The sequence below is a fragment of the Protopterus annectens genome, chromosome 3.part1 (assembly GCF_019279795.1).
Source record: "Protopterus annectens isolate FY-2018-M chromosome 3.part1, PAN1.0, whole genome shotgun sequence".
Taxonomy (NCBI): Eukaryota; Metazoa; Chordata; order Ceratodontiformes; family Protopteridae; genus Protopterus; species Protopterus annectens.
Genome location: NC_056732.1, coordinates 1,716,301,125 through 1,716,373,213, shown reverse-complemented (window position 1 = coordinate 1,716,373,213; position 72,089 = coordinate 1,716,301,125).

The window sequence follows — 72,089 nt, the reverse complement described above, 5'->3', positions numbered from 1 at the left end:
GGGTTGTGGCTTCCACTGGCACAGTGGGTTGCATGGATACCATGTCAGTCCTAACAAGTGAATATCTGTCTATTCAGATATATATCAAAGTAGTCTACTGTGCTGATGGTGGTGGTGGGATATGTATATCCAGGCCAATTAATTTGTGTCCAGATCACACTAGTGGATGGCGTTCCACGTACAGTACCTTGGTATGAACCCCCAGAGTGAGGTTGTGCATTGGACCTGTCTCAGTGTGCTGACCGATGTGGCTTGGTACTATGCTGTATGGAATGTGGCAGGTATTGTTGCACAGGTGTTGGCTGAGCACTGATATCTGGCCATGTACATGTGTATCCACCAAGAGACACACACGTGCTACATATGGGAGTAGTAGTATATCACTACAGTTGAGTATCATGCATAGCATGTGTGCCATATATTGCTGACATAGTTTGCTGATATCCTGTTTGTGTTCTCTTTCAGGGACATGGCGCATCAGCAAAATCCTGCCTACTCTGCTGCAGAAGATGAAGAGATACACCAGAGCCTGATGCGGGATTATGACATACTGTTTTCCCACACCAGTCAGAATCAGCAGGAGAGGGCTGCACTGTGGAAAGACCTTGTCCGTAGGGTAAATGACATTGGCACGCATAATAGGACATATGAGCAGGTACAACATCACTGCAGTGATTTAATCAGAAATGTCCGTCAGCGTGCGTCGGATATCCACAGGCAACAGGTCTCCACAGGAGGTGGGGTGGCCACACATCCCCCCCTCACCAGACTGGAGGGGCTACTCCTAAGTGTTGTGGCTCCAGCCCAGGAACATCAACAGCAACACACCTGCATTATGATGGGGGCTGGATCCACACAGCAACATGACATGGAGCGTGCAGGTAATATGCCATATGTACACTTTACTGTTCTGTACACTGTTAGTTTATGCATGTGTAAGGTGTGTCCTTGTTATGTAGCTGTCAACATAGTATGTAATTGTGCAGGTGTGATATTGCCAATATCAGCAGCTGACATGTGAAAGGCAACTGGTGTACTACTGAACTGTATCATATGCAGTATCAATGGCACAGTTGTGCCCACTGACATTAATCCCCTCATTTCTGCAGGTCCCTCTGGTGTTACAGCAAGGCAGCCCATCCAAGCTGGTGAGTGTGTTTTAACAATACATATAATAGTCCTGATAGTGCTAATAATAATAGTGTAACTCAGTAGTGCTCTGTGTGTATACTGCGGGGTGTGCATGTGTGCATGTGTGCATGTGTCCACGTGTGCATGTGTGCGTGTGCATGTGTGCATGTGTGCCTGTGTCCACATGTGCATGTGTGCATGTGTACATGTGTGCATGTGTGCATGTGTGCCTGTGTCCACGGGTGCATGTGTGCATGTGTGCATGTGTGCATGTGTCCACGTGTGCATGTGTGCATGTGTGCATTAGTGCATCACTGGTATCATTGTGTAGACATTGTAAACTGTGTTTCCTGTCTTCCTCCCACAGGTTCTGGTGCTGCTCTGGTGTCCTGCAGCAGGGAACCTGAATCTGATGCCACAGGTACTGATAATGATGATATCTGTGTAATGGCACAGGAAGGTGTGTCAGGGTCTGTCATTGGTCAGCCAATTGACAGTACACAGCTGTCAACCTCATCATTGCGCACAGTCATCCTGCCAGTACATCCTATGTCACCATTGTCCCTAGGTGATGGACCTGATACAGTGGGCATTGACCAGGGTAATGTGGTATCTGTGGCACATGCTTCCCCACACAGCAGCCATGGGCAGGGACCTGAGATGGTACCACACAGACAGTTGCCCATGTGTTCTTGTGGGAGCATCCGTGGGCATACTGCCTCTGGCAGACGTGCCCAAAGAGGTCTGTTAACCTCAGCTATGTTTCGGGCTGTCATGCAGGCACAGTCACGTATGGAAAGGTACACCAGACAGGGTCTGAGGGAGCTGAGAGCATGTTGCACATCCATGACTGACAGTATGCGTGACATCGCAGATGCTATCCGTAATTTCACCAATGTCATAGACAGACGTTGTGGGGACATATTACAGCAGTTCCACAACCAAATGTCCATGAGCCAGGGCAATAGTGGACGGTTGTGGTGTTGACATGGCCGTATGCCAGCAACAGCAGCAGCTGGCAGTTGGTGTGGACGACAACTAGCCCATGGACACCCCCATAGTGCCAGCAGCAGCCCCAGCAATGCTGGGTCTGTGCTGTCATCGGAACGCCCTAGGAGACCACATGTACGTGGCTCTGGACAGTCCCAACAGGGACCTGTGTCCAGTCAACACACTCCCGCCTCTGATGACAGTACCCAGTCTGGCTTAGTACCGGATACGGTCCGTAGCACCCCTGCCAGGCACAGGTACTGTGTCTGTGCCCACAGACACTGATCTGTATGACCTGCCAGGTGCAGTCTGTGTCTGTCCACAAACTCCAGTATATGGCAGCCATGAGGTGGAACTGTGTGCATGCATACATACATGCAAAATGTTAACACCTAGGGCTACCACATACACACACACACTGCACCAACAGTGCCCCACCCTGTACTGCTGTCCCTCACCGACATGCATACACATACATGTCAATTGGTGGTATCAGTGGCAGACTCAGGCATACCTAAATCACACCCTGTGCATATGATGAAACTGTGCCACCTCCTACAATCTCCAACATCAGTGCAGGAACAGGTAAACATGTTGCTGATGCACAGGGTGACTACTTAGAAGTTTATTACTAGTATCATGTTGGCAACAGTACAGTGTGCTGATATGATTGTGTGTATATCCCAGCATGCCTGATGCAGTAACTGTATGACTGTCCTGAATTGTTATCTACACCCATAGTAAGTACCATAGTGTAACAGCTGCACATTATTGCATACCGGTGGTAAGGATGTCAACAGATAGCCACATACATAGGTAGCACAGGGGAGAAGCTGATGCAAGTAGTGATACACAATGATGGACATGTACACTAATGGTGGCATGATGCCCACAACGACTATGCAATGTGGATGTTTGTGCATGTTGATATGTGTGCAGTACCAATTTAATTCAAATTACAATTAACTATGACATAATAGCAGTTCTACCATGGACATCTGAGCTGTGCATTCCTGGGTACATGTTGATAGTGCCTGCATATTTGCACTGTTACCTACTGGAAGTGTTACCCCTTCTTTGTTGTACAATGGACTACTTCCAGCCCTGCTTACTGTAGCTTTGTTTGCATGCATGTTTGCTTGAGGTTCCCTGGAACACTGATTCCACCTGCAATGCAGATTTACAGGGCTTCTGTGGATTCCTAATGACATCTACCTAGCGTACTATACATATGTCAATTATCCACCTGACAGAACGTCTCTGTCTGTCCTGTCCGCATGTACGTTGCCTGTGACAAATTGCATATGACTTACCTGGCATTTAACCACGTGTGCAGTCATATATGCCAGTGCTATGAAATCAGTAGCCGTACACCCACACATACTCACCTTCAGTATGTTGTTCCCCATTGGCCCTATGTGTTGGTAATCACCATGGCAATCACACTACTATGGTAGCATGTGCAAAGGTTACATGTGAATCACCTCTATGGTCCAGGTGTGGTTTATGTGAGTCATGTGGCAATGTCACAGCTGCCACATGTATGCAGTCAACCCTCTCCCCTGGCCAGGAACGTACAACACATGTGTGAGATGCCACCACATAGCCAATCTGGGGACTGAGCACTCTGAACCCAGTACAGCCATACCCTGTCAGGTGGCATGACATACTACAGTGACTACAATACCAGTCTGATATAGACCCACACTGACAGCAATCCGAACACACTGGGGCATACTTGGAGACTCAGAATAGCATCCTGCCTGAGCATCACATACCTCTGCAGCTGGCACACAGGCATACGTTAAGTTGGAACAGAGCACATGCCACACATGGTACATACATCCCATGTGCCACACACTCACAGCCTGTAGGGCTACACAACACACCTGCTACAGATGTGTCAGGTACCTCTCTTGGCCGCTGCAGTGGGGTCCCGCTCAACAGGCTGTACATGGTGAAGGTCACAGTGATATGCCCGTGGGGCACTATGGTCCACCACAAAACACATGCATACAGGTCAATTAGAGGCATGGACACATATGACTCAGTCATTGCCCATGCCACTATGGATGACCTGAGATGTACCTCCCTGGACTACATGATAGGGAACATAGAAGGGCTCTTTCAGCATGTGGCACGGGCCAGTATGAGCCTGACCTTGGTTGCCATCATACCCTCACCAGGTATGCTACCACAATATGTAGGAAGGGTGTTCCATGTCTACATTCTGCTCAATCTCCTATGTCATTCATAGGGTATCCAATGGCTATCACCGTGTGCTTACATGCTAGGGAAGCCACAATGATTTGCGAGGGGAAGCTTGCACGTGACACCCATTGCCCAGTGTATATTGGCGAAGCCCCTTGATACACACATAGTGCCTTTTGCTGCAGGACACAGATTACATAGCCACCTCCGCGGGTATCACACCGGATAGGACACTAACAGTAATGCTAGACAACACCAGCAGTGCACACCACAAGATGCATGCACTGGACACTGTTCTCAGCACGGTAAACTGCAATATCTGTGCAGTAACATATTCCTGATTCATGGCTCACAGGTGCAACCCATCACTGCCAGGTTATACCTCATACCATGCCTGTCGTCCCCTACACATGTAACACACATGGACAGGGGGGTGGTATCTCAAGGCACCACAGATACACACACCTCCAGGTTGTTGGCACAGCACAAAGCATCAGGGCCTATCCATGAGCAGCTAACAGTGTATTGGACTGCCTTCTGGTTCATAGCCTGGCACACAAACCCTCCCATACACAGAAAACCCACCTGTCCTCCCTAACAACACTGGCAATATAACAGTCTCTAGATATGTCTTTATATGTCTGGTCTGCATCCAGCCAAACATTGTGTGTGAGCATTACTGTAGCTACAACACACTAGCTGAAAGGTTCCCAGCATGTAGTCACTGAATTGCAGTGGAACAACATATTGCCACTCCCACAGCAGGTGGGAACATGCAGCACCTGCTCATCGACTACATGTAGACTATATGGCCCAGACCGGATGTGTATCCCCTGCAGTTAGGATTATACCACATACAACTCACACTGTATATACACATACTGCATGCGGCCCCTGCACAGTACGACACAGTCATAATGTTATGCATTGCAAATACCATTTATCCACTTGAGGCACGTGTCAGACATGGTAACTACTGAAGGTCACAGGTATATATGTGTATGTGTCACACACATACATCATGTGTGCATTGCCATTGCTGGTTTAAGCAATGTCATGCATTGTTATGAACAACAACCCACACTTGGTCATATTGTGTGACAACCACACGTGGCAGTTATGGGTTTCTAAAACATACCTATCTGTGCTCTGACAGTGGTAATAGACCCAGTAGCAGAGCGCACTATTGGCATTTCTGGGAAATTAGTCCAGTTTGGCTGTACTGATAGTGTGGTGACATCACCTGTGTTTACTGGGGGAATATGCAGCATCTGGTGTATTGTAGTAGTTGCCAAAAGGAGCTGTTCTTTCACACTTGCAATTAGACACACCCTACTACTTCCCCCTACACACACACTTGCCATTTGCAGGATTCATACCCCTACCTAACTATGTTATGACACGTGAGAGAGACACATTAGTGAAGCACACTATTCCGATTACTAAGAGGTTTCTCTTCTCCGGCTGTACTTATAGGGTGCTGACATCATCAGTGTTTGGAAAGGGTAATGTGCATCATGTAGTGTGTTCTCCTGATTGCCAAAAAAGCACATGTTTTTCATACAGAATTGCACACACACAAACTCCCCTCATCCAAACACACAAAGCACATGCACAAACTCCCCTCATCCAAAGAGGCACACTTGCCATTTACAGGATTCAAAGCCCTATCTAACTATGTTATGACACTTAAGAGAGACGCATTAGCAGAGTGGGCTATTCGGATTAGTGGGAGGTTTTTCTTCTCCAGCTGTACTTATAGGGTGCTGACATCATCAGTGTTTGGAAAGGGTAATGTGCATCATGTAGTGTGTTCTCCTGATTGCCAAAAGGAACATGTCCTTTATACAGAATTACACACACACAAACTCCCTTCATTCTAACACTCTTGCCATTTGCAGGATTCAAACCCCTACCTATGTTATAGCACTTGAGAGAGAAGCATTAGCAGAGTGCGCTATTTGGATTACAGGAAGTTTTTTTTTTCTCCAGCTGTACTTATAGGGTGCTGACATCATCAGTGTTTGGAAAGGGTAATGTGCATCATGTAGTGTATTCTCCTGATTGCCAAAAAGCACATGTCTTTCATACAGAATTGCACACACACAAGCGCCCCTCATCCAAACACACACACTTGCAGGATTCAAACCCCTACCTAACTATGTTATGATACTTAAGACATATGCATTAGCGGAGTGCGCTATTAGCATTACTGGGAGTTTTTCCTTCTCCTGCTGTACTTATAAGATGCTGACATCATCAGTGTTTAGAAAGGGGAATGTGCAACCTGTAGAGTGTTTTTCCAGTTGCCAAAAGGGACATTTCCGTCACACAGACTTGCACACACACTAACCCCCCCTCCACACAGAGTGAGCATTTGCAGGATTCAAACCCTTACCTATGCTATGACACTCGAGACGGACACATTAGTAGAGCGCGCTATTTGCATTACTGGGTGGTTTCTTTTCTCCTGCTGTACTTATAGGGTGCTGACATCATCAGTGTTTAGAAAGGGGAATGTGCATCCTGTAGAGTGTTTTCCCAGTTGCCAAAAGGGACATTTTCCTCACACAGACTTGCACACACAACAACCCCGCTCACCCACACACACACTGAGCATTTGCATGGTTCGAACTCCTACCTAACTATCTTATGACACTTAAGGGAGACGCATTAGCAGATCACTATCCAAATTACTGGGCATCGGTTCTGCACCTGCAGTATTTATAGGGTGCTGACATCTTTATTTCTACAGAGGTATGTACATCTAGTACTACCTGTCAAGTGGGGGATAGCATATATATGCATTTGCAGCCACCTACTTCAGGGCCAGATATGCACATCGCACTGGCAGGTTATGTTCTATACCATGCTCCGTGACCACAGGACCTGTAACACACAACACAACCAGTCCAGAACACCCCTCCCACATCCAGGACACACACTTTGCTTCCCTGGGAACAGTGCCGGGATATGCAGGTGTTCACATACACCACTCCAGTTGTTAACATCAGGTACAGGCATACTGTGTGTGGGAACTACTCAGGCCTCTACAACAATACCCTACAGCCACTACAATTTGTGGGTCCATGTGCTATGGCAGAACCACTCACCACAGCCACATGGGGGAATACATATTGCACCTGTCCATCTGCAACATGGGTACTCCCTGTTCCACACCAGAGGTAGACTACCATTGTTGATATCTGACCATACCCACCTTTCCCTGGACATCCATATCCCATCCACACCCCCAGGCAAGGTTGTCACTGCAAACAAACTGTATTTAGCACAAGCAGACTCTACACTTGTGAAGACTGGGGTGGACGACTTCAAAGGACCCATGCTGGGGGACTATACTGGCCACTCTGCATAATCCTTGACAATTGCATTCTATGAGCATGTGTAAGGTTTGCATTGATCATGCTATCCCACATATACCCATGACTGCTCCACAACAGGATACCTGTCAGGTGTACACCAGCCATATATGAGCTGTCCAACAGACAGAGTGAGCTAATACATTGCAGAGCTGTAGCCCACAGAGGGAGGACATCTCTGAACAGTACCAGCACGACACTTCAATCCCACATAATCATCACAACACAGTGTTGACAGTGAAATTGTCCAGACAATGCAGATAGGGCTCCCCTCAGTCTGTTATTGATGCCCACTTACTGTTAGAGGTCCTCAGCAACCCTCTTTCAGCACACACCAACAACATGGATGTGGCTTACCACATTCAAACCCTGGGATCTCCACTGTGTCCCTGCTTGACAGAGGCACAGCACACTAGCCCCACACAATGCCTTATGTGACCTACTTTACAGTGGCACAGTAGCCTACTGTACTGGGGATGCAGATGCCAAGCACACTCTGGCTAAGCTGTCATTCTCTAGGGCAAGCAGCCTAGTATTGACCTCTACACCCATATGTTTAATTGTCAGATGCACAATATCTGTTGCTGATAGACTGTTTGCAGGTCTTATTGCCATAGCATTCCCTGTTTCTATGAACAACTTGTGTATCTGTGGAAGATGTTTGAATATGTTGGGGATCCACTATATCACTTATGTCTCTGTATTCATTTACTGTGTGCACTGGGCAGATTACTGTGATGTGGTTGGTTCCTGGAATGACACGTACAAATACCAGATATGTGTGGCCAACTGCTAAATGGAGATATGGCCTAAGTGTGTGAGCATGCCCAGTTCAGCCTTTCCATGGCATGTTGTCTGACATATGCCTCATTTATCAAAGTGTGCGAGCATGCCCCGTGTGAGATTTCCATATGTTGAACTCTGCAGTCCACCACATATTTGTGTGAGTGTGAACTTCAACATTATCTCACGTTTATGGTTGTGTGTTGAGGGTCATGTTGTGTACTTACTGGCCAACTGCTTCATGTCTGAACACAACAGAGATTATACTGTGCCTGCAGGGATTGTATGGGATACTTTGCATACAGTTGTCAACATCCTTTCATACTGACCTAACACTGTAGTACCGTATAGTGTACTGGTTCAGTACTTTCACTGTGGTAGACAGTATCCTGGGCTTTAGTCCTATCACTGCTTTAAATCTTCATAGTGAGCACAACAGACTGTGTAGGGGCCAGTTGTGCACATATGACCATGTTGCAATATGTTCAGATATGGACTACCTAAACCAGGCTTGTCCAACATTGGTAGTGTATTCCACAACATAGGTGGACATTGGCAAACACTAGCGATGTGCCCTAGGCCATTTCTAATGCTAGCCAGAGAGTGTGTTTGTCCTTCGACACACATTGTAACTGGAGTTTGCCATGATATATGTCATGGTTAGTATACTGTGCCTCCGTCTACCTGTGACATAACAGTGATACCCAGGGTAAACCTACCATCTCCCATCCACTCATCAAGATTCCTCTTGAGGAATGTCGATGAGTGACTCTCTGGCTAACCTGTACTGCGAGTTTACTCAAGAGTGGGGGTGGCTTCTGTGTTATGGATCATTCAGTACAGCTTGTCCTATGTATGTCAGTGCTGGGGTTCAGGTCTCTCATGTGCATAGCTCACTGCCATTCAGAATGTACAAGGTGCAGCATCTTCATTGATTCCAGCTTGGACATGGCTTTATACATCAGGCACAGCTTGCCCCTGGGTGGGCAGTATGGCAGTGTGTGGAGCTGCAGTTTGTTTAATCAGGCAACCCATGGCATCTGTTCAAGCTCTTTGCTACTCCTGGTGAGGTACTGTTGTGGACTTTACAGTTGATGGAGGTGTCTGCTGAGGTACATCCCACAGGGGCTATTGTAGTCAATTGTAACGCTAATGAAGGATGACTGCAGAGCCACAGTGACCTCCCCTTATCTAGATCTGACAACCTTCATGATTAGGTGGGTATATGGTATGTTTCTGTGAACACTACAGCCTCATGTTTGTCCAATGCAGGATATCTATCACCTTGTGTCCCCAGATCTGTCATTACATGTTAGGTACGTAATGGGTTATCACCTGTGTGGTAATTGGTGGGCACTTACTGTATATCCACGGTGGTTGACTATACACATTTCTGCAATTAGCTTGCTGACATGGCTATGGCACTAGTTGTCTGTTTCTATGTGGCCCTTTTGTGGGATGCTTGTGTCAGCTGGGGGTCAGATATGGTGGGCAGTTTGTACTCCTCTGCATACATGTTCAGTCACAGTCCTTCCATGTTGGCCTGCACCTATGGGACATATATACGGAACAAGGCAGGTCCCAGGACCAAGCCTTGTGGGATGCCACTTATATCGGGTTTGTAGTCTGACATGGATGCAGCATGTCTGACCATGTCAGTTCTGTCCTTGGTCTGGTTTGCATCCCCTCTACTGACATAGGGGTTTATATTTAAGCTGGTGAACATATCCATACTGAACATGTAGGGTATTGTATGGACGCAGTTGCAAGGTCCAGCTACGCTGTGTGGACCACATTGCCCTCATCAATGACCTTAATGACTGTTTCAAATGGGTCAAACATGTTTAGGGGCAGGATCTGCACTTACGACAGCCACACTGGGTAGGGTCCTGTGTCAGTAGGTCCTCGATAGCTTTATGTCTGCGGTACATGCTGATCCTTTCCATAGCTGTGCAGACCAAGCTTGTCAGGATGCTGGGGCGGTAGTTTGCAGTATCCATTCAGGCAACACCTTTATTGAGAAGGACCACTGTTGCTGTACACTGCTCTTTGGGTACATATCCTGTGGTAAGGCTGACATTGAGCAGTAGTGTGATTTGGCATTCCATTCTTCTTGGAGTCCATGTTGGACTCAGCCCAGGACACCATCTCATACCTTTGCTGTTGTGTGTTTTGCTTTGTAGATGCTGGCTGTTACCTCAGCATCTGCAATGTCAGGGGACCAGCAGTCTGCTGGGATAGATATTTTGCATTCTGGGGGGGGGGGTTGCACTGCACCTGTCAGGTTGTATGTTGGCAATATGTGTGTGTGTTTGGTATGTTGTTTGTAATATTTGTGTGATTTGGAGCATATCTGTGAATTCCCAACATGGTTCCTACCATCAGTTGAGTAAGCCTTGTGATTATCCTTAGTGTCCTGTACAATTTGTATCTTCATAGGTTCATAGGTTCATACTAGGCTATCCACCCTAGGGCATTTGTAAGCCTAGCCAGAGTGTGTGTGTCTTTTGCCGCCCCTTGCTATGTGAATAGTATGGCCATTTATGATTTACTTTACTGTGCCTCTGTCTGGACGTGACACAGTGAAGACCCCCAGTGTACATCTACGATCATCCATCCACTTGGCAATATTCCTTTTGAGGGGTGTCAGTGAGGGGCTCTGCCTAACATGGAGTGGGATCCTGTTCCAGGGTGTGGGGAGCCTCTGGGTTATGTATCTGTCCCTCCAGCACATCCTATTTCATTATGTGTTGAGGTTGACATCTGTCACTCTCACAGCTCCAATGGCTTTGATTTTCCTGGGGTGGAGCATGTCCATTACTCCTGTGTTGGACATGGCCTTGTACAACAGACATACAATGCCTCTGTGTAGGCAGTATGTGACTGCATTCAGCTGGGGTGTCTACAGCCAGGCAGCATATGACATATATTTGAGACCCTTTATCCTCTTGGTGAGGTACCTTTGAGGTCTTTCTAACCGCTGCAGGTGTCAGGTAAGGTACATCCCATATGAGTCATTGTACTAGATTATGGGTCTGATAAGAGAATAGTACAGGGGCACAATGACCTCTGTTGATGTAGATGTGAATCCTTTCATAATACGGTGTCCAGTATAGACAGTCTTCCTAGCCACATTGGCAATGTGAGTGTCACATAACAGGTTACTGTCCACTTGTGTCCCTAGGTCCCTGATTACTCCTTGCATACATAATGGTTTACCACCTATGTGGTAATTTGTGAGAACCTTGTTTGGTATTTGGTGGGATATTCATACTGTCCAGTGTCTTCAGGATGTCTGGGTGGGGTTCCTGTGTGTGAGAGTGTGGTCTGTAGCATGCTACAGACTGTACAGCAGTTTTGACTACAGTTAGGTGCACATGGGTGGTCTCCGCTGCTTCATGCATTGTCAGTTACCTGGACATATGGGTGTCTGTGCTGCATATGGATACTCCCCCTCCTTTGATGTTCTGGTCCAGGTTTTGGGGCCATAACGCATGATATGAAGTATAACCTGGTAGTGCTGATGTGCTGTCAGTAGGCTTGGAGCAGGTTTCTGTCACTGCACAGACATCAATGTTCTCCATACTGGGAAGGGCCTCAGGAGCATGCATATTGCGGTTTACACATCTGGCATTGGTCAGCATTACCCTTATGTTTCTTACCACTTATGTTTTCTAGGGTGGTGGGTTAGTGTTTTTAGCCCTGCCTACGTACGGCTCTATGGAGGTGTCAAAAGCCTTATCCAATATCCAGACGCCCAGGGGTGACAGGTACAAGCCATCCCTGGAATAGCTGCATGGCTTGTCATGCATGACATCTCAAGCAGACAGACATTAGATCCTCTTGGACTGACAGCTGTAATTGTGCCACCTGTTAAAGCTGATCATTCTGTGTTTGTACTGTGACATCATTCTTGGTGAGGGTAGGATGCTGCAAACGGCCAGTGTCATACCGGCCTGGAGTACATACTCAGAGAGCTCATCCATGTCTCTTTTCATGTAGTCCAAGGAGGTACATCTCAGGTCATTCACACCAGCATGGACAATGACTGCATCATATTTCTACTTGCTTTGGGGTGACCTGCGTACTTGTGTTATGTGGCATATTGTAGCAGCCTACAGGCGGCTTACTGTACCCTTTCCCTTGTTCAGTCTGGTGAGTGGGACAGCAGTGCGTCTGACTATAGAGACCCCTATTACAACTGTATCAGGCATGTTGTTTCTCTTTCTGGCCTGTGACTGTTTGGCACACCAGCTTTGTGTACTATGTGTTGCATGTGCTATGTTTGGAGGTTGTGGTTGCTTGGGGGTCTGCTTTGGAGGCCTCTGTTGGTGTGGTGTGTTTGTAATCAGGGCCTCTGGGAATGTTTTTCTGTGTTTATGTGTTTGTTTACAGTTGTGATAGGTCTATGTGGGACTGGGTTTGTGGTGTGTGTGGTTACCTTCTCCACCTGACTAGTTTTGACAGTACTGAGTTGGGGGAGCTCAGCCTCCGGTTTGGATAAATGGTTGCATCTCTCACATATATTTGTACTTATTGGGGGGAGTTGAGGGTTGTCTGTGTACTTGGGGCAGGTGTAACATTGCCTCAGGATTCACAGATTCTACTTGTTGTAGCTGGCCTTAGTGGATTGTATGTGTGGACATATTTTATTGCCATACTACTGATCAGTGATTACTTCCCTTTTCATGTTTGCTCTGTCATGTAGTAGCTTCCTCATTCTCTTGCATGGTTTGGTAATGGCTGGAGTCCAGCATGCCCGATGCCTGCATGTATGGCATTGTGTCTTGTTGTTATTGCATAATCCAAGCATTCCTGGCTGTGTTCATGGAATGCCTGTATAACAGGTTCTGCGATGTGTCCCATATTTTGCACCTGCACAGGGCCTTTAATGGATTCCACATCAGTTTGGAGGGGTGCAACTTATGCTTTACACATGTTTTTCACTGTGGTTTTCTGGCCGGGGACTGTGGTCAGGATGTGTATATCCGGTGTGATTACTCTATGGTCTGGTCTTACCAGTGAGGGATACAATTCTCATCTTGCCATCCAGTACCCATGTTGCTGATTATCACATCCAGTATGCTTACCCCTCTTGTGGGAGTGGTACGTTGTTCCTGGGCATTTTGGTTTATGGATTCCAGGAACTTTTCTCCTACAGTCTTGGTGCTAGTATAATGCTCCCAGTGTATGTCTGGGTATTTTCAGTCAACCAATATAATGTGGTTTGGGGGGCTTGATATATTCATGTATTCCAACATAGGCCAGGTGCAGTTCCTGGTGTTAGGATGGTCTGTAGCAGGCTATACACTGGGAGGCGGTTTTAGCCACTGGTACTTGACCATGGCTAGTTCATGCTGCTTCTTGTTGTGGTAACAACATGGGGGTGTGGTTATCCTTGACAATTATTGCTAGTCACCCTCCTTTTGTAGATTGCTCCATGTTTTGAGGCTGTAGAGCACAGTATGAGGTGTAACCTGGTAGTGCTAGGGTGCTGATGTGAGCCTTGACCCAGTTTTCTGTTACAGGACAGATATCAACATTCTCCATACTGTGTGCATTTACACTGCGTGCATCTTGCTGTTTAGACTTCTGGCATTGGGTAGCATTACATCTAGGTTCTTATCCCTTGTGGTACCTATGAAGGTGGGTTTGAGTTTTGAGACTTACCTATTCAGGGCACGCTGTGGGTATTGGCAGCCTTTGCCAGTATCCATGAGGCCTGGACTGATAGGTGCATGCCACCCCTAGCAGGTGGTGCATCATGTCATGCTCAGCATGTCATCCCAGGCTGGAACACATTGGCTCCCCTTTGACTAACTGCATTACTTCAGCCAATTATTGCAATTGATCATCCCATCGACATATTGTGGCTTCATGCTTGGTGAGGGTGGATGTTAGTCAGGGTCCTCAAGTGTGCATATAGTACATGGTGTTACATTACTTTACACATGGCATTCATACCTCAGGTGGTGCTGCAGGGCTGCCTCTGTCGGATGCACATATTACACTCCCTGTACATGTTTGAGAGCAGGTCATGTCATTTTAGGCATCCCTGTTATTATTTGAGTGAGTCAGAGAGGGGTATCATTCCCAGGGCTCCTACTGAGCCAGTGTATGTGCTATGCGTTGCCTCTTTGCCAAGGCCAGGGCATACTGGGCACACCTCCTTCTGCCTACTGGGGCAGGCTCAGGTTGTTCCTCCTTCGAGTCACGCTCTGCCTGTGATGGCCTTGGCAATGGTAGGGGGCTGTTTGGCCCAGCCCTATGCTGGTCCTGCTGCAGCTGTTTTCGCAAGATCATATTATGTAGCATAGCACATACCATGACAATTTGGGTACATGTAGTTGGTGTGTACTGCAGGGCTCCACCATATGTGTCCAGACACCGGAACTGTGACTTGAGCATCCCAAACACACACTCTATTACATTACGTGTTTGTGCGTGTGCCTCATTATGACATTCCTGTTCAGGTGTGTGTGCGTTTCTGATGTGTGTCATCAGCCACGGCTCCAGTGCATAACCTGCATCCCCCACTAGGTGTCCCTGTGGGATGTCCCCATTGGCAAATGTCTGGTACAGCTGCGTCAAAGATGTGGGAATCATGGTAGCTCCCAGGGCAGCCAGCACACACATTCATTATTATGCCCTGGGCATCACGCACGACCTGGCAGTTGATGGAGGAGAAGCCCTTGCGGTTAATGTAGGCCCTACCCCGCTCACCGGCTGGTGCTTTGATGCATATGTGCATGCAGTCTATTGCACCCACTACCTCAGGGTATTCCGCTATTTGCTGGAAGAGACGCATATTGCTGGCCAATACTTCACTGGCATTGGGGAAATATACATGATCACCGACATGTGCTGACATGGCATCCAGGAACTGGTGCAGTACCCTGGAGGCTGATGCCTGTGATATCCCCATCATATCACCAGTTGGTCTCTGGAAGGTACCTGTTGCTAGTATTCTTAGGCCAACACATACCTTGGTTTCCACTGGGATGGGTTCCCCTCTGTTGGTTCTGTGTGTGAGGCGTGGCCTGCACAGCTCGACAATTTGCTGCAAGAGGTCTCTGTCCACTCTATAGTGCTCTACTATCTCCAGCTCAAGTAACCCGTGGTAGGTGACCCTGGGCCTGTACACTCTTCTCCGTCTCCTCACTGTGGGTTGTCTGGCAGCATCTGCATTGTCAACACCCTCAGCAAGTCGCCTATGTCTCATTATGACATCAATGGCAGCCCCTAGCATTTCTGCTCTGAGTTCAGCTTTTTCAGTTTTCACTTCTAATGGCTTACTCCTGTCTTGCAGTTTCTCTTGAGAGATACATCCTGCACTGCTGTTTGCAGAGTTTTAAGTGCTTGGCTGAGCTACTATTCTGCCTGTGTAATTGCCTGCTTCTAATTGTTTTCACCTGCTAGCTCCAGCAGTATTCCCTGCTAGCTTCCTACTAATTCTGTTGCTTCCTTTTTCCTTTATGTTTCCTCAGGGGGGAGCAACGTGCATACCAGCAGAAACACGCTCACAGTGGCTTACATGCACGCACACATGCTTACACGGTTCGGAATCTGTTTATTCGGGTTAAAACACGCGCACACCAGCGCAAACAGTGTTACAAATCTGCCAACAGGCTCCCACATGCTCAGTCTGCCTTACATGCGCACACACTGCCCTACTCGCTCCTCATGGCACGCACACGTGTGCATGCACGCCCAGCAAGAAACTTTGGTGTAAGCAACAGTGTACACCTTCCATTTCTTGACTTTCCCATGCTTATCTTGTGGCACTCCTCTTTCCATGATCTGTGTCTGTCATCTGTCATGTAACACTGACCTCCAATGAACTGCATTTCTTTCTACCATTCCCCCCCTGTGATGTCACCTATCTCCTACTCTATTCCGCCCCCTTATGTAACTCTTACACTACTCAGAATGTGCTCATTTGCTATGTGACAGTGGGATTCAGTATCCTAACCCTCATTTACATCAGATTGCCTACTAATGCTTAGTTACATGTCTTAGACTCAGCTTCCCCCCTTAGTAACCACTACATGGTGGCCATGTTGTTTTTGGTCTGCTGGTCCCTGCATTGTCATTCCATGTATTGCATAAAACCCACATTTGTGGGTTTATAACCTTCATTTTTATGTTTTATACAGCACAGCCCATTTGCGCGGGGTTGCGCTGCATAAAAAATTATATATTTTTAATATTTGCATCGGGGTACCTTGCCAATGGCCACATATTTGGCCATTGGCATGCTGCCTGACACATATGCACCCTTTATTTGGAGCTGACATGGCTCCACTGTGATTTTTGCAGAAACGTACTCAGTTGTCAACTGAGTACATTTCTGCAGCTAAAAAGGCTCTTACACGGGCTGCTTTGTGTTTTGTGGATTGCTACTCTACCTCATTTGCATGCCTTTCGGCTGCAAGTGAGGTATTTAGCATATCCACACCTAGTCCGTGTAAGAGACGTTTTAGCTGGTCTCTTACACGGAGTTTTGGGCTGTTCCTGGATCGCGAGGTTTACATGGAGTGTTACACGTCTCTTACACTCCGTGCAAGCCTTCGTGAATCCTGCCCACTGACTTGTCAAGTCCTGCATCTAACCATGTCCTTAAAGCATCTCAAATACACAACTGCCACAAAGCAAACATCAAATGTTAATTAAAATAATATAATGCATGCAGACATTTGAAAAAATAATATCAGTCACTTTGATACCCCTTATACTGACAATCTGGCAGAGTTTTGCGGAACTGCAGAAACAAAAGCAACAATATATCACTGATACCAGTTAAGAAACTGCTTTTATTTTAATTTCAGTGCATGTGATATCATTTTGAATTGACCATGCTTTGCAAGTGTTAGTCTGCCAGTGTGTGTGTGTGTGTGTGTGTGTGTGTGTGTGTGTGTGTGTGTGTGTGTGTGTGTGTGTGTGTGTGTGCGTGTGTGTGTGTGTGTGTGTTTGTGTGTGTGTTTGTGTGAGTGTGCGTGTGTGTGCTCATGTCCACTAGTGAACACGTGAATATGTGTGGACAGGATACAATTTCTGTGCTAAAATTGAGCAAGTAATACCGTTCCTGTAAACACTCCACCAAATATCCCCCCCTATAGATGACCAATGGCCAATCTCAAGTGTAGGTCAGCCTTGAGCAGCATAATCTGTAACTGTAGGAACAGATTTCTTCAGTCTCACATGACCTGCTTAGTTCACCTTCTGCCTCTCCTTAGACCTTAACATGTCTGTTGTAAGACTGAGAGAGCTTTGGCAGCAGTGCATTCCAAGTGGAATATAGAATGCCACGGCTGTCTGTTGTAAGACTGAGAGCTTTGGCAGCAGTGCATTCCAAGTGGAATATAGAATGCCACGGCTGTCTCTCTCATTGACTCATTCCAATCAGGATCATGAAAGCTGGTTTTGACTGATCATGGTGATGTCGCCTAACACCAAGGCACATTGTTTGAGTCCACCCCTCTCTGTAGAGGGAAATTTGAAATCTGAATCATAAGATGTGGCTTGTCAGATTTAATGCAGTCCAAGAGCAAGCTGAATATATGAACACCCATGAAAGCCTTCCTCATTTGGGCTAAAGGCACTTCAATTTACTGCCATAGTAGAAATCAGACCTCTATAATGCAGAGCTCATGACACCTAACTGGTTAGGACAATTATAGCTGATATCTAACACTGTCATTTTCTTGAATGTTTGCAAGTTAACTTTGTACTCTGGTATACACCTCTACTGAGTAGCTTTCAAGGTCAAGACTGATATATGCATATCATTTAAAGACAAATACAGGCAGTTGGCAGAGTAGAACAGAACTCTATAATGTGGAGAACAGCAAATTTACTGGTGTGAGGACATAAATCTTGCCTGCGTAGACCATGTATAACTGAAATCTAAAATGTGCCAACTTAATGCTGCAGGATGCATATTATTTAAAAATGAGCACAGATGGCACTCCAAAACAGAAACGTTCACAACATAGAGCCCAATGGAATGTCGGATGAGCATATAATGCTTGCCTGATTAATGCTTTTAGATGTTGCTTTTGTGCAGTTTGTTATAATCAGGATGAATGAAGATATGCAAGAATAATATATAAACTTGATAACTGCAGAATGGACATAGGATCCGTGCAGCATGAGATGGCTGCTACAGAGAAGGAAAATGACTTATTACAAATAATGATAACTAGCAACAAGAGGAGGTCTAGGCAACTGGGGAGGGAGTACAATTTTAATTTATTCAGAACTTATGACACCCGGAGGTTAGGGTGGGGCAAAGTGGGGAGCTGCCCCAGGTCTAAAGTGTTAGGGGTCAGGATTGGCAGATACCGATCAGTTTCCAGTGCATCACCAGTATTCAGAAATGCATGCTGGTGCTGTATTTGTGAATGAACTGAAGCACTTTAGTGCCTTGTGTTTGACATAAACTTTAGCAGTTGTTTGTTAAAAATGTAGAAAGCAGTTTGCTACAGTTAAAAGTGAAAGAAGATCTCTTTGCTTTATTCTGTAATACAAGTGGAAGAAACTTTTTTTACAGTGGTGGCATCAGATTAGGGGATGCCACCTGGAACCTCTGATGGTACTACAGTGGTAGCATTGCCTTACCATAGCTTTATACTCCAAGAACATAATTCTGCAAGTGGCTTAATATTTATAATTAAAAACATTTGTATCTGTTTAATAAGTACCTCCAATAGCTTTAGACCTAAGGACTGAGGGGTAAGTCAACCACAAAAGGGAAGATAACGACTAAAGCTAAGTTAATTAAAGGCAGTTCCTTGCTAGACCATGTAGTGAGTGATCTACCTTCTGAAATGAAGAATTCAAAATGAATAAAACATGAAATAAATCTGTTAAAATGAATACTTGCTTTGGGCAATTTATCTTTTCAAATAAGAATCAGGTAATCTGAGCAGTCTGTAATTACTACACAGTTGAAAGAATAGAAAATCAGGACTGCAACTGTCAAGGCCAGGACTGAAATGCTACAAGAAAGGTTAACTGAATAGGTATATCAGGCTAAAAGGAAAATTGTACATTTCTGTGGGTCTCTGGAGAAAACTGGATGCAGAGGCTGTGTGGCTTTCCTGTGAGGTCTCCTGGGCAAGTGAGTAATAATTCCCTTGGGAGTACAAGTTGGAGAGTGTTCGGTTGTTTGTGACTTTGTAACAGGGAACTGGGGGGCTGAGATGAGATGTAGACTGATCCTGTCTAGATTTACATGTACAAAATTCAAGGAGAATTTCATTTTTATGGCAGACCTTTAATGACCTAATAATTTCAGAATCCAGAATGTTTGTGGAACATGATTTCTCCATTGTGAACAAGAGAACGCAGAGGAGAGTTTATTCAAGTGCTAAGATACTGCAGAGACAAGCATCTGACAGCCTCCTGCCATATTATATTTTTTCCCTAAAGTGGTAGAATGTATGCTGGTTATGTTGGACTTCATGAAGTAAAAAGAGCAGTTCTAGGAGCTGAGCGTGGGAGCACCTGAGTGTCAGGTTTGTGACTACATCTATCATAACTCAATAAGCTGAACTCTGGAGTGTGAGAAGCTCAGAAGGAGATCTTTGGGGCTCTTTCTCCTGTTTAACATTTTATGCTTCAGAGAGAGCGAGTGAAAGACATTCTCCACTAAGAAGCTCTACCAGCTTGTAAAGTTGTTACTGGTATAGGCAAGACAGCAAGAAAGTGGGATAGTAAAAAACAAAAGGAAGAGGTTCAGATCTCAGCAGTTTAATATTAAATTGGAGAAAACTTTATTGACAACATGGCACTTAGTTTGAATACATCAAATGTTTTAGTAGCTTCTTTTTCTCAGTCAAGTTCTCTATCCTGCACACATTACTAAACTACAGGAGTGGGAGGATTTTTCTGTCCCACATATGTAACTAGGGGTGGAAGTTAGGAGGACAGACTATCTTAGAGGATCTGTAAATAGGTTCATAGATTAGTACTAGGCTAACTGCCCTTGCAAGCCATTTTAAGCCTAGCCAGTTATCCCTTGTGAGACTCAAACCATGTACCTTATGTTTATAAGGCAAACACCTTAACCATTAGGCCACCCTTAAGAAGAAATGTCACCTAAGAAAATTATCAGTCAATTTAAAGAGAAACAGTACTTGTGAAGGTTTTGAGGGAAGATGCAGGTATGTTTATGATGCACCAAATGAAACTAAAGGATAAAAAGTAAATAAATTGCAGAAGGATGCAATACAGATGGGCTGAGTAGCATGTGCATGAAAGGGAAACAGTCAAGGTGGTTAAAAGTTTAAAACAAACCTGTGATGTGGGATGCGACTGACTGTAAGTAATGTTTGTTAGACAAGAAAAGTAGGTGAGTGGTGTGGAAGTGTAGTATGTGAAAGGAGGATACTGATTGTTTTGTGTTATGAGCCCAATGAAGACAAATAATGGATTTTAAAAGAATAATAGAACAAAGTATATGACAACCTACAAGGTGAATGCTCTGCCACTGAAAAAGTCAAAAGAACATAAAAACAGCAAAAGCAAGCAGCAGAGACAACCACGGGTTTCAAAAAATGCCAGTTTCCACTATTTGTAAAATAGGAAATACATTTATTGTGCACAACGGTTAACGCTTTCACAATCTGCTTCTTCAGACCATAAACACACAAAAAAAAAAAACATATAGCCTGCTTATAAAATACAAAATATCCAATCACTGCACTCAATTAATCAAACACTCACTTCTTAAAGCCACAGTGATAAAAACAATAATACATTGAATGCATATCATGTAAAAGACCACAACAATAAAAACAGTATCAAGATACATTTCATGCAAATTTGCTCCTACCATACATTGATCAAGTGTAGAGTCCTAAGAATACCAAGAACTACAAACTAAAACACATTAAAATAAAAATGCATAGATATCAATATACATGGCTCTGGAAAAATGTATAGTTAATATAACAGCTACTAAGAAATCAGAACAAAAACTGAGCCAACCCTGTACAAAACATAGGGTGGACAGAGGAACATGTATTTACATCCATATCTAGCTACTATTCTCCTTGACTTCAAGATAGGTCTCAAAGAAGCCCTCTCATTGAGGCCTCTACCTCTATCTGCTCTCAGCCTCAAAATCCAGCATGTTTCCTTTCTCTCAGTACCATTTCCAATGTCCCCTTCACGTGCAGTAGGTAGTATAACATCAATAACCATAAATCTGAAGTAATGTTTGTCCCCACTAGTCATAACATGCTTCGCTAGTGCATTAGTGTTTAATTTCACCCTAATGGCATACAGATGTTCCCTTATCCTATTTTTAAAAAATCTGTTTGTTTTGCCAACATAGAATGATCTGCATAAATTACAGATAGCTAAATATACCACATGCGATGTGACACAGTTGGCAAAAACAGGGAACCTAAACTCTTTTCCCATGTCCACATGGATAAATACGCCACTAGAGTCTATGTAATCACAATAATTGCATTGTCCACAAGGGAACATGCCCCTCACCTGCTCATTACACATAGGATTCCTGTCTTTAGAGTGACACAGCATCCTCTTCAGGTTAGGCTTGTTCTTGAACCTGAACTTGGGTCTATCTCCCACTATCTCATGGATATCTGGATCAGTGGTGAGTATGCCCCAATGTTTATTAATGGCCTCAAATATTAAGCCATTATCTATTGTAAAGTACATCGGAACCTTAACCACTGTAGATGGAACTGTACCAGATCTGACTACTGGCTGCTCTCTCGGATGTGAAAAGTAGGGGCTAGCTCTATCATGTCTCAACTCCTGAATCATACACAACCCTTCATTGACCTCCAATTCACCATACCTCCATTTCATAAACCTTTCTTTCAATGTGGTAAGCTCATTGAGGTAACCCATATCTGATGCACTGAGATGTGAAGCTCGCATTCCCTGCCCACTAATAATATTCCTGAAGATAAACTAGGGATGCATACTCCGTCTATGAAGTAACGTGTTCCTATGGCACTCCTTCCTGAAGACACCTGTATTAATGAGCCCACCATCCAGTCTTTCAACATAAATGTCAAGGTATTCCACCCTGCTTAAGGAATACATCATAGTAAATTTTTGAAACTCAGTCATGCTATTCATTTCAGAGATAAAAACTTTCAATCTCTCTGCATCACCTACCCAAAAAAAGAAGACGTCCACAAAACAACGATAAAAAGGAATACACTGTTTAAACTCATCCTTAACAAGAAGCTTCTCTTCCTCCCATTGTGCTAAAAACATGTTGGCATAGCTATTGGCACAAGGAGTACCCATAGTTACGCCATCACATTGAAGATATATCACCTGGTGAAATACAAAAGCATTGTTCTCAAGAACAACTTTCAAAAACAATGAAACCAGAGCTATCTTATTATGGTCATAAACACTATGTTTGACCAAATATTTCTTCACAGCACTATTACCCACTTCATTCGGGATGACAGTAAACAAAGACTGTACATCCAAAGTCACAAAAATTATATCAGAGTCCATCTGTGAATTGGTACTAAAACTGTATAGGTCTATCAGAAACTGTTTGGTGTCCCTCAGAACAAAGGGATTCAACTCAAGGACTGGATGTAACAGTTTCTTAATATAGATAGAAAAAGGTTCGGTGCACCAGCCCCTACCTGAAACTATCGGCCTCATGGGAGGATTTTCCCCATCCTTGTGGATCTTAGGGAGGCCTTGTATAGCTGGTATCATGGGATATTGTACATGCGGATATTTGAAAAGTTCCTCATTAATGACGAAACTCTTCACAAGGTCCTCCAACATATTGCAAATCCTATACTGAAGGGTGGCTATATCATCACGATTAATGGCCCTATAGTATTTCTCATCACTTAACATATGTTTCATGGAGTTTAGATACCACTCAGTATCCATAATTACCACAGGGCCTCCCTTATCAGCAGGTCTGATGACTATAGAATTATCACCTTGAAGCCTTCTCAAGGCAGTCTGTTGTCTATAATTCAGATTATACCTATTCCTAACATGTTTGTTTCTCAAATCAACATTATCAGAAATTTTGTGCACATCATCGTCTACTAATTTATAAAATGCTTTAAATAAAGGGTGGTTGGTAGGCATATATAGGCTCATAGGTTCATAGGTAGGTCCTACCACCCAAAAAGATCAGTATGCAAACTACTCTACAAACACTCCCTTGCCATGCTTGGAACAAACTTCCCCTTGACTTGCATTCAATCTCCCACACCTGACACTTTAAAAATGATCTAAACGCTTATTTTCTCAATTCCAGGACCTGCCCTTGCCATGATCCCACCTAGTCTTCCTTCCCTTTATGTATCCTCAAAAGGTCCATACTTAGTACTTCATTACACCTCTCTCCCCAATGTGTCTACTATGCATTTGCATAATTTTATACAAACAAAAAAATGTTATAGTTGACCTATTGAACTATATCAATGTAAAATTATGTTCCTAAGCTTCTTTTTAATGCAACTTTAACTTTATGCATGTAACCCAACATATGTGAATCTTTTTGCTATAACTGCTATTATATCAATATTGTTTAAAATTGTACTTGTTTAAAAATGTACTACTGGAGCTTTTCTCTTCAGGTCTCCACTGAAAATGGGCCATAAGCCCAGTTGGACAAACCCGGTTAACAAATGTCAGTAAATAAATAAATAAGTAAAATATACTAGGATATTGACCCTAGGGCCTATATAATCCTAGCCAAATGATACCCTGGCTTTTGCCACCCAAGAAAATTATTTTCCTGTGCCCCTGTCAAGCAGAGCCACAGAAGTGATCCCCGGGGTGAATTTCCTATCTCCCATCCAATCATCAAGATTTTTCTTGAAGAGTGCTAATGAAGAGCTTTGTTTGATATAGATAGGTAGTTTGTTCCAGAGTATAGTAAGTCTCTGGGACAGGAATCTATCCCTCCAGCATGTTCTGTTTATTGTGATGACAAGATTTCCGTCCCTAGAGCATGTAGCTCGGAGGGATTAGGATTTCTTTACATGGAGTATGTCCAACAGCTCTGGGTTTGACATAGCTTTGTATGTTAGGCAGAGATCACCTCTGAGTAGATGATATGCAACAGAGTAAAGGTGGAGTTTTTTGAGACGGTCTGCGTTGGGCATCTGTTTGAGGCCGGTAATCCTCTTTGTGAGGTATTTCTGTGGCCTTTCCAGTTGTTGTAGATGTCTTGTGAGGTACATACCAAATGGGGCGTTGTACTCTATAATGGGTCTATTGAGTGATGAGTAGAGGGGAATGATGACCTTTTTTTTCCTGGATGAGAAACCTTTTATGATGAGGTGTGCCACATAGAAGGATTTCCTGACTACTCTGGTGATGTGATTATCAAAGGAGAGACTACTGTCCACCTGTGTCCCAAGGTCTGTTATCACACTTTCGTTGCTAAGTAGACTACCACCTATTTGGTAGTTCATGGGTACAGAGTTTTTACCAAAAGGGATAACAATGCACTTTTTGGCATTTAGCTTGAGGCCATGGCTTTGACAACAGGCATCTGTCTCAGTGAGGCCCTTTTGTAGGATGTCCACACCATTAGGAGTTTTGATTATGGCTCCTAGTTTGCAGTCATCTGTGAACTTTGTTAGCCAAAGACCTTCTGTGTTAGCCTGTACTTCAGAGAAGTAGATACCAAACAGGAGAGGACCTAGGTCTGAACCCTTTGGTACTCCACTTGTCACTGGTCTGAAGTTGGATTTAGAGTGTGCTACTTTCACAGTGTGGTTTCTGTCAGTTAGCCAGTTGGCAACCCATCTTGTGACATAGGGATTTTGTTAGAGAAATATGTATTTTAATATATGTGAAGTGCTAATTTAAAAGCAAAGTAGTATGTAATGCATTTTATTCTATTAATGATATAACAAAAAGAATGAATTCATATGTAATTGCAAGAAGTTTTTGAAACTGCAGTGTGCCTTGTTGCAAGTTGGCCCCTGACCCTGGCAGCTGCTAGCTCAGCAAGTTCTAATGTTTATGCTTTTCACAAGTGATTATCTGCTGGGTCAGGAAATTAAATATGTGAAATAATGGAAATCTTCTGCTCTTTCCTGCTGGGATGATTGGCCTTGTGTATGTGTTACTAGATAACACTCAGCTGTTGGGAAAGTGTTACAGGGGAACAAAGAAGTGTATTAGAAGACTGAATCTGCTATTGTATTCGAACTAGCCTGGAACCTTGAAGAAGTAACTTTACAGAAAGATGTCTGACCAGGTGCTGAGCAAGGCCGTATTGTTACCAGAGGAAAACTTTTTTTAAATATACAGCATCAGCATTATTTTATGAATAGAATACTGTAAGCTAAAGTGATGTAGATGCCCTGTGACTGACCATGTCAGTAAGGTGGGCACAACTTGAATGTAAGTAACTATAAAAATTGTGTACTTCCGGTTTCATGTCAGACAAAATTCTGTAATTGTACGTTTTTTGCCTCCTGGTGTACACTAGTAAACTTTTGAACCTGAACCTCCTGTGTATTGATCTTTTTATTTTATTTAACAGTTTGGTCCTTCCAGCCGGAAATCCCTCAGACAGCTGCAGATCAGAGTCTACCGGTGGTCGAATACTGCGCAGGAGAAGTTACCGAAACGGTTCTTCTTGGGTGAAAAGACCTCCGACTGAATTGTCGTTTAAAGAGGCTGGCCACTTTCTGATCTGTGGCCGAAGAGCGGATCCTGGACAGCTCAGTACCAGAGGCTCAGGTAGGAAGATTTTTGCCTTTTTTCTGTTTTAGATCAGGGACTAGGTTACAGTAAATATTGTTGTCAAGATTTGTTATGCAGATCAGGGACAAGAGGAATTACTGTGTATTTGGTCATAGATCAGGGTAACATAATAAGATAGGCAGTTATTCTAGATAAACTGTGAAAGAACTGAAATTTTGGTACCACATGATAAGATGGGTTACGTAACATTTTCTTTTAACATGGGAAATCAGTGCACCAAAACATCGTGAGATCCACCCCTAACCGAAGACGCAAAATATATGCAATCACAACGTTCTGATAATGTTAGGTATTATACGAAGTGGGTTACCAAATATGAATTTGATGGTAAATTAGATAAAACTTCACTGGTTAAACTCCTTAAGCAACTTAAATCCGATGTGGAAGTTCAGGCAAAAAAGCAACGCCAATTAGGCATTCCTCAGGCACACAGGTGGATTGAGGAAGCAAACCGTAGGGAACAGAAGACTAAAAATTCAAAAGCATTATTTTTAGATAAAGAAGATAATAACATAGTAATAGCAATGGCTCCTTCTCCCCTGCCCCCTCCGTTGCCTTTTTCAGGATATGAAGCAGGTGGACAGGCTGGTCCGCCTCCGCGTTATCCTGAGGTCTCAGTGAGACCACAACCATTTGTTAGAGATACTATTGAAACTAGGTCCCGAACACGTAAAATACATGGGAACGCAGAATCGTATCAAATAGAGAGAAACCTACAGGATGAGAATGAGGAAGAAATGTGTCCGCTTATAGAGGTCCCAAATCCTCAGGCAGGACAGGCATGGCAGGACCCAACTCTCTTAGTATACAGGCCATGGACAACGGAGGATATCCGGAAAGCTACTGAGGGAATTCCCCATCCTAAAGTTAATTTTACAAAATTTTTAGAAGATTTGCAAGGCATGAGGTTGAGTTACCACTTGAATGGGGAAGAAGTAGAAAAAGTAGTCAGACAAATTATAGGTCCAGATTGGCACATGATTTGTGGCACCTGGAATCCTCGTAATGCAGAGTTTAAACCACTCCCACATAGTGACGCAGAACTAGACAATAGAGTGAAAGGTCTTACAGATCAAATCTCTGAGAAAAGGAAACCTAGAGCAGACTGGACTTGCATTAACCAATGCATACAACAGGAAAATGAGACAGTAGATGGGTACTATGCTAGATTATTGGAATGTTTTAATAACCATAGCGGTATGACAGTTCCTGAAAATCAAGTGAATGATTCCCTGTATGAACAACAATTGAAAAATGCATTTTTAAAAGGTTGCATTGCACCTATCAGTAGCTTCATCACAAAGCATATGATAGATCATCGAACAAGTAGGCTACAAGCCTTACTTGAATATGCTAGGCATGCTGAAAGACATTTTAATAGCAAGAAGAAAAAGAAGGTGCAAGTCTTCACTGCTGAAGATGGAGCTCAAGTATTTGTGTTACAGTCAGGCAAAAAGGGAAAGAAAAATGCCCAGGGAAATAACCAGTCTGACAAATGGTCATAAGATTTTAAAGAAAGGAAAAAGAGAGGTGAATGCTTTAAGTGCGGGAAGAAGGGACATCTAGCGAGGGATTGTAAACAGAATAAGAAGGTAATCACAGAAGACAAGGGAGATGAGGACTGACTATATGATAGTGAAGATACATCTTGCAGAAGTCAGAAATCGTCAGGAGAAGTTAATAAACAGAGGACAAATGTAAATGTGATAGAAGGAATAGAGGAAGTGCAAGTAGATATGGAGGATGAAGAAAGTGAAATTTTGGATTTAGCATTATTGAGCCTAGAGCTCTACTTAGCAGACACAAAACCGGAAGTTGCACTTCTGGTGGAGGGAAGGGAAGTCAAATTCCTGTGTGACTCAGGAACGTCACGGACCCCGATACACCCTTCCAAGTTACCAGAACATTCTGAATCACCTGATTATATATTAGTGAAAGCTGCAAATGGACAGCTATACCGGGAACCACTCTCCCATGATATAGCAATAACTGACCCTGTTTCAGGTATGACTCAAAGAAGTAAGATTGTTTTTTCTGCAAAGTGTCCAGTGAACCTATTGGGTAGGGACCTTATGCAGATATTTGGCATAGCAGTAGTTACAACTGTGCAGGGTATGGAGGCACAGAGACAAATGGACACTTTTGTGGTGCGATTGGAGGGTGAAACTTTTTATTGGTACAGCCAGAACCTAGTTACAACTGGTCCAGGGGCAGTAACCGAGGAACTGATGAACGTAGCCATCAGTAAAGCCCCCTCCCTTGACACTGATCGACAGCATTTGTTACACTGTACTCTATACTACTGTAATACGCCAGGACCCGATGGAGAATATGAGCAAGAATTGTTCAAAAATCGTGCAACTAGATTAGTATTACATACTTTGTATTGGGATACTGAGGGGAACAGTGTGGTTAGCTGTTCATTACCTCAAGAATTCCTTGCATTATATAGATCAAATCAATTGCCACATGCCAGCTTGACAAAGAACAAAAATGTAAAATGGGCAGACTTAGGAGAGAAGGTAAGAAGATGGGAAAAACAGACTGACTTAGAATTGTCAGAACAGGGGATACAGAAACAAAAGTTAAATTGGTTGATGCAGACGCACCCGGCTGTACACTTGCAATCTAGCGAGGACAGCTGATTAGCATTTTTATTAGAAGAAGAAGAGAAAGCCTTATGTGAGATACCAACGACTCTTTGGTCAACAGGCAAGTCAGACGTAGGACTTATTCGAACAGCAGGACCGGTTACAATTACACCGAAGTCAGCATTTAGGCCACAGAAAAGACAATACCCTTTGAGGAAAGATGCAGAAATAGGAATCAAGCCTATAATAGCAACATTACTCAGGGAAGGAGTACTGGTTGAATCTCCTGATTCACCATGTAATACACCCCTATTTCCTGTTAAAAAAGCAAATGGGGAATGGCAGATGGTTCAAGATTTACAAGCTGTAAACAATGCAGTGATACCCAGAGCACCCATGGTGCCAGACCCACATACTTTGTTAAATGACTTAAAGCCCCAACAGAAATATTTCTCTGTGGTAGATATCAGTAATGCTTTCTTTTCAATACCTATACATCCTGATAGTCAGTACTGGTTTGCATTTACATTTCAGGGTAAAAATTATACTTATACTCGACTACCACAGGGATATTGTGAGAGCCCAACAATATTTGCACAAGAAATGGCTAGCAACCTGGCATGGTTTACCCCACCAGGAGGCAGTCAAATTCTACTTTACGTAGATGACATTTTGCTAGCAGCCTCCACCCAGCAGCAATGCAGGGAAGATACTGTAGCGCTATTGAAATTCTTAGCAACACAAGGACACAAAGTGAACAAAAGTAAGTTACAACTCTGGAAAAAGCAAGTTAGATACCTAGGATATGTAATATCCAATGAAGGTAGGATATTAGACGAGGATAGAAAGACAGCAATTTTACAAGCACCCAAACCAGCAACCAAGAAGGAAATGATGTCCTTCTTGGGGACAACTAATTTTTGTCGGAGTTGGATACCAAACTATGCTTTGGAATCTGCTCCACTGACTGACTTGATATATAAAACACCAATGGCAGCACAAGATTTATTACAATGGACACCCGAAGCAGAAATGGCTTTCTGCAGGTTGAAGCAGTTGATAGCTTCTTCATTAGTTTTAGGACTCCCAAATTATCATAAATAGTTCTTTCAGACCGTAGATTGTAAGCAAGGATATATGACGTCAGTGCTGACGCAACAACATGGAGATAAGCAATGCCCCATAGCCTATTATTCATCACAGTTAGACCCAGTGGCGCGATCTTTGCCTCACTGTGTACAAACAGTGGTCACAGCTGCAATGGCAATACAGGCCTCGGCCTCAGTGGTATTATTCCACCCTCTCACATTGAGAGTGCCTCATGCAGTCATGATAATTTTACTGCAAGAAAAAGTAGCATATCTCTCTCCTGCTAGACATCTTTCATGTATGACTATACTGCTGAGCCAACCTCATATGACAATTGAATGATGTACGACATTAAATCCATCAACATTACTCCCAACTCCTGCAGATGGCACACTGCACAGCTGCCTGCAGGAAATTGAACAGTTAACCTTGCCTAGACAAGATCTCACAGATATGCCCTTGGATGATGCCGAGGTGACATATTACGTGGACGGCTCATGCAGAAGGGGCCCTACAGGGAAGAATCTAGTGGGGTATGCAGTAGTTACAGACATTGAAATTTTAGAAGCCCAACCCTTACCACATAAGTTGTCTGCACAAGCAGCAGAACTGATAGCTTTAACACGAGTAAGTACTTTAGCAAAAGACAAATGTGTAAACATATATACTGACAGTCAGTATGCTTTCTCTACAGTACATGTATTTGCGCAACAATGGAAAAATAGAGGAATGATAACATCTAGTGGAAAACCAATTAATCATGCACAATTTATTTTGGAATTATTAGAATCTATCCAGTTACCTACTAAAATAGCTATTTGCAAATGTGTAGCTCATACAAAACAACAGGATAGGATTTCGAAAGGCAATGCGAGAGCTGATGCAGCTGCAAAGCAAGCAGCCTCAGACTCAGAAACTTTACTTTTGAATGAGGAATTACAACCCTCTGAGATTTTAGATTTAGACATGTTGAAAACGATGCAGACGCTTACTACAAATGCAGAAAAACAAAAATGGGAAAAACAAGGTGCAATTCTTGAAAATGGACTGTACATTTCCAAAGAGAAAAAAAACGATGTTGCCGTCTAATTTATTTAGATATGCAGATGCAAAAACCAAAAAACTGTTGAAATCCAAAAGCGAGCCACGAAGACCTTGTACCAGCAACAACAAAAGTATAGTCTTAACGAATTTTATTTTTCAAACGTTTTCGCCACACAAATGTGCAGCTTCCTCAGAGAAAACAAATTAACAATGAGGTAAAAATGCACGCCCCTTTTATACAAGTCTAAAAGGGAAATGACAACATAGTAAGCAAAACTCATTGTGAACTTAAAGAGGATATGTAAAACTTCACAAAATCAACTTATACAACAAAGGGAATAAACAAACCCTAATTCATGTTGATAATATCCATTTAGGAATGGGAAATATTACCCAAGGAGATAAACATGAAATAATAATAAATGTTTAAAAATAAAGTAAAAATGGAAAAGTACAACATGAAAAACAGTCTAATAATGAAAAATAAAAAAGAAGTTAAAAAATAAGTCATACTGAGCAACAGTGAATTAAAAACTGGGTGGAAAATGCATATCACCCATTATAAAAAGCGTGGTGGACGCCTATATGACATGTAGCTGTATATTTAGCAGCCACCTATTACTACTGAGACCCTAACTGTGAAATGCCAAAGATGGTGCCTAAATCAAACCACATCACTGGGGGCAAGAAAGAAAAGTAGGGAAAAACATTGGGAGAAACATGTGTATGCATAAATTGGAAAAGAAACTAGTAATGGAAGGTACTACCTTAGGTAACTCCTCAACCTGAGGACTGCTGAAATGTTGCAATTTTCATTTAAACCCGGGTAGCAAAATGCGTCTAAACGTAATTGCCACTCCAGTTCACGTACTTCCAAGAGAAGAGTTATAGGGCCTCCCCGGATGTTATTGGTCACTTGATCTATGGCCATAAATGAGAAGGAGTGCCCAGGGTGGTTATCAATGTGTTTAGCCAAGGCATTAACATCGGAGTTCTTCTTAATTGCATACATATGCTCATAAACACGGTCCCTAAGTCTGCGGTCAGTCTTCCCCAGGTAGAATGAGGGACAACAATCACAGAGGGCCAAGTATACAACTGATCTACTTTCGCAGTTAAGTGGGGCTTGGATTGAATACTTCCTGTCCCTTATAGTGTAGGTCTGTCCTACCTTCATTTTGTGGCACCAGTTGCAGAAACCGCATGGATACATACCCGTGCGTTTGTTGAAAGTTTTTTTGGTTAGGTCCCTCTGTAATAATTCCTTAAGGTTATTGTTTCTCTTAAAGACAAAGTTAGGGAAGAGGCCTAATTTCTCGGAGAAGCCTGGGCTCCCCAAAATAAATTGCCAGTTTTTCTTAATAAGTGCAATAGTAGTCTGAGTATTGAGACTAAAAGTATGGACGTAACTGATGGCAAAGTCGCGTCCATGGTTGATCAGGGGAGTGTCATTAGGAGAGGGAATACCCTCAATCAATGACTGTGAAATGTTGTTGGTACTAAGGTCAAGTAATGCATGGCTTTGTAGGATTGGTTTATAAACCCCATTTGTCCTTTTAGCTATAACTTCTAACCTAATCTCATCAATGAGGTGTCTTGGGTAACCCCTATTAAGGAACATGTTACACAATAGTGTGCATTCGTTCTGGAAGGTGTCAAAGTCACTGCACATTCTGACAGCCCTAACCATTTGGCCCTTCACAATAGATTTCTTTTGTTTGAAGGGATGGTGGCTTGTGAAGTGCAGAAACGAATTACAGTATGTTGGCTTTCTGTATACACAAGATGTGTAGGTGTTCCCTTCCTTTCTCAACTTTACATCGAGGTAGTCAGTTTCTAAAGATGAAAATTTTGAAGTGAATTTCAAAAAGTCAGTCGTGCCATTTAAAAACTGTACAAAGTCTATGGCTTCTATGTCACTACCGTGAAAAAGGATGAAGATATCGTCAAGATATCGTGTGTAGAATTTCACTGCCTGCATCCTTTCACTATCTGAGAAAAGAAAGTTCTTTTCCCAAAAACCCATAAAAAAGTTGGCGACAGAAGCCCCACAAGGGGAGCCCATCACCACACCTTTTTTCTGTAAGAAGTACTCCTTGTCAAATAGGAAGTAGTTGGATGATAGGACTATATCCAAGACCTCTGTAACTAGGTCAATTTCAATTTGTGGTGCTCCGCAGTCTAAAAGTAAGAGTGAAATCCATTCCACAGCCTCTTGGTGTGGGATGGAGGTGTATAAGTCAACAACGTCGATGGTGAGGAAGTTGTTCTCATCATCGAACGGAATGGTATTAAAGTTGTCTAGGAAAGACCAGGAATCTTTACATACACCCTGCAGTTCCTTCAGGTATTTAGACAGGATAGTATCCACTAATTTGGCACTGGGATATGTCATAGATGATCTACCATCAACCAGCGCATGCATAGGGGGGTTGTTGACATCCTTATGGACCTTGGGGATGCCAAACATGACTGGAATTTTTGGCAGTGAGATGTCGATGAAATTGTAAGTTTCAAGATCAATCTTCCCCTGTAAGAACAAGTCTCGGAAGATACCCCTCATCAAGTTATGGGTGCGGTGTATTTCATTAAGGGAGGCTGGAGAGTAGGCAGGTGTGTTAAGGACATCAAGCATTTTATCAGTGTACATTAAGTTGTCCATAATTACAAGTCCACCTCCTTTGTCCGGTTTGACTATTCGGACTGGGTAGTGACATAATTCATCTAAAAGAGAAACCTGTTCTTTGGTGATGTTATACCGGGAGGTTTCGGTGTAGTTGTTGCATACCTTAAAGGAATGTCTGATGTCTGCTTCACAGACCCTTTCAAAAAGCTGAAGAGAGGGATGGATGGGGGGGTTATACACACTCGGTAATTTGAGAGAGTCGTGTGGCAAGGCAACTTCGTTACTAAACAGTAACTTGAAGTTTAACTTTCGAACGAAGCATTTTAACTCAATGAGTTCCTTAGAAATGTCACCCATTTTACTAGGGACGAAGGTGTAGCCAAGGGCAAGTAATTCAACAAGTTCTTCCCTCAGTTCAAAGTCCGTAAAGTTGTAAATGGTGAAGTCACCTTTACGATTAAGTATGATTCTTGGACCTTGGTGTGAATGACAGGGGTTAGGGTCAGCGGTAATGACAGGAAGGGAAGGGTCTACTATTGTATGTGGTAGATGCAAGGACAGACAGTCAGGGACTGAAAGGCCGGGGGAAATTTCTTCCCTTTCTATCTCTTGTTGTGAGATTGTCGATGATTGCGGTTGCCTAAAAAATTGTTGTTGTTTTTATTAGTGTTAGTCCTGTTTGTATTAGAGCTGTTGGTACCTTGATTACCCTTCTTAAATCCTTTAATCCTGTCGCTGCGTCTAGGGCCTACTTCGTCTACCCCTACCTCGTCTTCAAGGAAATGGGGACTGGCTGAGCCAGTGTTAGGTGGGGGGTTAGATTGTTCCTGATGGGTACTGGTAATGGTGTTATGAGGTTCAGGGACCTGTAATTTAGGATATGCAACGTTATCCTGATAAGCCAGTCTATCTCTGACTAATTTTTTGTTCTTGTTAAGCTTTAGTTTAACAAGAAGTGTGTTAATGCTGGAAAGGGTACGGTCATAATCGAACCTGTACCTAACAAAATTCAAGTCTGCTTTAATCTCCTTATCTAAAACATCAATTTCCTTAAAAAGGACACAAACATGCTGGTTATAATGTTTCACAATTAACTGTAACAAGTCTAAACCTTGTTGTTGGAATAAGTCCTTTAAGTCACAAAGGAAATTGTTATTATTAATTAGGCCTGAAGGAGAAAAGGTACTGCGCAGACCTTTTGGAACCAGTTTCTCATGAATGCACTGGTTAAAATAGCCGATCTCTAGTTGCAGCTTTTTCAGCTTAAGAATTTTACTGTCAAAGATTTTTAGTTTATTAGACAGTAACTCGTTGCTAGAAATGCTATCATGCTGTCCTACTGAACTTTCAATAGGTTTAGAAAAGACAAAATTGTCCGTATTCGTCATCCATTCAGAAAACACGAATGGGACATTCACATTGTCAGTGTGACCTGGAAAAGAACCAGAGTTATCAGCAGCAGCTGTACGTAAGGAAGAAGCTGCAGGCCCAGTAAACCAACCAGAGTTAGTTGTATTGTGGTTAGCTAAACGTTCTCCACTACTGCTAATGCCTGCTCCTAATAAAAGGGCAGGAACACCATTAGGAAAAGTACCTGTAGTTGCTTCCAATCCGGAACCGCTAGTAATGGAAACAGCAGGAGTGGATGTAGGAAGCGGCAGTGCGCTATGTTCGTTTGTAGGATGAAGAGGTTGTCCTGCCGGTATAGAAGAACCGGAGCTTGCCTGTGTACTATTAGGTGTTGTAGAACCTTGGATAAGTGGAGATGTAGAGGCTAATTGGCGGTTCCTGTTGCCATTGATACCTTCCAGTAGGTCGAAGCGTGCATTAAGCTTGTCAAGCCTTTCCGACAGTGAAATCAGCAAGGCAGGCACATCCAGAAGTAAGTTAGGTTGCACTTCCTTCACGTTAGAATTTGAAAAGATGCGAGGGCTGCTGGGACTAACAGGACTCCCCGTGGCCATGTAAGCAAACAAACAGATGCAAAAACCAAAAAACTGTTGAAATCCAAAAGCGAGCCACGAGAAAAACAAGGTGCAATTCTTGAAAATGGACTGTACATTTCCAAAGAGAAAAAAAACGATGTTGCCGTCTAATTTATTTAGATATGCAGCTTTGTTGAGCCATGGGCAGTGCCATGTCTCAACAGGGGGGATGGTACAGTTAGTAAACCGAATATTTCAAACATACGGATTCACAAATTATACAAAAAAATTTTGTGCAGCTTGTCATACTTGTAACAAGCACCATGCACAAGGGGCATTTAAACCTAAACAAGGAAGTTTTCCTATACCACCGTATCCGTTCCATACTATTTGTATGGATTTCATAGAGTTGAACAAGTGTGAAGGGAAAAAATATTGCCTAGTCATTGTAGATATGTTTTCTAAATGGGTAGAAGCTTTTCCAACCAAAAATCCGGATGCAGCAACAGTGGCAAAAGCCCTGATAAAAGAAGTAATCCCTAGGTTTGGCATTCCGGAAAGGATTTATAGTGACAATGGCACACATTTTGTTAACTAGACAATCCAGCAACTTGGAAGATTTTTCAGAATCTCCTTAAAAAATCATTGTGCCTACCACCCACAGTCTGCAGGACTGGTGGAAAGGTACAATGGGATCCTTAAGAACAAGTTTAGGAAGTTAGTTAGTGAGACCCAGAAGAATTGGATATACTGTTTGCCTTTAGCGCTGCTGAGTATGAGAATGGTTCCAAATGTGAAGGGGTTGACTCCCTTCGAAATGGTTTTTGGGAGAGCATATTATGTGCCTCAGTGGAAAGCTCTCTCATGCCTGCAGAGCAAGAGGCTGACAGTTCATTAGCTAGTTATATGAGGAAACTGTTAACAAATAAATCTGTTTTGCAGTTTAACTCTTTTTCAGATAAAGAACAGACCAGACCGGTGGAAGCAGTTTTGGCTCCGGGAACTTGGGTGTGGTTAAAAGAGACGAAGAGGAAGAATTGGGCGAGTCCAAAATGGGAAGGACCGTACCAGGTACTGTTGGCAACACCTACTGCAGTCAGAGTGGCTGAGAGGATGTCCTGGGTCCATTTGACACACTGCAAACCGGTAAAGAACTTTCAACTTGATAAAAACTTTGTGACTGATATACAACAAGGGCAAAATGGCCAAGAGTAAAGCGAATAGAAATGCAGATCAACCCCAGAGATGTTGCATAATTATTTTGTTAAGTATGCATTTATTAACTATAATTTTGACAATTTTCCTCTTGCTGTGTTTTTTCCTACACTCAACCACACAAGTAAAAGTGGGAAGACGTGACGAATCATCTATAGACTGGCATCCAAATTTTAACACATACCTAGCCATGAAACGTGTACATGCAGAGACTATGAACATTTCAAATTGCTGGGTTTGTACGGCTATACCAACAGCATATGGAGGACTGTTAATGTCAGCTGTCCCTCTGGGGATAAATGAGACTTGGGAAAATTTGCTTTTTGACACAGGGACTGTGAGATCACAGGACAAAATAGCTTTCTTTTTACCTGTCACACAAAAGGGAATTGTATGTTTTTATAAAAATGACACTCTGCAAGTAGGGTGGAGCAATTGTAATATAACCATTACTTATGAATGTTACATTAAAGTTAGGAATGGGGATACTGTCTGTAATACCAACTATGATTCATATCTGAGTTCAATGAAAACAACATTGGATGAAATACAACAAAATCCTGTTTTAACTAAACAGTTATCTATCATAGATAAGAAAATGTTTCATGCAGGGCTGGCACGTATTAGTACTAAAGTAGAAAATTGTTATTTTATTTGTGGGAAAAAAGCATACAAATGGCTACCTGAGAATTGGTCCGGCAGTTGTTTTTTGGGTTATCTGGTTCCGGCCATAAGACATACTGCAGAATTACCTTTGGATAAGATACAAAACATGAGAGAAGCAGTTTGAAAACCTGAAGGTCCAGTTGAGAAACCTGTAAATCCAGTAGGATGGATCGAAGCTGGCTGGAAAGACCATAATACCGTAAAGGACAAAAGCAAATTGACTCATATGGACTTGAGTGACAGTGTTATATCTTGGGCAGGAATACTCCCAGCATATGGAACAGTCAAATCAATCTGGGAGTTGAGGAAGCTGTCGAAACTTCTCGGAGTAATGCAACTTTCTCTGCCCTAGAATTGGTGACTGATGAACTGAATGCAATGAGAACTGTTGTGCTACAAAATCGAATGGCTCTTAAATTTACCCTAGCGGCGAGGGGTGGCACGTGCACGCTTATCAAAGAAGAATGCTGTGCGTTCATTCCGGATAACAGTCACAAAATTAATAACCACCTGGAGGTAATTCAGCAGGTATCGGCCATGACTGAACCAGGCCCAAACCCACTGACAGACTTCTTCCAGAATTTATTTGGGGGGTGGGGTTCCATCCTAATGAATATTCTGATTGCTATTTGTGTGGGTTTACTCCTTTTAGGAGCATGTGTTTGTTGTGGAATTCCCTACATAAAAAGATTAATTAAAGATTTTATTGATGTATCTGTTACTGAAACTTTGTACCAAGATATTGAGATTGAAAAATTAATCTCAGATGAAACTTTTTCTGAAGTATAGATCAAATGACTCACCTAGCTGAAATCCTTGGTGGAAGAGGTTAGGAGACGAAATGACATTGTGCATACTTCAAAATAGAATAAAAAGTATTAATAGGAGGGAAAATTTTAATATGTATTTGAATATATGTGAAGTGCTAATTTAAAAGCAAAGTAGTATGTAATGCATTTTATTCTATTAATGATATAACAAAAAGAATGAATTCATATGTAATTGCAAGAAGTTTTTGAAACTGCAGTGTGCCTTGTTGCAAGTTGGCCTCTGACCCTGGCAGCTGCTAGCTCAGCAAGTTCTAATGTTTATGCTTTTCACAAGTGATTATCTGCTGGGTCAGGAAATTAAATATGTGAAATAATGGAAATCTTCTGCTCTTTCCTTCTGGGACGATTGGCCTTGCGTATGTGTTACTAGATAACACGTAGCTGTTGGGAAAGTGTTACAGGGGAACAAAGAAGTGTATTAGAAGACTGAATCTGCTATTGTATTCGAACTAGCCTGGAACCTTAACGAAGTAACTTTACAGAAAGACATTGGGCCAGATTCAGGAATGCTTACACGGAGTTCAAGAGTAGTGTAAGCCTCCGTGTAAGCCTCCCAATTCAGGAACAGCCCAAATCTCCGTGTAAGAGACAGCTAACACGTCTCTTACACGGACTGGGCGTGGAAATGCTCAATACCTCATTTGCAGCCCAAAGATATGCAAATAAGGTATCTGAGCGATCCATGAAGCAGAAACCAGTCCGTGTAACGGACGTGTTAGCTGCAGAAATGTACTCAGCTGACAACTGAGTACATTTCTGCAAAATTAAAAACAAAGCTATGTCAGCTCCAAATAAAGGGTGCATTTGTTTCATTAAGCATGCCAATGGCCAAATATGTGGCCATTGGCATGAAAAACTGTTGCAAAAATATGTTATATAACTTTTTTTCTTCCACGGGATTTTGAGGTTTAACTGCAGCTCACACCCGCGCAAACGGGGTGCGCTACCTTAAACTAAAAACCGAAGCTTATAAGCCCACAATTGTGGGATTTATGTATTACATGGAATGTCAATGGAGGGACTTGCAGACCAAAAACAACATGGCCTCCGTTTAGTGGTTGTCAAGGGGGGAAGCTCCGTGTAAGACATGTAACTAGTCATTACTAGGCAATCCTATGTAAATGAGGGTTACAATACTGAATCACACTGCCACATAGGTAATGAGCACTTTCTGAGTAGTGTAAGAGTTAGAGAAGGGGGAGGAACAGAGTAATAGGTAGGTGACATCACGGGGGGAAGGATAGATACAAATGTACCAGATTGGAGGGCAATGTAAGGTGAAAGATGACAGACAGACTTCAGGGAGGGAGGTGTGTCCCAACAGAACACTAGGAAAGTCAAGAAATGGAAGGTTTACGCTATCCCTACACTCAAAGTTTCTTGATATACGTGCATGCGCGCGTGTGTGCGCATGTAAGGCAGGTTCAACATGTGGGAGCGTGTTGCAAACCGTTTACAATGGTTTGCGCGGCCGTGCACGTTTTTAAGGCAGTGTGCGCATGTTTTAACATGAATCAGCCTAGTTCACACCGTGTAAGTATGTGTGCGCGCGTGTAACACCGTGTAGGGATGTGTGCGTGCGTTTAAGTGACTGTGAGTGTGTTTGAGCTGGTGTGCACGTTGCTCCCCTTCAGGAAACAGAGAGGAAACAGGGAAAACCAAAATACAATGAAACTGCCAGGGAATACTGCTGGAGTTAATTGGTGGAAACAATTGGAAGCAGGCAATTATGCAGGCAGACTAGAAGCCCAACCCAGCACTTAAAACATTGCAAAGAGCAGTGCAGGGTGTTTCTCACAAGAGATACTGCAAGAAAGTAAGCTATCAGAATTGAAAACTGAAAAAAGCTGAACTCAGAGCAGAAATGCTAGGGGCTGCCATAGCTGTTAAAATCAGGCATAGGCGAATTGCTGAGGGTGGTGACAATGCAGATGCTGACAGACAACCCAGAGTGAGGAGAAGGAGAAGAGTATACAGGCCCAGGGTCAGCTACCATGGGTTACATGAGCTGGAGATAGTAGAGCGCTACATAGTGGACAGAGACCTTCTGCAGCAGATTGTTGAGCTGTGCAGGCCACATCTCACACACAGAACCAACAGAGGGGAACCCATCCCAGTGGAAACCAAGGTATGTGTTGGCCTAAGAATACTAGCAACAGGTACCTTCCAGAGACCAAGTGGTGATATGATGGGGATATCACAGGCATCAGCCTCCAGGGTACTGCACCAGTTCCTGGATGCCATGTCAGCACATGTCGGTGATCATATATATGTCCCTAATGACCGTGAGGTTGTGGCCAGCAATATGTGTCTCTTCCAGCAAATAGTGGGATACCCTGAGGTGCTGGGTGCAATAGACTGCATGCACGTATGCATCAAAGCACCAGCTGGTGAGCGGGGTAGAGTCTACATTAATCGCAAGGGATACCCCTCCATCAACTGCCAGGTCATGTGTGATGCCCAGGGCATAATAATGAATGTGTGTGCTGGCTGCCCTGGGAGCTACCACGATTCCCACATCTGGCATCTGACGCAGCTGTACCAATCATTTGCCAGTGGTGACTTCCCACACGGACACCTAGTGGGGGATGCAGGTTATGCACTTGAGCCGTGGCTGATGACACCCATCAGAAATGCACACACACCTGAACAGGAACGCCATAATGAGGCACACGCACAAACACGTAATGTCATAGAGCGTGTGTTTGGGCTGCTCAAGTCACGGTTCTGGTGTCTGGACACATCTGGTGGAGCCTTGCAGTACACACCAACTACATGTACACAAATGGTCATGATATGTGCTATGCTACATAATATGATCCTGTGGAAACAGCTGCAGCAGGACCAGCACAGGGCTGGGCCTAACATCCCCCCACCATTGCCAAGGCCACCACAGGCAGAGGGTGACTCAGAGGAAGAACAACCTGACCTTGTCCCAGTAGGCAGAAGGAGGCGTGCCCAGTATGCCCTGGCCTTGGCAAAGAGGCAACGCATAGCACATACACTTGGTCAGTAGAAACACTGGGACTGATACCCACTCTGATTCGCTCATATAGTAACAGGGATGCCTAACATGACACAACCTGCTTCCAAACATGTACAGGGAGTGCAGTATGTGCATCCGACAGAGGCAGCCCTGCAGCACCACCTGAGGCATGAATGCCATGTGTTAAGTAATGTAATACCATGTACCATATGCACACCTGAGGACCCGACTAACATCCACCCACACCAATCATAAACCACAAAAAACACAAACCTACCTCATAGGTACCACAAGCGATAGTAACCTAGATGTAATGCTACCCAATGCCAGAAGTATAAATGCGTGCAGTGTAAACACACAGTATAGAGAATGTAGATATCAGTGCTGTAATAGAAAACAGGGTCAAAGCCCACATCAGCACCCTGACACTACCAGGTCACACCTCTGTCCTAATAGCAGGAACTGCCCCAGGCCTACTCTGGCAACGTGAGTGTCAAACAAAATATTACTGTCAACCTGGGTGCCCAGGACCCTGATAACCTCTTCTGTGCTTAGAGGATTTCCACCTAGATGGGAACTAGGGGTAACCCTGTTGTTCCCGAAGGGTATGACTATGCATTGTTTAGCGTTTAATGTAAGGCCATGGCTCTGGCACCAGTTATCTGTGTCTATGAGACCCTTCTGAAGGATGTCTGTGTCAGATGGGTTTCCAACTATGCTTCCCAGTTTGCAGTCATCTTCAAACTTTGTCAGCCATAATCCTCCTGTGTTTGCTCATACTTCTGAAAAGTAGATGCTGAACAAATGTGGGCCCAGGACTGAGCCCTGTGGGACACCACTTGTGACAGCTCTGGAGTGTGACATGGCACCAGCAACTTTGACCCTGTGTGTTCTGTCACTTAGCCAGTTTGCAACCCATGCTGTGATGTATGGGTTCACAATTAAGCTGGTGATGTTTTCAATGATACCTGAGTGGGGTATTGTGTCGAAAGCCTTTGCCAGGTCAAGGTAGGCTGTGTGGACTGCCTTGCCCACGTCAATGGCCTGGGTGACTGTCTTGAAAAAGTCAACCAAGTTTAAAAGGCATGATCTGCCCTTGACAAAGCCAAACTGGATTGGATCCAATGTCTGCAAGTCCCCTATGTCTTCATTTATTATTCCCATTATGATCCTCTCCATAGCTTAGCAGAACAGGCTTGTCAAGCTGATGGGATGGTAGTTTCCATGGTTGGTGGAGGCACCTCCTTTGTGAAGTGGGTCCACCATTGCCGTATGCCACTCCTTAGGCACATATCCTGAGGTGAGGCTAAGATTAAACAGCTGCCCTAACTGCGGGTGTAATTACTAATTGAGTTCATGGAGCACACAACTGGGGACACCATCTGGTCCCATGGATAAAGTGTTTTCTGCCTTGGATAGAGCAGTTCTCACCCCAGCATTGGAGATGTTTGGGGGGCTACAATCCTCTGGTGTAGATACCCCTCCAGTTGGGGGGAGGGGGGGGGATCTGCACTGAACCTGTCAGCCAGTATGTTGGCAATGTCTGTAGGTTCAGTGATATTTACATCATTCCGAACTAATTCTGAGCATATCTGGGAGTTCCCTCCCAGGTTTCAAACATAGGTATAAAAGGCCTCATGATTGTCCCTTGAGTCCTGAGTGGGTTTACTCTCAAAACTTGCCTTGGATGATTGTATGGGGGAACCCAGTGTTTTACTCACAATGAGCAGGGGTGTCTTCCCTTCTACGGATTTTGCTCTATCTTGTAGTAGCTCCTTCCTTTTGTTGTAGAGCTTGTTTATGGCTAGGGTCCACCAGACTGGATGCTTGCCTGTGGTACAAAGAGTCTTTGTTTTGTTTGGGATTGCCTGATCCATGCAGTCCTGGAGGTGCTGGTAGAAGGCATTTGTAAGTGATACAGTGGCTTGGGTAATGGTGTCCGCTGCCTTGGAGGCCTTGAAAGAGACCACACCAGTCCTTAGAAATGTGAAGTCGGTATTTGAGAAGGTCTTCACTGTTTGTTTTTCTATTTGGGGTGTGGGTGGGATGTGGACTCCCACTGAGATTAGTCCATGATCTGATCTCACCAATGATGGGTATACTTCTGGTGTTGAACAGTGTGACCCCATGTTCGTGATGATGAGTTCTAGTATGTTGTCTCCACTTGTGGGGCTGGTGACCAGTTGTTCCATGGCATTTGAGTGTATGAACTCTTGGAACCTTTGTGTTAGAGTATTGTGGCTTGATTAGTGATCCCAGTCTATATTTGGATAGTTGGAATCACCCAGTAGGATGGTGTTTGGAGATACATTTATCCCCTTCAGTGTTTTCAGGACAGCTGTGTGAGGTACCTGAGTTTGAGAGGGTGGCATGTAACATGCTACAAACTGCAGAGCAGTCTTGCCTATGGTTACCTGCACCTGGATGGTCTCCGATGCATCGTGTGTTGCCACCAACCTTGAGGTGAGGGTGTCCTTGATGAATATGGACACCCACCCTCCTTTCTTGGTGTTGTCCGGATTCTGGTGCCGGAACGCATGATATAAGGTAACACCCGATAGTGCCGGGGTGCTGTCAGAAGCTGTGAACCAGGTTTCAGGCACAGCACAGACATCAATGTGCTACATACTGAGAAGGGCATCGAGTGTGTGCAGCTTGAGGTTGAGACCTCTGGCATTGAGCAGCATTACCCTTAGTGTCTTTCCTTTACTGTGTTCTAGGGTGGTAGGTGTAGAATCTGAATCTTGCATAAAAAAGGCACAATGGGGGTGGCAAGAGCATCAGCCAAAATCCGGAAGCCCAGGGGTGACAGGTGCAAGCCGTCCCTTGCAAATCAGCGTGGCCTGTCCAGCATGTCATCCCAGGCAGACAGACATTGGACCTCCTTTGAATGACACCATAGTTTAAGCAAATTATTACAGCTGATCATCTTGTCTCTGTTTATGTGGCATCATACTTGGTGAAGGTAGGATACTGCTCAAGGTCAGGGTCATACCTGCCTGGCCTACATAATCAGAGGGATCCTCTATGTCTCTTTCCATGTAGTCCAGGGAGGTACATCTCAGGTCATTCACACCAGCATGGATAATGACTGGGTCAGACTTGTACTTGCAGTTGAGTGACCTGAGTGCTTGCATTGTGTGGTGGATTCCAGTGCCCGATAGGCAGCTTACTGTGACCTCCTCCGTACTCGATCTGGTGAGCGGGACGTCAAAGTGTCTGACTATGGAGTCACCTATGACAAGTGTGTCTGGCATTGTGTTTGGCCTTAAGGGCTGTGACTGTTTGGCACACCGACTCTGTGGTCAATGTGTTGCATGTGCTGTGCCCTGTGGAGGCAGTTGTGTGAGTGTCTGCTGTGGTGGCCACTGCCGTTTTGGTAGAATTCTGATCAGAGCCTCTGAGTATGTCTTTGTGTGTCTATGTGTATGATTTTAAGTTGTGATAGTGCCATGTGAGACTGGGTTTGTGATGTGTGTGGTTACCTTCACCTTCTCTCTGGTCTTGCTAGTCCTATGTTGAGAGAGCTCAGCCTCCACTTTGGCTATATAGTTGCATCTCTCACATGTATGTGTGTTTTATGGGAGAAGGAGAGGGTTGTCAGTGTACATGAGGCAAGTGTAACATTGCCTCATTATTCCCAGGTTCACCAGCTGAGCAGGAGAGGACACTAGCAACTGATCCCTAGACATGCTAGAAGGAATAGACAAAACAATGTTGGAATACAGGAAGATATCAAGCCCCCCCAAACCACATCATAGTGCTTGACTGACAATACCTACACATACACCAGTGTTTCATAGTGTCATAGTTTACTACTAGGCTATCTGCCCTAGTGCATGTATAAGCCTAGCCATAGTGATGTGGCTATTGCCACCCCTTATAGTGGTAATAAGTGTACAGAATAGATTCCGAATATTGGGCCTCTGACTTAGTAGTGACACATTATGACCCCCTTACGTAATTGAATAACATGACTGTGCCTCTGTTTAGTCTGTGCCTCTGTCTCATATGCAGTTGTCCAGATGTCTCCTGAAGAGAGTCAGTGAGGGACTCTGTCAAACATGAACTGGGATACTCTGCTAGAGTGTGAGATGCCTCTGAGTTATGACTCTGTCCCTCCAGCATGTCCTATACATGCATGTGCTGAGGTTCAAATCCTCAGCTCTCATGGCTCTGGTGGATTTGGATTGCTTGCAGTGGAGCATGTCCACCAAATCCTGATTGGACATGGTCTTGTATGTCAGGCATAGGTCACCTGTAAGCATGCGGTATGACACTGAATAAAGCTGGATTTCTTCTATTCTGGAAGCATATGACATGTGTTGAAGAACCCTGATCTTCATGGTAGGTACTTTTGGGGTCTCTCCAGCTGTTGCAAGTGCTGGGTGAGGTACATACCATATGGGGCTTTGTATTAAATCATGGGCTTGATAAGGGAGAAGGATAGTGGAACAATGACCTCCTATGATCTGGATGGAAAACCCTCCATGATAAGGTGGGCAAGATAGAAAGTCTTCCTAACCACTTTGGAAACAGGGGTGTCCAAAGAGATGTCACTATCTACATGTGTCCCCAGGTGTCTGATTTGTTTTCTGTGCTCAGTGGGTTGCTGTCTATGTATTGATCTGTGGGTACTTTGTTCCTCCCAAAGGGGATGAATACACATCAGTTGCATTCAGTTTCAGGCCATGCGTCTGGCACAAGCTATCCGCCTTTGTGACGGCATTCTGTAGGATGTGTGTGCCGGCTGATGTATTCACTATGGTGCCTAGGTTGCAGTCATCTGCAACCTTTGTCAGCCACAACCCCCCTATGTTTGCTTTCACATCTGAAAAGTAAATACCAATTAAGAGGGGTCCCAAGACACATCCTTGTGGGACACCACCTGTGACTGGCTTCGAATCTGACAAGGCACCTGCAATGTTGACTTTATGGGTTCTGTTTCTTAGCCATTTTGCAACCTATCCTGTGACATATGCTGTTATATGTCAGCTGTTGAGCTTGGCTATGATGCCTGAGTGGGGTATTGTGTCACAGGCCTTAGCCAAGTGCAGGTAGGCTGTGTGGACTGCGTAGCCCTCATCGATGGCCCTACTGACAGTTTCATAGTAGTCAACTAGGTGCAAAAGGTAGGATCTGCCCTGTACAAAGCTGAACTGGGTGGGAACAAGGGTCCGTAGGTCAGCAATGTGTCTGTGTAAGAGCTCCATAATGACTCTTCCCATAGCTTTGCAGACAAGGATGATTAAGCTTGTGTGGTGGTAGTTGCCATGGTCTGTGGAGGCATCTCCTTTGTGGAGTGGGACCACTGCTGCCGTACGCCAGTGTTCAGGTACATATCCTGTAGCAAGACTAAAGGTTAAATAGCAGTTGTATATACGGGTCCAGCTCCTTCTGGAGTTCACATAGCATGCAGCCGGGGATACTAGCAGGTCCCATTGATGCTGTGTACTTGTCTTTGCTGAGTGCGGCTCTCACATGGACATGCAAGATGACAGTGAGGTTACATACAGCTGTGATAACTATCTTCTTTTGGGGGTGAGGGAGGGGGTAAATCGCACTGAAGCTGTCCGCCGGAATGTTGCCAATATCTGTCAGGTCACTGGAATATATGTTGTTGTGTACCAACTCTGAGCATATCTGAGGGTTCCCAACCAGGTGTCTGACATAACTGAAGAAAGCAGTGTGGTTACCTTCATTGTCTTTGGTGATTTATGTCCCCAAGTTGACCTTGCATGTCTTTATGAGATAATGTAGCTTTCTACTAGTGCTGATCACAGCTGTCTTCCCTTTGGAGATGTAGCTCTGTCTTGCATTAGTAACCCTCATCTGTCATACAGTTTGTTTATGGCTGGGGTCCACCAGACAGGCCACTTTCCCTTTGTGGAGAGGGTCCTGTTTTTATTTGTGATTGCATGGTCCATGCTTTCTGACATCTAGCTAACGGCAGGTCATCGTGGTTCTGCAGTTATCTTTCATCAGCATTAGAAATGACCACAACAGCCCCTGTGGGGTGTACCTCATGCAGACACATCCAGCACCTGTAAAGTCCACAACAGTACCTCACCAGGAGTATGAAAGAGCTGGAACACATGTAATGTGTCGCCTGATTAAACAGAGTGCAGCTCCACACATTGCCATGCTGTCCACCCAGATGCAAGCTGTGCCTGATGTAGAAAGCCATGTCCAAGCTGGAATCAATGCACATGCTGCACCTTGTACAATCTGAATGGCAGGGAGCTATGCACATGAGGGACCTGAACCCCAGCACTGACATACATAGGACAGGCTGTACTGCATTATCCATAACACAGAAGCCACCCCCACGCATGAGTAAACTACCAGTACAGGTTGTCCGTAGAGACACTCGTTGATTCCCCTCAACAGGAATCCTAATGAGTGGATGGGAGATGGGAGGTTTACCCTGGGTATCAATGTTATGTCACAGGTAGACAGAGGCACAGTATACTAAACAAGACATATGTCATGGCAAACTACACTTACAATGTGTTGACGGACAAACACACTCTCCGACTAGCATTAGAAATGGCCTAGGGCACATCGGTAGTGTTTGCCAATGTACACCCATGTTGTGGAATACACTACTGATGTTGGATGAGGCTGTTGTAAGTAGTTTACATCTGAACATAATGCAACATGGTCAGATTGGTTCATAGGTACATAGGTTTATACTAGGCTATCTTCCCTAAGGAAGGTATAAGCCTAGCCCAGAGTTTGTTGGCGTACACCACCCCTTATATGGAAACAGTACTGTGCCCATTATTTTGTCATGCCTCTCTCCAGCAGTGACACAGTGACGATCCCCGGGTTAAACGTATGACCTTCCATCCACAGGTCAAGATACCTCTTGAACACAGCCAGCAAGGTGCTCTGCCTCACATGGACCGGGATTGTATTCCACAGCATAGGGAGTCTCCGGGTGATAACTCCATCCCTCCAACATGTCCAACGTACATCCCTGCTAAGGTGTAAGTCACTTGCACTAGTGGTTCAGGTGGATCTGATGATTCTGAGGTGGAGCATGTCCATTAATCCCTGTTTGGACATGGCCTTGCATGTCAGGCACATGTCACCTCTAAGCAGACGGTATGTGAGTGAATAGAGTGGGAGTGTCTTCAATCTGGCAGCATATGACAGCTGTTGGGGTTCCTTGATCCTTTAGGTGGGGGACATTCAGGGTGTCTCCAATTGCTGCAGATGTTGGGTGAGATACATCCAGAATAGGGCATTCTACTCGATCACCGGTCTGATAAGTGAAGAGTACAGGGGAACAATGACCCACTAGATCTGGATGTGAATCCCATGATGATCAGGTGGGCAATGTAGAAGGTCTTTCTAGCCACTTTAGCAACGTGAGTGTCAGAAGAATGGCGACTGTCAACCTGGGTCCCCAGGTCCATGATAACCTCCTCTGTGCTTAGAGGATTGCCACCTATATGGTAGCTTGGGGTTACCTTGCCTTTCCTGAAGGGTATGTCTACACATGTTGTGCACTTTGACTTCAGGCCATGGCTCTGGCACCAGCTATCAGTTACCGTGAGTCCCTTCTGAAGGATATTCATGTCTGATGCACTGTCCACTATGGCGCCCAGTGTGCAGTCATCTGCAAACATTGTCAGCCAAAGTCCTCCCATGTTGGCCTGTACTTCTGGGAAGTACATGACAAACAATAGGGGGCCAAGGACTGAGCCCTGTGTGACACCACCTGTGACCAGCCTGGAGTCTAACATAGTGCCAGCAACTCTAACCCTGTGGGTCCCGTCCTTAAGCCAGTTTGCAACCCATCTTGTGACATATGGGTTTACATTTCAGTTGTTAGGGTTTTCCACAATACCTGAGTGGGGTATTGTGTTGAAAGTGTTTGCAAGGCCAAGGTAGGCTGTATGGACTGCCTTTCCCCAACAATGGCCTAAGTGACCATTTTGAAGATGTCAACCGAGTACAAAAGGCATGATCTGCCCTTAACCAAGCCAAAATGGGATGGGTACAATGTCTGCATGTCCCCTATATCTTTGTTTATGAGCTCAATTATGATCCTCTCCATAGCTTTGCAGACTAGACTTGTTAAGCTTATGGGGCAGTAATTACCATGGTCTGTAGAGGCACCGCCTTTGTGCAGATGTGCACAACCGGACCCTAACCAGGCTCTTGTGCACACTATGGAAATGTAAAGCAGTGATAGGACTAAAGCCCAGGATACTGACCACCACAGTGAAAGTACTGAACCACTACACTATACAGTACTACAGTGTTAGGTCAGTATGAACGGATGTTGACAATTGTGTGCAAAGTATCCCATGCAAAACCTGCAGGCACAGTATACTCCCTGTTGTGTGATCACACAAAAAGCATTTGGACAGTAACTACACAACATGGCACAGAACACACAACCATAAACTGGAGGTATTTGTTGAAGGTCACACTCATCCACAAATGTGATGGGCTGCAGAGTTCAACATATGGAAAGCCCACACTGGGCATGCTCACACACTTAGATAAATGAAACATCTTTCACACAACATGCCATGGGAAGGCTGAACTGGGCATGCTCACACACTTGGTCCAAATGTTACTCCTAGCAACTGTGAAAACACACCAGAGGATGCTGATTCCCCTTTCTAGACACTGATCATGTTAGCACCCTATAAGTATATCAGGAGAAAAGGAATCTCTCAGTAATCCGAATAGCGTGCTCTGCTAATGCGTCCGTCTCTAGTGTCATAATATAGTTAGGTAGGGGTTTGAATCCAGCAAGTGTGTGTGAAGGGGGATAAGTGTGTGTGTATGAAACGAACCCCCCTTTTGGCAACTGGGAAAACACACCACAGGATGCTCATTCCACTTTCTAAACTCTGATGATGTCAGCACCCTATAAGTATATCATGGGAAAAGAAATCTCCCAGTAATACAAATAGCGCACTGTGCTAATACGTCCGTCTTTAGTGTCATAACATAATTAAGTAGGGGTTTGAATCCAGCAAGTGGCAAGTGTGTGTGAAAAAAAACATCCCTTTTTGGCAACTGGGAAAACACACCACAGGATGCTCATTCCACTTTCTAAACTCTGATGATGTCAGCACCCTATAAGTATATCAGGGGAAAGGAAATCTCCCAGTAATGCAAATAGCGTGCTGCGCTAATGCATCCGTCTTTACTGTCATAGCATACTTAGGTAGGGGTTTAAATCCAGCAAGTGGCAAGTGTGTGTGAAGGGGGGTAAGTGTGTGTGTATGAAAAGAACATCCCTTTTGGCAACTGGGAAAACACACCACAGGATGCTCATTCCACTTTCTAAACTCTGATGATGTCAGCACCCTATAAGTATATCATGGGAAAAGAAATCACCCAGTAATGCAAATAGCGCACTGTGCTAATGTGTCCATCTGTAGTGTCATAACATAGTTAAGTAGGGGTTTGAATCCAGCAAGTGTGTATGAAGGGGTGTATGAAAGGAACATCCCTTTTGGCAACTGGGAAAACACACCACAGGATGCTCATTCCACTTTCTAAACTCTGATGATGTCAGCACCCTATAAGTATATCAGGGTAAAAAAAATCTCCCAGTAATGCGAATAGTGTGCTGTGCTAATGCGTCCGTCTCCAGTGTCATAACATAGTTAGTTAGGGGTTTGAATCCAGCAAGTGGCTTGTTTGTGTGAAGGGGGGTAAGTGTGTGTGTATGAAAAGAACATCCCTTTTGGCAACTGGGAAAACACACCACAGGATGCTCATTCCACTTTCTAAACTCTGATGATGTCAGCACCCTATAAGTATATCATGGGAAAGGAAATCTCCCAGTAATGCGAATAGCGCACTGTGCTAATGCGTCTGTCTCTAGTGTCATAACATAGTTAGGTAGGGGTTTGAATCCAGCAAGTGTGTGTGAAGGGGGTAAGTGTGTGTATGAAAGGAACATCCCTTTTGGCAACTGGGAAAACACACCACAGGATGCTCATTCCACTTTCTAAACTCTGATGATGTCAGCACCCTATAAGTATATCAGGGTAAAGGAAATCTCCCAGTAATGCGAATAGAGTGCTGTGTGAATGCATCCGTCTCTAATATCATAACATAATTAGGTAGGGGTTTGAATCCAGCAAGTGTGTGTGAAGTGGGGGGTAAGTATGTATGACTGAAATATCCCTTTTGGCAACTGGGAAAACACACTACAGGATGCACATACCCATTTCTAAACGATATCACAATTATGTATGGCTTTTGATTACAGACATTGCCACGTGTGTTTTGCCCACACAGAATGCCCATGTGTGTGGGTTGTCCCTCACAATAATGCATGGCATTGATTAAACCAGTTATGGCAATGCACACATGATGTATGTGTGTGCCGAATACACATATGTACCTGTGACCTTCAATAGTTACCATGTGTGATGCCTGCCACATGTGAATACATGGTATTTGCACAGGGTAACATTATGACTGTGGTCTTCTGTGCAGGTGCTGCATGTGGGATGTGTATATACAGTGTGAGATGTAGATGCTATCAGCCTAGTAGTGAGGGATACACACCTGGTCTGGGGCATATAGTCTACATGTTGTTGATGTACAGGTGCTGCATGTTTTCACCTGTTGTGGGAGTGGTAAGACGTTATTCCATAGCAATACAGTGACTGCATGCTAAGAACCGTTCAGCTAGGGTGTTATAGCTACACTAATTCATTAGCATTCAGTAATATGTCAGAATCCCTGGTGAGGGTCTGATGCCAACCAAGGTCAGGGGTCTACCAGCCTGTGTCACTTGCTCAGTGATCCCTTCCATGTTCCCTATCATGTATCCCAGTGAGGGACATCCCACATCAGCTGTGGTGGCATGGACAATGACTGAGTCATATGTGTCCATGCATCTGACTGACCTGTATGTTTGTGTTATGTGGTGGACCACAGTGCCCCATGAGCATATCACTGTGACCTACACCTTGTCCAGCCTGGTGAGCATGTTCTCACTGTACTGGACAATAAAGTACCTAACACAACTGCAGCAGTAGTGTTGTATAGCTGTACAGACTGTGCTTGTTTGACACACAGGATTTGTGTGCTATGTGTTATGCGTGCTGTGTGCAGGCCTAATGTATGCCTGTGTGCCAGCTGCAGAGATGTCTGCCAGTCATGCAGGATGCTATCCTTAGGCTCCACAACTGACCGTGTGTTTCCATGCTTGTATTGCTGTCCGTGTAGGTCCACATCAGATTGGTATTGCTGTCACTGTAGTATTTCATGCCACCAGACAGGTTATGCCAGTACTGGGTTCAGAGTGCTTAGTCCACAGTTTGGCCATGTGTTTCCATCTCATACATGTGTTGTACATCCATGGGTAGGGGATAGGGTTGACTGTGTACATGTGGCAGCTGTGACATTACTACATGACACACATATCCCACAACTGTACCATAGAGGTGACTGACAACTGACCTTTGCACATGCTACCATAGTATTGAGATTGCATTGGTGATTAACAGCACATAGGGCCAATGGTGAACAAGATACATAGGGCCATAGGTTCATACAGGGATGTCTGCCCAGGGCATGTATCCACCTAGCGAGAATGTGTGTGGCTTTCAACATGCATTGTAAATCTGTCTTGCTATGCCCTTTTCCAAGGTTAGTATACTGTGCCTCTGTCTCACAGTGACACATAAGTGATACCCAGGGTAACCCTACAATGTCACATCCAGTCATTAATATCACTCTTGAAGATAGTCACTGAGTCACTCTGCCTAACCTCTATTGGAATAATATTCAAGAATGAAGGGAGCCTCTGAGTTGTGAATGTGCCCCTCCAGCATGTCCTATGTATATCACTCCTGAGGTTCAAGTCTTTCCAGCGTGTATCCTGATGGGATCTGGATATTCTGAGGTGCAGCATGGCCATTAAGTGAGGGTTTGACATGGCTTTATATGTCAGGCACAGATTGCCTATGAAGAGGCAGTATGCCACTGGGTAGAGCTGCTGTTTCTTTAACCAGTCAGTATGTGGCATCTGTTTGAGCCCTTTGATCCTCTTGTCAAGGTACGTATGTGGTATCTGCAGTTGCTGCAGGTGACTGGTAAGGTGCATGCCGACAGGTTCATCATAGTCAATTATGGGCATGATGAGGGATGAGTAAAGGGGCACAATGTCCTCCCCTGATCTACATGTGGATCCCATCATGATGATGTGGCCCATATAACATGCTTACCTAACCACTTTGTCCATGTTGTTGTCAAATGGCAGAATGCTATCAACCTGTGTACCCCAAGGTCCATAATTCCTTCATCTGCACTTAATGGATTAACACATATGTGGTACTTTGTGGTCACTTTGTGTTTGACAAAGGGGATGACTATACGCTTTCTGTCATTCACCTTGAGGCCATGGCTGTGGCACAAGTCGTGTGTTTGCAAGAGGCCCTTTTGGAGGATGCGTGTGTTAGCTGGAGAGTTGATTATGGCGTCCGGTTTGCAGTCACCTGTGACTTGCTCAGCCACAGTACTTCCATGTTGGCCTGTACCTATGATAAATATATAATGAACATGACAGCTCCCAGGGCTGAGCCTTGTGGGACACCACTTGTACCAGGTTGGAGGCTGACATGGCTCCAGCAAGTCTAGCCATGTGTGTTCTGCCCTTGAGCCACTGTGCAATAACCATAGTGACATAGGGGTTAATATGTACACTGCTGAGCTTCCCTAGAATGCACAAGTGGGGTATTGTATCAAAGGCTTATGCAAGGTCCAGGTAGGCTGTGTAGACCTCTTTCCCCTTGACAGTGGCCTTGGTGACTGTTTCAAAGAAATCAAACAGGTTTGAGAGGCAGGATCTGCCATTAACAAAGCCAAACTGTGTATGGTGACATGTCTGTAGGTACACAATATCTAGGTATGTGAGGTTCATGATGATCCTTGCCATAGCTTTGCAGACAAAGCTAGTCAGACATATGGGGTGAATAGTGTCCAGGATCCGTGAAGGCACCACCTGAATGTAGAGGGACCACTGTTGCTGTACGCCACTCTCTGGCCACATATCGTGTAGTAAGTCTGGGATTGAACAGTGGTGTTATGTCTGGGTGTAGCTCTTCTTGTGGTTCATGTAGGACACTGTCTGGTCCCATTGATGCAGTATTTATTGCTTTGGGAAGGGCATCTCTTACCTGAGCATCTGTGATGTCAGGGGGGGCAGCACTCTGCCGCGAGACATATTTGCCCTTTCGGTGCGGTGGGGGGGAGAAGGCAGCAGTGAACCTGTCCACTAGGATGATGGCAATGTCTGTGTGTTTTGTATTTTGTGTGACATCTTGGATTACCTCTGAGCATATCTGGGTAGTACCACCCAGGTTCCTAAGATAACTACAGACAGCCTTGTGATTATCCTCAGTGGCTTGTGGAATCTTCTCTCAAAGATGGCCTTAGACAATCATATGGGTGCCTGTAGTTGTCTTCCAATGCTCATCAGTGGTGCCTTCACATTTTGGGAGGTTGTTGTATCATGTAGTGGCGTCATCCTTCTATTGTATAGTGTGTTTATGGCTGGTGTCCGGCACCCAGGACATCTGCCTTTGGAGAATTGGGTCATGCTTTCATATGTGGTGTCATGATCCATGCATTCCTGAATGTGTCCATAGAATGCCTTTATACAGGTATCTGCAGTCTGGTCCATATTTTCAACAGGCCTGGGGCCTTTGAAGGTTTCCACATCATTTATGAGGGGTGTGAACTTGCTTGACATGAGCTGTTGACAGACGTGCCGCCCTCCAGACAGAGCAAGGTGAGGGTCACATTTAGCTACCTGTCGGGTGATAGAATGTGCCACATAACACAGGCACACAGGTCACTCCACAGCAAGTACAACTATGAGGCAGTCATTGTCCATGCTGGTGAAAACAACCTGAGACGTACCTCCCTGGACCACATGGAAAGAGACACAGAGGAGCTCTTACAGCACCCTCTCAAACTCAGGACTCCCACACAGCCTTCATGCTGACACATGAGAGTATAGATTTCTCTGCAAACACCATCATACTGGGTGACATCAGCTACCCAAACATAGACTGTGAACATTACACAAGCCACAATACCCAAGCTCTAGTGTTCCCATAGATCAGACATTCTTTAGCTATGGAACAGGTAACCAACCTTCCCACAAGAGGGGCAGATATACTAGACCTGATCATCACAAACATGAGTACAAAATGCTCACCACTGGGAGTATATCCCTCATTGTTGCAATCAAACCATATACTAATCACACTGGAGTACTGGATCCCCCACATATGCAAACCTCGAACACATCGAAGTGTGTGTGGGAAATGCCCCTATTAGCAACTGTGACAGTACAGTACAGGATGCAGATCCCCCTTTTGAAACACTGATGATGTCAGGACTCTATAACTATATTACCTGTATTAAAGTCCTCCAGTAATTTGCATAGCATGCTCTGCTAATGCGTCTTTCTTCAGTGTCATAACATAGTTAGATAGGGGTTTGAATCCTGCAAAGGGAATGTATGTGTGTTAGTATGAGTGGGTTTTATGTGTGTGCACTATGCTGGGAAGGATAAGTGCCTTCTGCCAACTGGCAGAACACACTACAGGGTGCACATCCCTCCTCCTACACACAGATGATGTCACCACCCTCTAAGTACAGCATTAGAAAGGATTTCCCCAGCTACTGCAAATAGTACACTCTGCTAATGTGTCTGTTTCTACTGCCATAACACAGTTGGGTATGGGTTTGAATCTTGCAAATGGAAAGTATGTGTTTTACTGTGGGTGGGGTTAGTGTGTGTGCACAATGATGGGGTGGGATGTGGCTTTTGCCACATGGGGCTATGCACTGCAGGGTGCTCATTACCCTTAACAAGCAGTGATGTTGACAGCACCCTATACAAACAAAACTACAAAAGAGAAGGTGGTGGTACCAATAACACATGTAAGGTAACACTTCTTCAAGTAATGTCCACAAAACGAAGTAGGATAATCAAACAATTCTTTTATTCTATACAAACAACATGACAACAGACAACTGCCAGTACTCAGTATAGTGTTACATGCTACCGTAACACGCACATGTACCAGAATATACCTAGATAGTGTTTTGAAGCCTGAATGTGGCAAGTGTGTGGATGTGGGATGTGTCTGTGTGTGCATTTCCGTATGGGAAACATGTTTGATGTGGCAATCAGGGTACCACAGTACCTGATGCACATTACATCTTTGAACTGATGAGGTTGCCTGCACCCAGTGAGTACAGGTAGAGAAGAGGAAGACAGTAGTAAACAACATAGTGCACTTCTCAAATGTGTACCTGTCATGTATCGACAGCTACTCATGTAGGGTAATAAATAATGGGAATGGCAGGTGAGCATGTGCATGTGTGTGGGTAGCAGGGTGTGTATAAATGACTGTGTGACAGAACAGATACATATAGCTGAATCTACATAACAGCACATGATGCGCATTCCCATGGTCAATGTTAGCATGTGATGGTGGGCAGCTGGTACACTTTGGTAAGTAGTATGGGTGCAGATAACAATTGAGGACATTCATACAGTTACTGCAGCAGGACTGCTGGGATATACACACAATCATACTGGAACAGTGAACAGTTACAAACATGTTACTACTTATACACATCTATGTAGTCACCCTGTGCATCAGCAACGTGTTTACCTTTTCCTGCACCAATGTTGTAGTATGCAGGAGGTGACACAGTGTCATCATATGCACAGGGTGTGGGTTAGGTATGCCCAAGCCAGCCACTGGTAACACCAATTGACATGTGTGTGTATGTGTGTTTGTGGGGGGCAGCAGTACAGGGTGGACCAGTGTTGGTGCAGTGTGTGTGTGTATGTGTTTGCCCTAGGTGTTAGGTTTCTGCATGTGTGTAAGCATGCACACAGTCCCACATAATGGCTGCCATGTACAGGGTTTTGTGGACAGCCACAGACTGCACCTGTCAGGTCATCCAGATCAGTGTCTGTGGGCACGGACACGGTACCTGTGCCTGGCAGGGGTGCTATGGGCCGTATCCGGTACTAACCCAGACTGGGTACTGTCATCAGAAGCAGGGGTGTGTTGACTGAACACAGTTCCCTGTTGGGACTGTCCAGAGCCACGTGCACGTGGTCTCCTGGGGCACCTTGATGACAGCACAGACCCAGCATTGCTGGGGCTGGTGCTGGCACTTGAGGTGCGTGAGTGGGCCTGTTGTCATCCGCGGCCACTGCCAGCTGGTGCTGTTGCTGGCATACGCCACGCGTCGACATCGCAAATGCACACCATCACCCTGGCCCATGGACATCTGGTTGTGGAGCAGCTGTTCTATGCCCCCACAACGTCTATCAACGACATCTGTGAAGTTACGGATAGCATTCGCAACGTCACGCATGCCATCTGTCATGGCTGTGCGACATGCTCTCAGCTCCCTCAGACCCTGTCTTGTGTACCTTTCCATACGTGCCTGTGCGTGCATGACAGTTCAAAACATAGTGGAGGTTGACATACCTCCTTGGGCACTTCGGCCAGAGGCAGTACGGCCACGGATGCCCCCATGAGAACCCATGGGCGACTGTCTGCGTGGTACCATTGGAGGACCCTGCTCATGGCTGCCTTGTGGGGATGCATGTACCACACGTACCACATTACCCTGATCTATGCCCACTGCAGACTGTCCATCACCTAGGGACAATGGTGACAAAGGATGTAACGGCAGGATGACTGTGCGCATTGACGGGGTTGACAGCTGTGTACTGTCAATTGGCTGACCAATGGTGGACCCAGACACACCTTCCTGCACCATTACAGACATTTCATCATCATCAGTACCTGGGGCACAAGATTCAGGTTCCCTGCTGCCGGTCACCAGAGCAGCACCAGAACCTACGGGAGGAAAACAGGGAACACAGATTACAGTCTCAACACATATTTGACAGAGATGCACTTCAATACTAATGCACACATTCAGAAATGGACACATGCACTCATGGACACTAACACACATGCACACATGGGCACAGGCACACTCGCACACATGCACACCCCACAGTAAACACACACATCAGTACCGTGTTACACTACTCTTAATTTAGTACAACTGGGTATTACAGGTATTATTAACACACTCACCAGCATGTCTACTACAGAGTTACACTACTCTTACTAGTATTATAAATTGTTTTTCAGGTAATGTTAAAAACACTCACCAGCATGTATGGCCTGCCTCGTTGCTAGATGCGAGGGACCTGGAAGTGTGAAGAGAGTAATGTCAGTGGGCACAAGTGTGCCATTTGTTTTGCACATGATACAGTACAGTAGTACACTAGTTCCCTTATACACATCAGCTGCTCATAATGTCTGTATCACACATGCACAATTACATATCATGATGACAGATACATATCACATGCACACCTTATGGTGCATGAAGTAACAGTGTACAGAACAGTCATATGTACATACCAGGAGTTAACTCTAATCTCACCCTTACCCCTCTTCAAACGACAACTCAAACTGTACATCCAAAACCACTGGCTTTGTTCTTGTTGGACTCCAGGCTAACGTCCCTCTCCCCACCCTCTCTTTACCTTTAACCCCTCATTGTGCATAAAAACTAGCTTCTACCCTGTTTCTTTCACCTTGATGTCCTTCTATGCTCTGACCTACTTCTCCCATCCCTCCCACCTCCTCTTGACTGTCTTCCTTCTTTTCCTCACTTCCCTTCTTGACTCCTGCCTCTTCCCTATTATTTTATCTTTCATACTCCTTCTACTTCTCTACCCTTCTGAGCCCTAAGTATTATCTATATGACTTTTGCCTTATTGCATAACCATTATGCTTTAGGTAGAATTGCTTTGAAACTGACAGTACATTGTGTATGACTCTAAACTGTTTGAGTTCCTTAAATGTATGTTGATTTAATTAACAGGCTGGTGTATATTTCTATTATGTTGGCTGTCTGTATTAACAACTTGTCTGTCTGCCTTTATTATGTTATGTGTGGAGCTTTTCTCCCCAGGCCTCTACTGAAAGTGGACATATATCCAGCTAGACTATCTTGGTCAACAAATGTAAAAGTAATAACAATAAATAAATATGGCATCTTACCTGCACGCTCGGTGTCTTGCTGCTGTGTGGATCCAACCTCCATCATGATGCATGACTGCTGCTGTTGTTGTTCTGGGGCTGGATCCACAACACTTAGCAGTAGCCCCTCCTGTCTGGTGAGGGGGGGATGTGTGGCCACCCCCCCCCACCTGTGGCAGCCTGTTGCCTGCGGATATCTGCAGCACGCTGGCGGACATTTCTAATCAAATCACTGCAGTGATGTCTCACCTGCTCATATGTCCTATCATGCATGCCAACATCATTTATCCTGCTAACTAGGTTTTGCCACAGTGCAGACCTCTCCTGCTGATTCTGGATGGTGCGTGAGAACAGGATGGCATAGTCACGCACCAGGCTCTGGTGAATCACGTCATCCTCTGCAGCAGAATATGCTGGGTTCCTTTTTGGAGCCATGTTAATCTGGAAAGGTACACAAACAGGTTATCAGCATAGTATCTCAGCAATACATGGTACACATTCTATACAGGGAGTATTAAATTGTACTTATTACTGCTTGGTTGTAACTTGATTACAGTGTAGCTATCATTCTAAGTCATTTGGACTAAGCACTTGGCCTTAAGACCAGTTGTTTTACATTAGGGAGGTTTGTGACAAGCACTGTGGTGGCAGGACACATATCTTTCATCCATTGAAGTTGGGAACTGCTGATTGAGGGCCCAGTGTATAAGTGTATTAGTTCTGGTATAGGCAGTTGGCCTTCAGGCCAGTTATTTAACATTAATAAGGTTTGTGGTCTGCACTCGTGTGTGACAATAGGCTGTACTCTGCCATTCATAGCTGGGGACATCTGGTTTCAGGTTTATAGTGCCTGCATATCTGAGCTGTATCTTACTGACATTGCTACACCTTGTTTGCTGTAGCAAACACTACATCCAGGCCTCCTGGATCTACCTTTGTTTATATGCTTGTTATTTGTTAGCTTGTTATTTCACTGGTATGCTACTTCCACATAATACACAGCTTCTCAACACGTCTGTGACTCACTACTGATATCTGCATTGCTTACTGTACGTACTTCCATGTTACACATGACAGCAAGTCACTGCTTGTCATTGTTGCATTTACTTAATTGTGACACATTGCACTTAGGTTACCTGGCACTTGCTCACTGACGCTTTTATATCAGTCAGCAGTTGTAGGTAATATCAGTACACCCTCACTCCCCACTGGACCTTGTTTTCAATTATTACGGAATTCACAATAGTATTCTAGCATGTCCAGAGGTCAGTTGTCAGTTCCCTCCCCAGTCCAGCTGGTGAGTGTGGTACTCCAGAGACAATGTTAGAACAGCTGCATGTACACAGACAACCCCCTCCTCCTAACAACAAATTCAAACTCATGTGAGTGATGCAACCATATACCAAACTGGAGGCTAGGCTCTGTCTACTCAATACCGCCATAACCAGTCAGGTGGTGAAGGAAACCACACTCACTACACTTCCAGTCTCACATAGACCTACCACAACAGCAGAACTAACACATGATCACACATGAACATACTTGTAGGCTCAGACTATAGGTCTGCCTATGCAGCAGAGACCTCCTAAGCAGACACTCAGGCAACCACTACCACGGAAACGAACACGTGCAACACATATCACACAAAGCCAATGTGCTGAACACTCACAGCCATTAACAGTAAACAACACACCTCATACACCTGTACTAGGTGCCTCTATCATCAGGCACACTAACATCACGTTCACCAGGCTTAACGAGGTGAGGGTAACGGTGTGCAGCCTGTCGGGCACTATGACCTGCCACGTAACACAAACACTCAGGTAACCCCAAGGCAAGTACAGGTATGACTCAGTCAATGTCCATGCTGGTGTGAATGACCTGACACATACCTCTCTGGACTACATGACATGAGACAGTACAGAGCTCTCTGAGCATGTAGCCCAAGACAGTTTGACCCTGACCTTGAGTAGCATCCTATCCTCACCAAGAACAATCCCACAATATCAAGGCACGATGATCCCTTCCATCAATTGACTGACATACTGGTGTCATTCACAGGTGTGCCAATGCCTGCCATCTTGGGGTGGTATGCTTTGCTAGGGACAGCTTGCACCTGTCACCCCTGTCCTATTGGAATTTGGCGGAGCCTCTTGCTACACCCATAGTGCCTGTATTAGGCAAGGCTCATAAGGCAAACCCACATCCATTTGTATCACAAAGGATGAGGAAGTAAGAGTGATGCTACTCAACACCAGAAGTCTAGACCTCAGGATGCACGCACTCAAAACCCTACTTAGCATTCTGGACATCGATATCTGTGCAGTAACATAAACCTGTTTCAGGTTTCACAGGAGCACACCAGTACTACCAAGTTATAGCTGTTACCATTCTTGTCGGCCCCAACACTTGAACAAGGGAGGGGGAGTATCAGTATTCAATGCAGATTCCCATGCCTCCACATTGGTGGCAAAGTACAACATAGGTGTTAGGCCATTGAGTACAGAAGATGTAGTTGGGGACCTGGGGAAGAAACATGGTAGCGGTCTGTCATTTGTCAACCACATGGCCAACGTGGATTGAAAGACATGTTATATAGCCCAGCTAATCATGAGGGATTCACATGTATGGCAGGGGAGGTCATTGTGCCTCTTTACTCATCCATCATCAGGCCTATAATTGCGTACAATGCACCTTTTGGGATGTACCTAACCAGACACCTACAGCAACTGGTACAGGACAACAGTACCTCATCAAGAGGATGCAATGGCTCAAACAGATGTCATATGCTGCCCAGGTAAAGTAAATCCAGCTGGACTCAGTGGCATACTGCCTGTTCAGAGGCAATCTGTGCATGCCATATACAGCCATGTCCTACCCAGCAGTAATGAACATGCTGCACCTCAGGCAATCAGAGTCCCATACAGCCAGATGCTCAGGAGACCTGGACCTCAGCACTGACATACATGGACATGCTGGAGAGGCATATTCCTAACCAAGAGGCTCCTTTCACTCTGTAATGAGCTCACACTACAGGTTAGGCAGAGTCCCTCATTGACTCTCTTCCATAGGAATCTGGATGAGTGGATGGAGATCATAGTTGTACCCCAGGTATCACTTCTATGTCACTGTTAAACAGAGGCACAGTATACTAACGTCGGACAAGGGCATAGCAGCATAACTTGTAATTGGGTGGCGAAAGACAAACACATTCTACTAGGCTTACCAATGCCCTAGGGCAAATAGCCTAGTATGAACCTATGAACATGTGTGTACTGCTATAGTACTTCTGCCATATGTTGCATGTGTGTGTGTTGTGGGGGATGCACAGGTAATGGCCAGGTATTTCTGCACAGGCGACACGTCTGACACACTCTGGGTGTTCATCCCTACATACTGGATGTGTGTTGCCATCCAACCCTGTGATGTGGACACACATTACTCAGCCTGGATATACATATCCGAACAACACAAGCACAGTACACTACCTTGCTATGTATGCATGTAATTACACAGTTATTCACTAGTTATGACAGTGATGCTATCCATGCAGCCCATTGGGCCAGTGGAAGCCACAACACACACCGCCGGCCCATTTGCATATGCTTACCACAGACATCCCACATACTGCATGTACTGTGCACACACATATCTAACCCAGAACAACTGCACACCACTTATTAATCCTGTCCAGTGGACTACAGATACAGGCATATTGTATAACAATAGTAGGAGGCTACTGCAGCACAGGGCAGATTCACATGACGGCAAGGCATCTGTGGTCAGCAGTGTTAAGATGCTTCACATTCACCAAATGCACAGATATTGGCAACATTGTTGCAGACAGTTTAGGTGCAGATACCCCCCCATTCTCCTACACATGTGGTATTAGTTATCCCAGATGACTGTAACCTCCCTATCCTCTCACATGTCCAGGTGAGAGCCACCCTCATCATTGCAGAACACATAGCATCACTGTTACGAAATGGTATCCCTGGATGTGTGCTACATTCACCCCTGGAGGACATAGCACCACATGACAGACTGATATTAATCCCTGGCCATACAACGGGATATGTACCTGAACAGTGCCATACATACACAGTGGTCCCACACCAATGAGGAGTAACCTCTACTGACCCTGGTATCTACTGCATCATATGCACAACTGGCCTTGTGTTCTAAGCTATGGAAGTTTTAAGTATGGGCAACATGTACAGCAATATTACATATGTATATATTTCAGGACTATGTACACACAACCTATCTCATGGACATACCTATAGATAGTGAACTATGATACATTTGGAGGTGTCACAGTAAACACAGTATTAACCTGCTACTTTGCATTACCTGTGTTTGTGGCAGCTGTTGCTGTGTCAGTGGTGCTGCTTCCTGCTTGCAGTTTTCTGCTGTTGCTGCTGGTTTTGCTGCTGTCAGTCTGTTTATTTTCGTATTTCTGTTTTTCTCTCTCTCTCTCTCTTTCTCAGGTTTGTGCAATGATTGTATTGCATGTGTGGAGTGTGGGTACTGAATTCTTTTGTAGGTATCTGCATAGGCCCATGTGACGGCCTCTGCACCAATTGTAAGGCAGCATTGGCTAATTGCATACAGCCAGTTGTGTACTGATTGCATGTCTCACTGTGATTTCAGGACAGTGCTATAAAAAGGTATGTGAGATAGGCGTTGCCCTTTCAGATTGTAAGGGCGTGGACCATGCTGGTATGCTGTTGGAAAATGTTCTGTGAGTGTGAAGGTTAGTACATCTCTCATGCTTCATGCTGTGTTGTGAATTCAGGTTGCTGCATTTCTCCCACCTGTTCCCTGTAGTGAGTGAGTATGCATACTGACACCCACAACTATATTTATTATGTATTGCTATATATACATATGTGTACATATACATACTGTCATATATGTACATTAGCTGACAATATTGGGTACAAGCTAACAATTTTCAGGGCTATTTCTGTTAACACACACTAGTATGGGAATCCAGTAATTGGGACAGTGAAGGTCTGTCTGACATGCTTAGGGTAGTACACATACTATATTGCCTTTATCTTCATTCCTACTATTACATGTTCCACTTATTTAGCACTATATTCCTGTATGAGAGCCATGTCTTGCTGGTAGGTCATACAGACTAGTGTTACAATGGTCTTGTGGTAGGGCCTACTAGTATGCTTGTATTTTGCTTTCAAATTGAGTACAGGGTCTATCAATCAAAGTGCTGGAGGCACCTTCCAGCAGTTAAGGGGTTAGTAGGTCTCACAGGAGTCAGGCTGTGTTGCAGATTCTGGCTGCTGCATTTATCTTCACTGTCTCCTGTAGTGAGTGTGTATGGATACTGACACCTATGACTATATTTCATGTGTATTACTATATATTTATATATATATGTATGTGTACATTTACATACCTTCTTATGTGTACATTACCTTACATTATTATGTACAAGCGAACAATTAGTAGGGCTGTTTCTGTTAACACTGAACTAGTGTGGGAATCCAGTAATTCGGCCATTAAAACTCTACCTGAAATGCATTGGGTAGTACACCTCCTATATTGCCTTTATATTGATTCCTACTATTACATGTTATATTTATTTTAGCACGGTGATCTCATGTGTTAGTCATGGCTTAGTGGTAGGTCATACAGACTAATATTGCCAAGGTCCTGGGTTTGAGACTGGCAGTGGGAATTTATTTTTCTTTCCAAACCTTCAAAATGAGTACAGGACCTGTCAATCAAAGTGCTGAAGCCACCTTTAAGCAGTTAAAAGGGTTAGTGGGTCTCAGAGGGGTCAGGCTGTGTTGCAGATTCTGGCTGCTGCATTTATCTTCACTGTCTCCTGTAGTGAGTGTGTATGGATACTGACACCTACAACTATATTTCATATGTATTACTATATATTTATATATATGTATGTGTACATTTACATATCTTCATATGTGTACATTACCTTACATTATTATGTACAAGCGAACAATTAGTAGGGCTGTTTCTGTTAACACTGAACTAGTGTGGGAATCCAGTAATTCGGCCATTAAAACTCTACCTGAAATGTATTGGGTAGTACACCTCCTATATTGCCTTTATATTGATTCCTACTATTACATGTTATATTTATTTTAGCACTATGTTCTTGCATGGCAGTCGTATCTTAGTGGTAGGTCATACAGACTAATCTTACCAAGGTCCTGGGTTTGAGACTGGCAGTGGGAATTTATTTTTCTTTCCAGACTTTCAAAATGAGTACAGGACCTGTCAATCAAAGTGCCATAAAGGCACTTTTAAGCACTTAAAACCAGGTCTGCGGTCGTTTGCGCGGAGCTCACTCATGCGCACTGACAGTGAGCTCCGCTAACACAAGCGCACACCCACGCTATTTTCTTTGAAAGAAAAGAAAAAGGGGTGACAGGAAAGTGGTGAAAAAGGGGTCACAAAGAGGGTAAGACAGTAGGGAAACAAGCGTGGGATTTGCAGGAGGGATGTAGGTAAGGCCCATAGATGCCCATGTCTTTAGCAGCAACAGCTGTGCATTTCCATGTATTTTGGTGAGACATTTGAAACCTTCCACCCCTGAGAGAGGTGTCAGGACATTAATGTTTGTTGTAGAGCCAATTGTAATTAACAGTTTCAATGTCAAGCGGACATGTGTGCGACATGGACAGCTATGTATGGGGTAATTTTTTGTGGGTACAGAGTGCCCTTTTTTTTTTTTTTCAGGTGAGAGTGGTATGTCAGGTGAAGGAAGTCGGTATAGCTGAGGAGGTAGGTTGGGTAGGTTAACAGACAAGACAGACAAGATGCATACAGGGGAGGTGTATGACACACGTGGGGGGGTTACACAATTGACGGGGACGGAGGTTGGGATATCCAAGACGCATGAGCCCACAGATGGCAACAGTGGAACTGATATCCCCACCCATAGGCAGTTGCCACTGTTCCTTCACAGCCCTGGACATGGCTGTGCTGGGGGCTGTGTAGGTGGGGCAATGGCCAGGGCCGTTAGCTGTGCCACACGAGCCTCGAGCTGGCGTAGGGGCCCAAGAACGGAGTCTTGGATCTCCCTTCGCACCACAGACCGGACACCTTGGAGGGTGAGTGGACGAACTCCTCCGGCCACGCTTGCAGAGGGGGGACGGGCCCCATCCCCTGCAGCGCTTCCACCCGAAGGTGGCACAGGGCCACCGGAGGAGGGTCCGGACTGGGAACTAGTGCCAGGTGCAGTTGCCAGCTGAGGTGGGAGAGGTGGGTCCGCTGGGACCTGCCTTCCCAAGCGTTCTAGGTTTGTGAGTAGTTATGTTAGTTTGGGTTAGTGGCATATTATTCCATTCAGATTAGTTGTAACAGCATGCACTGGTATTCCCATTAAACAAACACCCAGATATTAACACCATTGAACAAGGGGCATATCAATATCACATGCATTATTTGAATGGAAATACACAATCAAACAACATGCAGGGTTGATTAATGGCAACAGGCCATCAGATTTGCAGGTATGAACAGGGCACATGCACGAACAGACATGCATATATTTTTGAAACGGACAAATGTCCATGGTTAATGAAATGTTCACATACCAATATTTATTGGGTATTGTTATATGGAATTATAGGGTTGGGTGGAGATAGAAAGTGATGACACATTCATAAGTTACACATTGATATACATTCGTAATAGGTACACAATTAAGTTGAGGCTAATGTTTCAAAATGATTTTTATTTGACTGTCATGCTACACCTGTTACAAATACATCACTATCCTACTTATTTTTAATTTGATCAGATACATCATCCTGCTACACTTTGATGACAGGACAGGGGACAACTATGGCTGTTTAGTCTGTCAGATAATCATTCATTCTATCTGCAAATTGTTTACTGTTATCACCATATACAGATTTTGGCCTAGACATTCCAGATTCAGACACACTGAAATCAGTTTGGGATGTTAATTTGTACTTCCCACATGCATTTAGTTCTGTGGAAACACACTGGGGCTAATATATTCAGGGGTTATTACTACTTTATTTATTCATACATGACCCTTTCTGTCACGCTCACACATCCTGCAACTTCACAGTTCAGGTTGGTACTTCTAGGCTTTGTTCACATATTAGACCTGTGGTGATTCAAACACTTTCCAACAGCCTCACTTCTGTCATGATTCAGCATTTCAACAGGGGATAAATCACACATGTGACTACCTCAGATTCTGAAGCTGTACTCTGGAGACTACTGCAGGTTATACTACATTTAATTAATGGTGGGACATCTGTATTACAGCACTATTTATTTCTATAAATTATTTTTCCAGTCACACTTCATACTGATGAACTTGTTGCAGCCATACCTGCAAACTTTCAATTCTTGCTTGTACATTAGATTACTTTTAATCAATACACTGCAGTGTTCTGATACATGCTACACTATAATATTTATTTACAAGTACTAGATGGGGTTACTAACCTGCATGGTGAGCAGCCACACCAGCCTACGGTCATGCGTCTCATGGTTCGCAGAGCGGACACCTGCAGCTGTAATACAAAGGAAGTAATATTGGACTACACATCTCCATGGTATCAGCTAGTTGAAATCCTTACATACATGAGTAAAATGTAACTTACTCAGTAGTGGGGCGTTGGGCATATCCCGGGCCTCCTGGATCCATTGGGTCAACTGGTCTTGCTTACGCCGCTTCAGGTCCGCATGGTGGTGACGGACCTGCTCACCAGTGCGTGGAATGCCAGTAGCACTGGTCAGATCACGAGCCAACTGGTCCCATGCCTCCACCCTGTACTCTCCCCATGAGACCTGGCCCTGCATGAGTTGGGCCTCGTGATGATGGACAAGGAGCCAGACCATGTATCTGGACTCTTCAACGCCCCAACGCTGTGCTCGAAAGCAACTTCCCTCACCTACTCCACTCATTCTGATTGCAGATCTGTTCTACAATCGGTTCTGGTGTGTATTCCCGCCTATGGGGCTTATGTATGCCGCTTTTCCCGCACATTTCTCTCATTGGCCATTTTGGAATTGTATCTACTTCACTGAAAATGCTTTATCATGCTCCATTCTGGATTTTATCCCATATATATGCTATTTCTGCATTTCTAGGTATTGCTGTCATGGCTTAGTGGTTTAGTACCTTGACTCTAGTGCATGGTATCCTGGGTTCGAATCTAACCACTGATTTTTAATTTTCCTGACAGAAATTAGTTGAGGACCTGTCAATCAAACATGCCATAAGCACTTTTAAGCACTTAAAAGCAGGTCTGCACTCGTTTGTGCGGAGCTAACGCATGCGCACTGCCAGTTAGCTTGTGGGAGCGGCGCACAAACGGTGTGCGCTGGGATAAACCTTAATTGGCTAGTGACACACATGTTAAGCTAAGCACAGCTAGTTGCAAACAGTTTCAGCCTGTTAAACCAGTGCTTTGCAATGGGCATACAGTTTGCAGCTTTTTAAACACTACGCAGCTACGGGCACTCTGTCTCACAGCAGCTTAGCTATCAGTGCATTTCTAATTATTTTTATTATTGTGTTACTTCAATATATATGCTCCATTTCATTCCATTTTACAAAAGGGTATACTTTTACATTTGGACAATACTGTCAGGGGCTTTTTTAGTGCTTATTTACAAAAAAAAAAAAAAGGTTGCTGTGTGGGCTCGAACCCTGCCTGCCTACTCTTAAGCTGGCAACTCTACCGCTAAGCTATTTCTTCTTGGCTTACTTTGCATATTTAGTTCTCATATCCTTTTCCACTGATTGCTAACTGCAGTTGCGCTAGTAGCACTCCCATGCACATGAGCGCACACAGTAGCACACATTTACGGGGGTTAAAAAAAATAAAACAGTTTTTATTTTCATTTTATAGCCTCTGTTCACTTTGTACACTGATGGTCTGTGGGGGAATGTGTTGTGTAGTGTGTTTGTTTACATTTCCATGGCTTCTCTCGTGGCTGTTTACTTTCAGCCATTCTACACTTACGGGGGCGTGCCCGCATGCAGGGCTTAGCCTACGGACACGCCCCCTACTCTCTTACATGGACCGTGTAAGAGTTACAGTGTGATTCAGCATGCCTCATGCACCTCATGCATATGCATGACATGCTGACATCACACCGTTTAACTGCAGCCTCCGTGTAAGAGTTATAACTCTTACACGGAGGCTTCCTGAATCTGGCCCATTATGTCTGACCAGGTGGTGAGCAAGGCCGTATTGTTACCAGAGGAAAACTTTTTTTAAATATACAGTATCAGCATTATTTTATGAATAGAATACTGTAAGCTAAAGTGATGTAGATGCCCTGTGACTGACCACGTCAGTAAGGTGGGCACAACTTGAATGTAAGTAACTATAAAAATTGTGTACTTCCTGTTTCATGTCAGACAAAATTCTGTACTTGTACGTTTTTTGCCTCCTGGTGTAAACTTTTGAACCTGAACCTCCTGTGTATTGATCTTTTTATTTTATTTAACAGATTTATACCTAGTTTAGTGAGTTTATCTATAATTCCAGAGTGGGGGATGGTGTCAAAAGCCATGGCAAGATCTAGATAGGCTGTGTGTACCACCTTACCCTCATCTACTGCTTTGTTGACCACTTCAAAGAAGTCTATCAGGTTTAGGAGACATGATCTGCCTTTGATAAACCCGAACTGGGTAGGTTCCAGAGTTTGGAGATTACCAATGTCAATGTATATAAGTTCCATGATGATGCGCTCCATAGCCTTGCAGACCAGGCTCATCAGGCTAATGGGGCGGTAGTTCCAGGGGACCATGGTGGCTCCCCCTTTGTGGAGTGGGATAACCATTGCTGTGCACCATTCAGTGGACACAAAGCCTGAGGTGAGGTTATGACTGAACATGGTACTTAGGTGGGGTGCCAGTTCGTTCTGTAGTTCATGTAAAAGCAGCCTGGAATGTTGTCAGGTCCCATGGATGCTGTGTTCTTGGCTTTGAAGAGTGTGTTTTTTTACCTGTGCAGCCATGCTTACAGGAACTTTGCATTCTTCTGGTATAGAGATGGGCCCTTTAGGGGATGAGAGAGGGATAAAGTTATAAACTGGGTCTCTTAAAATTATTTAGATGTTCATCACTACAACCCCCAAACTCAAGCCTTAGCATAACATTTCTACTGAACATTTTAAGATCCAATAAAACATCCGTTAAATTATTACATTTGGTTGGTATAAACCTAAGTCCTTTATTCAAAACAGAAAGTTCATCAGAGTCCAAGATTTGTCTGGAGATAATCCATACTAGACACTCCCGACCTGACTCCACATTTTCTTGAGTGCCTGGTTGGATTGTCTCTCTGGTGAGCCCTTCCATTTCTGCCTGCCTTGACTGACAGAACGAGGCCTTCTCATTCCCCTCTCCACCAAAATGGGTAAAGGGAATTGGTGAAAACCCATAGCTATAGCACTGTTTGTACCCATAGAGATGCTAGGTGTTTCAATACGCACAGTCTTAGGTCTGGCATTAACCTGTAAGGCTGTCCCGCTGCCAGAAGCATGATCATTCAATACCACCGGCTGATCTTGCAGATTACATTGCATCAAAGTCTCTATGGAAGCTGCTGAGACAGCATCCGAAGATTTTAGTTGTGTTACATTGGCCTCTGATGCACTATCAATCACACCCACAGTTCCCATAGTACTGTTGCTCTTAGTGGGACACAGGGATGGTGCACCATCAACCCCATACACATTGCATTTAGTAGACTCCTGGGCCCTTGGCCATGTAAAGACATGGCCTAACTGAAAATCCCTGGTGTCTTTATCAATTTTGCTCTTTTTTTTTGCTGCAAAAGTCTCCTTTCAAGCACAGTGACACTGTCTAGCACACCATCCAACAGCCGGTCTACAACTAGACGTGGAAAATGGTTATAAAGCACTTGTTGTTGTTCCAGAATAGAGAGTCTCAATGACTCCTCTTCTGGTTTAAAGAATTCAGTCAAAAGGGATAAATACTTCATGCTTACCTCCAAGTTCAACTGTTGCCATTTGGCAAGTAATTCTGGATAATGTGCACCACAGGTAGGCATTTTCAGGACGTGAAGTCCTCTCGGAATGATCCTCCTGGCCAAACAGACTTCAAAATGCTGTCTCTGGGCGGTAAGTTTCTTTAATTTAATAAAGTCACCTTCAAGCATTTCTATTTTGTTTCTTAAATTCTCGACTCTTCTGCATTCACAGAAGCCGCCATCTCTCCGGTACTGACCTCATAGAGTAGGAGGAGATTTCCACTATTCGTCACACATATTTGAAACCTGTCCAGTAGACTTCCGCCACTTAAAACAGACCCAACTGGTCTGTAATCCAGCTCTATGTTCACGGCAGACCCTTCAGCCATGTCCCCGTGGATTGCAATGTAAATAAATGAAAATAATAGAACAAAGTATATGACAATCCACAAGGTGAATGCTCTGCTACTGAAAAAGTCAAAAGAGCATAAAAACAGCAAAAGCAAGCAGCAGAGACAACCACGGGTTACAAAAAATGCCAGTTTCCACTATTTATAAAATAGGAAATACATTTATTGTGCACAACGGTTAGCGCTTTCACAATCCGCTTCTTCAGACCATAAACGCACAAAAAAAACATATAGCCTGCTTATAAAATACAAAATATCCAATCACTGCACTCAGTTAATCAAACACTCACTCCTTAAAGCCACAGTGATAAAAACAATCCCCCGGATTCATGAAGCTCGGCGCAAGGACGGTGTAAGGCCT